Source organism: Zingiber officinale, chromosome 11A (assembly GCF_018446385.1).
Source record: "Zingiber officinale cultivar Zhangliang chromosome 11A, Zo_v1.1, whole genome shotgun sequence".
Classification (NCBI taxonomy): domain Eukaryota; kingdom Viridiplantae; phylum Streptophyta; class Magnoliopsida; order Zingiberales; family Zingiberaceae; genus Zingiber; species Zingiber officinale.
In genome coordinates, this window is record NC_056006.1 from 76,052,498 (window position 1) to 76,124,586 (window position 72,089).

Sequence of the window (72,089 nt, forward strand, 5' to 3'; positions counted from 1 at the left end):
ACTGACTGATATAAGTCATTGAGGGCGCCTCCGAAGGCCTGGATCCACAGCGTGGATAAGATCCGCAACTCCCATAGCTTATCCTCTTGAGGGCACCTCCAATGCCCTTGAGAGAGCCTCCAAGGCCTTCCGAGGAGCCTCTAGCTCCTTTGGAGGGCGCCTCCAGCTCCACTGTGTTGACTCCTCAGCTCTTGCACTTGAGGCACCTCCAAGCTCTATAGAGGGTGCCTTGGGTACTGTTCATCCGAGGCAAAACTTGTTCTTTTGTCCCTGCAAGATATGTTAGTTCCAAAATACCAAGCATACCCTGCAACACAAAGTTAGCACATAAGAATAACATAAACATAAATGTCTGATAGTACCGGACTATCCGGTTCTGACTTCGGATTTCCGTCCGGAAACCCTAGGTCGAACCGACGCCTACTGTTTCCTCAGAGGGGAACATGTCCTCACCTACTCCACTCAAGAGAGTATACGTGTTGCCAATTCGATCCTCCAGATCGATTGAGCTTTTGCTCAGCACCCGAGTCTTCAGGTCTTTCCGCTGGGCGTCCGCTCCACGACCCGCCCAGACTTTCCACCCAATCTGTGACACCGGGATTTTCACCTAGAGTTTCTGACTCTAGGACTTTTGCCCGAAGATCTCGACCCGCCAAGTCTTTTCGCCTAGGGTTACCACCCCTTAGGACCTAGGGTTACCATCCCCTAGGGTTTTCTGCCTGCCTAACCGCAGCTAAGACTTTTGCCTAAGATACCTTAGGACTTTTTCTGCAAACTCATTCAAACACATTAGATCACAAATAACCTTAACTTTGAATCCTTTGTAACGACCCAATTTTCCTTATTTTGAGTTCTAAATGTCCTTAAAAATATTTGGAAATGTTTTTAAAATATTCTAGAGATTTTTAGGAATTTTTAGAGTATTTTTATGCAATTTTTGGAGTCCATTTAGTATTTTTACCAAGAGGAAGAAGTTTAAAAAAATAAATAAATAAATATGTTGAAGCTAGGTCTCGAACCCGTGACCTCGGGTCAGACACAACCCATCCGGACGTAGCTCGACCAGCTGAGCCAGCGAGTTTTTGTTAATTATATATGGAGCAATATGTATATAAGTAGTAGTTAGGAATAAGAATAAATAGGAAGGAAAATAGTGGCAGCCGAGACTCGAATCCGTGAGCCCTGACTTAATCAAAGCGCAGCCAACCAACCGGTCTACGAAAGCTTTGTTAATTACATAGGAGGTGGAATATATTTAAGCTATAGTTAGAGCGTTTTGAATAAAAGGGGAATAAAAGTGCGCGGCTGGGATTCGAACCCATGAGCTGGGCTTTAAGCAAAACCGGCCCAACCAGCTGAGCTATACGGTTTTGTTAACCTTATAGGGAGAGAAATATAGTTAAGTTATAATTGAAACAGAAAGATTAAGTTATAAGAGGGATTAGGGTATTTCTTTTCTCCCGAAATATTTTTTCCCTTCTCCTCTTTTCTGCGTGCGGCGGCTCTCGGGCGAAAAAACGGCAGGAGACCTAAGGCTGCTCTCCGATGGCCGCCGGAGGGAGATTTCACAAGCTCTTCTTGGATCCGAGCATCTCTCGACGAGGAGCACACGTAGGCGGACGAAGAGGAGCCGGAAGACTTGAGTTGACCGAAACCCTAGAGCTTTTCTTCTTCCTTTCGGTTGTAAGTCCAAGAACAGCGATGTGAGTTGCTTCTCACCTGCAGTAGGAGTAGCTCCGAGTTTCAGATTTTCGTTTCTTGCTTTCGGTTTTTGCTGTGCTAATTTGCTGTGCTAAGGGTGCTGGACCGAATTGGCCATGTTAGGGCATTAGGTTTCAGATTTCTATGCTAGGGTTTCTCTTTGGAGTAAGCTAGGGTTGCTGTGCTGAAATTCCTGTGTTAGCTTTTCTTTTTTTTGAAGTTGCTATGCCAAATTGCCATGCTAAGTTGCTGTGCCGAAAGTTTCCTGCTTGGGTGGCTGTTGAACAGGATTATAAGCTAGGATTTTCCCTTTCATTCCTTACCTTCCGTAGCATACATATTAAGCATGCTAATTTATGGTTTGAGTTTAAATGTATAGAAGGAGTTCATTTTAATTCTTAGCAAGTAAGCGCAGTAAGAAATGTTTAGATTACCTGTTATGTTGTTTCCTGTTGTGAGATACAAATCAGTGGCGTAGCTAATCTATAACATTTGCTAGGTATGCTAGTTATTGTTGAGTTTAGTTCTTTTCTAGAAGGTTAGCATGATCTAGATTGCAAATCAAAGTGTGTAAACAGGTTCTATTTATGCTTGCTGATTTTTGAGAATTTCGGCTGTTCACTTTGTAGTATTAGTGTTTCATCTCGCTGCCATGTATAAGAATGGGATTAGTATCTTCCTTGCAACTCAAAAAGGCAAGAATAGCCTTTATTTAAAGTATGCAGTACAGAACAGCCTTATAGTTAGTGTTTCGGATGTGGTTTCTTTGGTTTCCGGATTTTAGTTGTAGATTTGATAAGTGCAGAATTTTAGTTCATTAAGTATTAACTTCATTAAGTATTAACTGCATCCTTTCCATGTGTCCCACTTTGTTAGAATAAATCAGAATGTGCAGATTTTAGTAATATGTCATTAACTGGACATGAACAACATGTGATTTAAGTATTTCGGTTTATTTGTAAGCATGAGCAGATTTCTTTTCCTGTTAATAGAAGTGCAGTTTTCTTTTCTAGCTTTTCTTTAATTATTACATAAGCATGAGTAGACTCCTTTTCTTTGCCATTAGATGTGCACAGTGATATTTTTTAGTCTCTTTTGCTATTAGAATATCTTGAGCATGCAGTTATTAGTTTCTTTGCTATTACATAAGCATGAGTTTCTATCTTTAGGAACTATAAGCAAGAAAGACTAAGGTTTAGACTTGATTTCAATTCCAGAATATTGAATATCAAAAGCGCACACAAGGTGTTTGCTTAAATGCCAAGTAAGGGCAAGTATAAAGAAGTTATAGTTAAAAAGAAAGTATTTTACTTTTAAAGGGCATGTACCGGACACAAGGTCCAAGGGATGGGCTCCAAGTTGCCCCTAGGCACAAGGCCTAGAAGTATCTTAGTAGTTTCGGGATTAGCTACCTCGATTCTTATTAAGAATGCGCGCAAAGTGGTACAATGCCGGGCCCAAAAGAAGTTTATTATTATTTTGAAGTATTAAAGTATAAGTTTTGAAACAAATGAAACAAGCTTCAAATATGTTTAGAATTAGAAAGTTTAGTTTCTTGTTATTTGAAGCATGCAGTAATAGTTTTATTTGTTTCTTGCTACTAGATTATTCAGCATGTTTAGTTTTACATGTTTAGTAGCTTTACATGTTTAGTATGCTTCTTTTATTGGTTTATGAGCATGATGAACTACAAATGTTTAGTATCTCAGTTAGCATGATTCCTTTGCTATATATGAGCATGAGTAGTTTTATATGTTAGCATTTAGTTTTAGCATGTTTTTATTTATATACATGCATATCGAGTTTTTGTGAGTAGATAGCGCTCACTAAGCTTTATGCTTATAGACTGCACTTCCTCCTACTGCAGATAAAGGAAAGGAAAAGATTTAGCAAGGAAGGCGACAAGGTGGTGGTGATGAAGGTGTGTGATGGCTGGACTATGGAGAGATCCAGAATGAGCTGGCAAATTGCCAAGACTTTTCTGTTTAGTTATTTTAGTTCTCTTTTAATGCTATGATGAAGTTGAGATTGTAATTGAGTCTATTCCGCACTTGTAGTTTGGTATGTCTTATCGTTGGAGTTCTATTTGTTTACTATTGCTAGAATAGTTTCCTTTTAGTTATTGTGATATTATTACTGCGTGGTTGTGAAGTATTTATACCAGCCGCATGTGGCTGATGGTTTATTATTTGTTTGTATTATGGGAAATGGTCACCGGTACAGGAGACTCAGAAATTTTTCGAGGGTTTTCCCTAGAGATTTTAATAAACCGGTTAAGTAGAGTAGTAGATAAGTAACGGTCACTCTTAGAGACTAGTAGTAGTAGTAAGAAGGGTGGTCGTTACAGTTGGTATCAGAGCAGTGTCCCATTCTCCAGCATCACACACATCAGCATCATCCTTGCCGTCTTCAAGTAAGAAAGTATTTAAATTCTTTCTTTATTCTGCTTTCCTTATTATTAACTGCAGTATAGAGTATTTGTTTTTAAGTGCATAAGTAAGATAGAAGTTTGTTTCCCTTTTCTTTATTCATATATATATATATGATTAGAAGGGTTAGAGAAGCTATTTAGTCTTTTTCCTCTGTATAATTGGATGTTAAGAAGAGGACATCCCCGTACCGTTTATATTGAGAACCAAGATCAGGAGAACGAAGAGCTCAGAACCCCTGGGCCTATTCTCCCTGAAGTTATTACTCAACTTCAGAGACAAGTAGCGAGCAACAGCAAGTGATTGCCAATCTAATGGCCAATCAGAAGCTAGCTCCATACCCCAGTGGTGACTGAAGTCCCATCAGCTGCCCTGGAAGTCGCCACAGCATCTAAAAGACAAGAAGCATACCTCATCTAGTGGCTGAAGCTGAAACCAGAAAGCTTCTCAGGCACGATTGAGCCCTGGGATGCCCAGGCTTGGTTCAAGACACTTGAGAGCACAATGGAGCTTCTTGACTGACCAGAGATCGAGAAGGGTAAGTGTGCCTCTTTCTGCCTATCTGGAGATGCTTGTATGTGGTGGGAGCGAGTTAAGAGTAAGAGAGCAGTCAACCAGATGAACTGGGTTGACTTTGAGATAGAGTTTTACTAAGAGTTCTTCCGTCAACGGATCACCAATAAACATTATGAGGAGTTTATAAAATTTAGACCAGGTGACCTACCAGTAGAAGAAGCGGTTAAAAGATTTAACAGCTAGCTCACCTTTGCCTAGAGTTAGTAAGTACGGTGAAAGAACGAGTCGACCGATGCTCCTAAGCCGAGCCGAAATAACACCTAATGTGAGTAGTGAAACTCACCAACCATAGATTGGTGAAGAGCTAGTCAGCAGGGCATTAGTGAGCACTATCTGAACAGCAACAAGGCACAACAAACACAACACAAGCCAGTCAAGATAGAAGACAAGACAGTGGGGAAACAGAGACCCCAGTTAAGTAGTTAGAACTAGAAAGACAATCAAAACAAGAAAGACCCAAGCAGGAAGATGTTCGGGTAGTCTGTGAGTACCAGAGGTATTCCCAGAAGAGCTACTTGGACTACCTCCCAACAGAGAAGTGGAGTTTGAAATTGAGTTGGTACCTGGTACCGGTCCAATTTCAAAAGCTCTGTACCGAATTTCCTTAGCAGAGCTGAACGAGTTGCAAGAACAATTGCAGGAGCTACTTGACAAGGGTTTCATCCGCCCTAATCATGCACCCCGGGGAGCTCCAATGTTGTTCGTTAAGTAGAAAGACAGATCTATGTGGATATGCATGGATTTTAGAGCACTGAGTAAAGTAATAGTTAAGGACAAGTACCCTCTTTCCAGAATAGATGATCTATTTGATCAGCTAAAGAGGGCAACAATGTTCCCTAAAATAGACCTACGTTTTGGGGACCATTAGTTGAAAGTGAAAGGAAGTAATACACCCATAATAGTTCCCAAGACCAGATATGCGAACTACGAATTTGTAGTCATGCATTTTGGAGTGACTAATGCACCTGCAGTCTTCATGGACTTGATGAATAGAGTGTTCAGTGAATACCTTGACAAATTTATCATTGTGTTCATCGACGACATTCTAGTCTATTCCAGAACTTCAGAGGAGCATGACACGCACTTGAGAATAGTTCTGCAGACCCTTCAACAAAAGCAACTCTATGCTAAATTCTCAAAGTGCGAGTTCTGGTTGAAACAGGTGGCATTTCTAGGTCACATTGTTTCAAAAGAAGGTATTCAGGTAGATCCAGCCAAAGTAGAAGCGGTCAGCAACTGGAAGAGACCCAAGAATGCCAGGGAGATCAGAAGCTTCCTTGGTTTAGCTGGGTACTACAGGAAATTTATGGAAGATTTTTCCAGGATAGCCTCTCCACTTACAGCCCTCACCAGGAAGGACAAGAAGTTTGAATGGTCATATAAATGTGAGCAGGGTTTTCAAGAACTCAAGAGGAGACTGACCAGTGCTCCTATACTGACTGTTCCAGAGGATGACAAGAGTTTTGACATGTACAGTGATGCTTCCAAGATGGGCTTAGGAGCTGTACTCATGCAGGAAGGAAAAGTTATAGCTTATGCTTCGAGACAACTCAAAGACTATGAGAAGAACTACCCCACTCATGATCTAGAGCTGGCAGCTGTAGTCTTTGCACTGAAACTCTGGCGACACTACTTGTATGGAGTCCAGTGCAGAATCTTCACAGACCATCAGAGTCTTAAGTACTTTTTCACTCAGAAGGACTTAAACATGAGACAGCGCAGGTGGTTAGAGTTGGTCAAAGATTATGACTGTGAGATCACCACCCAGGTAAAGCTAATAAAGTGGCGGATGCACTAAGCAGAAAGTCCAGTGCATCCTTGATGTCCTTATCATCATTAGCCCCGCCACCTGCTGAGGAGTTGTCGATTTCGGACTTGAAATTATTTATACGGGCAACTTTCGCATTGACCTAGAGTCAACCACTCCGAGGATATCTGAAAAAGCAAAGTGAAGATCCGGATATCCAAAGATCAAGCAAGGAATACAAGAAGAAGGAAATTCGAATTTCGAGTATCGACAGTGGAATTCTTTAAATCGCCTTTGTGTTCCCAATGATGAAGAGCGAGAAAGAGAATTTTAGAAGAGGCCCATAGTACGCCATACTCTATGCATCCCGGTTCTACCAAGATGTACCAAGACGTGAAACAGAAATTCCGGTGGTCCGGACTCAAAAGAGATGTGGCTAAATATGGCAAGACCGCGACATGTCAGAGAGTCAAAGCAGAACACCAGAGACCAGGAGGAGTTCTACAGCCTCTTCCTATACCAGAGTGGAAGTGGGAAGACATATCCATGGATTTCATAATAGGTCTCCCAAGAACCACAAATGGATACGATGCGATATGGGTGATAGTGGACAGATTGACCAAGTCTGCTCATTTCCTAGCCATTAAGGTGTCACACTCTATAGAGCAGTTAGCACAGCTACACGTTAAAGAGGTGATCAGACTTCACGGAGTTCCCAAATCTATTATTTCTGATAGAGATGGGCGCTTCACCTCTCATTTTTGGGAGTGTATTCAGACTGCACTGGGCACCAAACTCAAGTTCAGCACAGCCTTCCATCCTCAGACTGATGGACAAACAGAGCGAGTAAATCAGATTCTAGAAGATATGCTCAGAGCTTGTGCACTAGATTTCAAAGGAAGTTGGTGCAAGTACCTATGCTTAGCTGAATTTGCCTACAACAACAGCTATCAGGCCACCATCAAGATGGCACCTTATGAGGCACTGTATGGCAGGAAGTGCAGATCACCCATTCTTCGGCAAAAGGCGGTGAAAGAAGAGATATGGAAGTGGGCTGGCATCCAGACAGGCTGATAGATGAGACTATTCGTGCTATTCGGAAGATCGACGTAGAATCGAGACTCGTGAGCAGTAGAAAGAGTTATGACACACTGAGGCCACTTGAATTCCAAGTAGAGGAGATTCAGTCTTTCTCAAGGTCGCTCCTATGAAGGGAGTGATGAGATTGGCAAGAAGGGCAAATTAAGTCCTCGTTATGTAGGACCTACCGATCCGAAAAGGATTGGGAAAGTAGCTTACAAGCTGGATTTACCACAAGACATGTCAGCAATACACAATGTATTTCATGTCTCCATGCTAAAGAAGTGACTCCACGACCCTAGCCAAGTGATTCAGCCTCAGTCAGTGCATATCCAAGAAGATCTTGGTTATGAGAGTGGACAGAGCAGTCAAGAGACTAAGAAATAAAGGAGTACCACTAGTGAAGGTTGTATGGCAGAACCAGAAGTACGAGGAAATCACTTGGGAGCGGGAGGACAGTATGAGACAGAAGTATCCAGAGCTATTCTAAGTTCGAGGACGAACTTTTTATAAGGTATGGGGAATTGTAACGACCCAATTTTCCTTATTTTGAGTTCTAAATGTCCTTAAAAATATTTGGAAATGTTTTTAAAATATTCTAGAGATTTTTAGGAATTTTTAGAGTATTTTTATGCAATTTTTGGAGTCCATTTGGTATTTTTACCAAGAGGAAGAAGTTTAAAAAAATAAATATGTTGAAGCTAGGTCTCGAACCCGTGACCTCGGGTCAGACACAACCCATCCGGACGTAGCTCGACCAACTGAGCCAGCGAGTTTTTGTTAATTATATATGGAGCAATATGTATATAAGTAGTAGTTAGGAATAAGAATAAATAGGAAGGAAAATAGTGGCAGCCGAGACTCGAATCCGCGAGCCCTGACTTAATCAAAGCGCAGCCAACCAACCGGTCTACGAAAGCTTTGTTAATTACATAGGAGGTAGAATATATTTAAGCTATAGTTAGAGCGTTTTGAATAAAAGGGGAATAAAAGTGCGCGGCTGGGATTCGAACCCATGAGCTGGGCTTTAAGCAAAACCGGCCCAACCAGCTGAGCTACACGGTTTTGTTAACCTTATAGGGAGAGAAATATAGTTAAGTTATAATTGAAACAGAAAGATTAAGTTATAAGAGGGATTAGGGTATTTCTTTTCTCCCGAAATATTTTTTCCCTTCTCCTCTTTTCTGCGTGCGGCGGCTCTCGGGCGAAAAAACGGCAGGAGACCTAAGGCTGCTCTCCGATGGCCGCCGGAGGGAGATTTCACAAGCTCTTCTTGGATCCGAGCATCTCTCGACGAGGAGCACACGTAGGCGGACGAAGAGGAGCCGGAAGACTTGAGTTGACCGAAACCCTAGAGCTTTTCTTCTTCCTTTCGGTTGTAAGTCCAAGAACAGCGATGTGAGTTGCTTCTCACCTGCAGTAGGAGTAGCTCCGAGTTTCAGATTTTCGTTTCTTGCTTTCGGTTTTTGCTGTGCTAATTTGCTGTGCTAAGGGTGCTGGACCGAATTGGCCATGTTAGGGCATTAGGTTTCAGATTTCTATGCTAGGGTTTCTCTTTGGAGTAAGCTAGGGTTGCTGTGCTGAAATTCCTGTGTTAGCTTTTCTTTTTTTTGAAGTTGCTATGCCAAATTGCCATGCTAAGTTGCTGTGCCGAAAGTTTCCTGCTTGGGTGGCTGTTGAACAGGATTATAAGCTAGGATTTTCCCTTTCATTCCTTACCTTCCGTAGCATACATATTAAGCATGCTAATTTATGGTTTGAGTTTAAATGTATAGAAGGAGTTCATTTTAATTCTTAGCAAGTAAGCGCAGTAAGAAATGTTTAGATTACCTGTTATGTTGTTTCCTGTTGTGAGATACAAATCAGTGGCGTAGCTAATCTATAACATTTGCTAGGTATGCTAGTTATTGTTGAGTTTAGTTCTTTTCTAGAAGGTTAGCATGATCTAGATTGCAAATCAAAGTGTGTAAACAGGTTCTATTTATGCTTGCTGATTTTTGAGAATTTTGGCTGTTCACTTTGTAGTATTAGTGTTTCATCTCGCTGCCTGTATAAGAATGGGATTAGTATCTTCCTTGCAACTCAAAAAGGCAAGAATAGCCTTTATTTAAAGTATGCAGTACAGAACAACCTTATAGTTAGTGTTTCGGATGTGGTTTCTTTGGTTTCCGGATTTTAGTTGTAGATTTGATAAGTGCAGAATTTTAGTTCATTAAGTATTAACTTCATTAAGTATTAACTGCATCCTTTCCATGTGTCCCACTTTGTTAGAATAAATCAGAATGTGCAGATTTTAGTAATATGTCATTAACTGGACATGAACAGCATGTGATTTAAGTATTTCGGTTTATTTGTAAGCATGAGCAGATTTCTTTTCCTGTTAATAGAAGTGCAGTTTTCTTTTCTAGCTTTTCTTTAATTATTACATAAGCATGAGTAGACTCCTTTTCTTTGCCATTAGATGTGCACAGTGATATTTTTTAGTCTCTTTTGCTATTAGAATATCTTGAGCATGCAGTTATTAGTTTCTTTGCTATTACATAAGCATGAGTTTCTATCTTTAGGAACTATAAGCAAGAAAGACTAAGGTTTAGACTTGATTTCAATTCCAGAATATTGAATATCAAAAGCGCACACAAGGTGTTTGCTTAAATGCCAAGTAAGGGCAAGTATAAAGAAGTTATAGTTAAAAAGAAAGTATTTTACTTTAAAGGGCATGTACCGGACACAAGGTCCAAGGGATGGGCTCCAAGTTGCCCCTAGGCACAAGGCCTAGAAGTATCTTAGTAGTTTGGATTAGCTACCTCGATTCTTATTAAGAATGCGCGCTAAGTGGTACAATGCCGGCCCAAAAGAAGTTTATTATTATTTTGAAGTATTAAAGTATAAGTTTTGAAACAAATGAAACAAGCTTCAAATATGTTTAGAATTAGAAAGTTTAGTTTCTTGTTATTTGAAGCATGCAGTAATAGTTTTATTTGTTTCTTGCTACTAGATTATTCAGCATGTTTAGTTTTACATGTTTAGTAGCTTTACATGTTTAGTATGCTTCTTTTATTGGTTTATGAGCATGATGAACTACAAATGTTTAGTATCTCAGTTAGCATGATTCCTTTGCTATATATGAGCATGAGTAGTTTTATATGTTAGCATTTAGTTTTAGCATGTTTTATTTATATACATGCATATCGAGTTTTTGAGAGATCACTAAGCTTTATGCTTATAATTGCATTCCTCCTGCAGATAAAGGAAAGGAAAAGATTTAGCAAAGACAAGGTGGTGGTGGGAGGTGTGTGATGTGGATGATATGGACATGGAGATCATGAGCTAGTAGCAAATTGCCAAGACTTTTCTTTAGTTATTTTAGTTCTCTTTTAATGCTAGATTGTAATTGAGTCTATTCCGCACTTGTAGTTTGGTATATCTTATCGTTGGAGTTCTATTTGTTTACTATTGCTAGAATAGTTTCCTTTTAGTTATTGTGATATTATTACTGCGTGGTTGTGAAGTATTTATACCAGCCGCATGTGGCTGATGGTTTATTATTTGTTTGTATTATGGGAAATGGTCACCGATACAGGGGAGACTCTGTCGAAATTTTTCGGTAGGGTTTTCCTAGAGATTTTTAATAAACCGGTTAAGTAGAGTTAGTAGATAAGTAACGGTCACTCTTAGAGAGTAGTAGTAGTAGTAAGAAGGGTGGTCGTTACATCCTTTGTCATTATCGAAACTCAGGTTCGATCGTCGGATGCTTCCCGCACCAACAGACCAGAGCGATTGGGCGACAATAAATCACGACCGGGCGATCGAAAAATGTCAACCGAGCAATAGAGAGAATGTCAATTGGGCGGAATAAGAATGAGCAAGCGATGTCGAGCGCGCGACCGAGAAAATGCCGACCAGGAAATAAAGATAATGTTGATCGGGCGAAATGAGAATGGGCGAGCGATGTCAAGCGCGCGATCGAGCAAATGTCGATCGAGCAACAATAAACCATGAGAATGTTGACGGTAAATCGTGATAGGATAATCAAATAATGCCAACCTGGCAATCAAAAAATTCTAGCTTGGCAATCGAAAAATGCTGACCTAGTAATCAAAAAAATGCTAACTTGGTAATAAAAAAATGCTGAGCGGGTCGAAAGATGATGGGCGAGTGATATCAAATGCGTGACCGAGAAAATGTCGACCGAGCAATAGTAAATCGCAACCGGGCATTCGAATAATGCCGACCTGACAATTGAAAAATGTTGACCTGACAATCGAAAAATGCTGAGTGGGTCGAAAGACGATGGGCGAGCGGTATTAAACGCGTGGTCGAGAAAATGTCAACCGAGCGACAGTAAATCTCAACCAGGTAATCGAATAATGCCGACCTGGCAATATAAAAATCTCGACTGGGTAATCGAGAGAATGATGGCCGTGCAAAGCTGTGAGCGTGATCGAGAAAAATGCCGACCAGTACAAAGTGAACAACCGAGTAGATAGCCAAGCCATACTGATCGGTCGATTAAGAGAAGGCCAACCGGGTGATCGAAAGAATGCCGAGTGGGCGCGAAGCCTATGCACCAGATGGACACGGAGCTTGAGACCAAATGAGAATGGGAGTAGAGCCTGTGGATCGAGCGTGAATGGGAGCAAAGGCTCTGTGAGCCGAGTCAGGCGCGGATCCTGAGAGACTGAAAGTGACCAAGAGCAAAGCTTGTGGATTGGACGCGAACGTGAGCAGAGCCTATTAATGGAGTGTGAACGGGAGCAGAACAATCAGACGATTATGCGAATGCCAAGCAAGGAGGAAAGCGGGTATCGATTGAGCAGCAAATATGGGGCAAAGTAATGAGTGAGACGCGAGGAACGAGTTCCGGGCAAAGCGGCAAGTGAGGCAAGAGCGGTGAGTGCCGAACAGAGGGGTGATTAAGATGCGAATGGTGAGTGTTGGGCAGAGCGATAAGTGAGTCGCGAACGATGAGTGCCGGGCAGAGCGGCAAGTGGAGCGAGTGTGATGAGCGTTGGGCAGAGCGACAAGTGAGGTGAGTCCCTAACTAGGGAGTAACCTGACCAACTAGTAGTTAAGCGTGAGAGCCTAACCGGGAGGCCATTAGTCGTGAGAGCATTCTCACTTATAACTCTCGCTAGGGCGAGAGTCTAGAGGCGTGATAGCATGCTCACTTATAACTCGCTTGGGGCGTGTGCGCATTGGTCGAAGCGGGAGATCGATTGGTCGCGAGGCGTTACTTATAACTACTGGTCAGGCAGCCGCAGGCCGAACGGAGATCATTGGTCGCGAGAGCAAGCTCTCTTATAACTCGCACTAGGGCGAGAGTCTGGAGCCCGACCGGGAGGTCTTTGGTGATATTTGTTAGGATGTATACTAAAAGCCTAGCTTTTTTGTATGAACATTTATTTTGAAATGAGAATCACATTGGTCAAATATTTGCATTTAGTAAAATGCAGTTGTCCATTTAATTTATATTGTAGATAACATGGTGTGTGGTGTCACACAGAAGATCATGTTATTAGTTCCTTATAAATTATAAATAGTAGCTCACAATCAAGATGGATTGGGACAAACCATTGGAATGGTTGTAGTGTAAGATATGTACACTAGTAGTCTCTTAACATTTTCCGTGTCTAGTGATTTTGTTTGTTTCATTGTTTCAGGTGAGACCAAGATATGTATACAGTAACCATGGATCCATTTGAGGCTTTGTTGATTGAGAGAGCTGAACTTGACGATAATGATAACATGAGGAAGGTGCTCGTTTCCATTAAGTGTATTCCACTTCCGCATTGGCTTCTGTTACTGAACCGTATTTGACCACCAGAAATTCAGGGGAGTTTGATTCATTTCACCTTTTATTGGTCATTATAGATATCATTCCTTTACTTTGATGCATGAATAATATCTTGGTTTACTTTGGCAATCTTGTTAGTTTTTGAGTCATTTTGGTTGGGTTTTAAATAGTCTTTTTGGTTTTCAGAAATAAAATGTACCCCTTACATTTCTTTATATCATTTTAGAGAAATTTTGAAAGCTAGTTAAATTTGATTGTGAAGTTTTGGAATTCATTGTCATGATTGGATTCTTGGATTACATGAGGTTGCTACTTAGTGATGGATTCTTAATTGATAAATTGAGATGATAATTTGAATAACTAGTGAGGATTAAGCTTAATTTGTGTTATGCATTTGTGTGATTGTTACTCTAGAACTTCCTTTGATTCTTTCAAAACCACAATACCATACATTGAATCATTCTTATAAAGGTTAATCTAATTCTCTAATCTTCCACACAATTTCTTGTTTGTTTTCTTTTGAATCATCATATCATTTTATCTTTTCTCATTTCTTAATCTCTTGGATGTGGATACTTTGTTTGTTATTTGATGAATTATTTAGCCAAGATGGATAAATTTTGAGTGTGAGGGAAGAGGATATCTTTGGATTAACATTTCTAATGATAAGATTCATTTCAGTTTTTGATGAGTGATTACTGAAGTTGAATATTGTGTTCTTGGTGTTATTGGAGTAATTTGAAGAGAATAAATGCTACATGATTGAGTTGAGATTGAATCCTAACCTTGGGGTCTTTAATGGCACACATTACAATTCAGATGGAATTTTGGAAGTGCAATGGTTCAAATTTTTGAATTCTGATTTCAGAGAATTTTGTGGCTATTTAAGGCTGAATGGTCCTCTATTCTATGCAAGGGAACTCTTCATTAAACGAATATAAATTTTATGAAACAATCTTTTGATTATTTGAAGTGAAATGAAGAAGGCTTAAGCAAAAGATATAAGAAATCAGCTCAAATTGTGGAAATCAGGATTGTTTTAGTAAGAGAAATTAGTGCCATTGATGATGCTGTTTTTGAGTAGCAAGATTTAAAATTCAAGCTCTGACTATTGTAGTGCTAAATGAAGTCTTTGCTTGAGCATTATTCTTTATTAAATTTGTTGGATGGGCATCTATCAAATCATTTAGGAACTCAAGTAAAGATCTTGTATTTTCAGTAACAAATGGGGTTCTTTTCATTCCATGTTTTTTGAAAACTTGGATTGGACAGAATTTTGATTGCTGAAATAGACATTGTTGAAAAGAAGAAATTCTGAAGTTGCTGAAACAGTGAGTGTAGTTGTTGTGATCTAATCAATACAAATTGAAATTAAGTTTTATCAGTTTAATGTTAACTGATGTTTGCAGTTGGATCTCTTCTAAGCTAGACCCTTCATGAATTACAATGAGATATCCTTGAATCATCACTATTGAAACTGAATATCAGAATTAGAATGCAGTTTTGTTTTGTGATTAAAACATGAATTCTGAAATTGATTTGGAATTCATTTAGTGTAGAGATCAGTTCCATGCTCGGTGTTCACTACTGATGTGGTGAAGAATGTTGAAATCCATGTGAAAAACAGAGAATAGAAGTGGTTGTTGGAATTAATTTTTGAAAGACGACTTCTAAGTGCAGAAAGGAGATTAAGGAAGGATGTTTTCTTGGAAATTTCATAGCAGGATATTGGTAGAATACTGAGTTCAAGTTCTTGGGACAATGCAGCAGTAAGAAATGAAGGAATGGAAGAAGCTAAAACAGATATGGAAGACTGTTAGAGTTGAGTTGCACATTGCTACCGTATGGAATTCAGAAGCTAATCACATATAAAATGTTAAGAGACATATGTTAAAGAAGATATTTGAGAATATTAAGGAAATTAAATGAAGCTCAATCTAAAATCTGAAACTCTTGTGAAAATATAGTGGGTTGTGAAAAGTTTGTATCAAAGTTGTATCAAGATTCAAGAGTAAAATTTTAATTAGAGAAAGGGACAAATGAAGCTCTGTTGGGTGCAGAACAAATGGTAGACAAGTATTTCCATGATTTCTTCAAACTTTATATTTTAATAGCAAAGGATTTGAATTGCTCAAATAAGGAACAAGAGAAGAGGGAATTCAGAAATTGTGAATTACTGAAACTGAAGCAAGAAAACTGTGGGAGACAGTGAACATTTGTGGCTACTGGAATTTGATCATGATGGATCAGGATTCGGAATTCAAGTGGTATCAGTTTTGTGGGGGTTTCAAATTACAAAGTGAAGCCAACTTCCACTAACCAAAAAGCAAGGAAGTGTTTTCTTGTGACAAAGGGGTTTAAATTGTTTTGAAGAATCATGGAGTTGAATTCAAACTTTGGTTATTGGAGTGCTAAATAGAATCAATCCCTGAGTTGTATCCTTTTGAAGCAATCTGAAATTGTTTAGAAATTCAGGAATTGATACTTTTCAGGTTTGAATTCTGTGTACAACAGAATTGAAATCTAAATGCTGAAAATGTGGAATGCTAATGCTAACGAATTTCGGATATTGCTATTGTTATAGGGATTTGAAATTGCCTGGCTGGTTCAAGAACTTAAATTGAAGTAGAGAAAGTGAAGAATGAAGTTTATATCAGCTGTTATAATAATTTCTTGAACAGTCAATCTGAATCTGATGCCTTGAATTTTAGCAACTATTAGGCAGTTTCAAATTTATATAGATTTGTTGGATTTGATTTCCTGAAAGTAACCTGTGGATCCGAGTTTTGAGTTAGTTGTAATGCAGGACATAAACTATACTCATCTTCAAAATTGTTATGGGGACTGATTGTTAGCAGAATTAGAATTATGGAATCTAGAATTATGAAGCTGAAAATATGGAAGTGCAGGAGTTGTGTATTAAGTGTGAATCAAAAGTCAGGAGCAACACTAAATCAGTGAGACCAGAATTGAAACTGATTCCAGAATCTAGAATTTCAGTTTTTAAGAATTTCAATTTGAGATGGAATATAAGTAATCCTTGATCTTTTAAATTCAGCATTCTAAGAGAATCAATAAAGACTTATTTAAGGGGATGGATTAGTAGAATCTTGGGAAGAGATGACAGGTTCATTCATGGTAAAAACAGAAGGACAGATTGCATTAAAGAAGAATTTGTTGTGATGGAATTAAAGTTGATTGTTTTCTGAACATCACAAATAAGATCATTAGTTAACTAACCAAGAAGATCTGATAAGTGAAACTGAAAAGAGTTGATGCAGAAATCCAGACTAGATGTTGTTGTGAATCTGAAAAAGTTTAAGTGATCATTAAACCTTTGACCAGAGGTTTTGTAGTAATTAAATATTAGTAAAGGTCTTTCTTATATGGATGACACTATGTTGTAGTAAATGCAAATGTGGGTATCCAGATTTTCATGAATTTAGTTCTGAATTGCTACTGCTGATGTGAATTCTGATACTATCAAGTCTGAATGCTGAAACTGATTTGTTGTTGTGATGAAGCCTACTGTGTTTATATTCATTTGATTTTGGATTTCTGAAATGTAGTAGTGCTTTTATGTTGAATCTGAATTAATTCATTCAGTGTCTGCTGAATTTGTTTGATGAAGTCTGCAATCTAGAAAATGTTGTTTTGCTAGAACTAATTTGCTTAATCACTTGAGATACATATGAAGTTTAGGAAATCATGGAAGTATAGATGTCATCATTGAATCCATGTTAGTGCTAGATCCACTTTGATCAGTTAACTAACAAGGGGATGCTGTTGTGAAATTTGGAATTTATAAGGCAAGGGAATGCATGGAAGAACTAAACTTGAAGGACTGTTGTGTATCAAGTCTGTTTTGTAACCTCAAATCTGTGAAAGAATGAGTGAAGTTCCTCTGCAAAAGAAGTAATATGGATCAGTTGGATATTTGAACATTTTGGAACCAGATTCAAAATTGATTTGATATATTAGGCTAGTAGAGGGCTGCTGATATGTAGATATGAAGTATTAATGACAATTAAATGGAAGTCAAGCCAAAAGGTGTTGCAGTTTTTGAAATGTTGGTGGTTGTACAGTTTGAGCTATCTGATCAGGAAGCAAAGGAATTCAAGCTTGCATTTACTGGAAGCTAAATGAGAATTAAAGATTATGGCTTGATTAGAGGAAAGGAAGTTTGAAATTCTGAAATTATAAAGTTGCTGAAAACAAAATGATGCTGTAGAAAACAAACTAGATTAATTCTGGAACTGTTGTATCAACTTGGAACGATCTTGTTGAGTTCCATTGCTCGAGATGACCAAAGATTTAAGTGTAGGGGATATATGGTCCAAATTGTTTCATTAATTGAATGCACAATGAGACAACAAAAGCAATTCAAGTACAGAAAACAAAAAGGATTAACTTGAAACCATGTTAGATGCTGAAACTGAATTGTTGTTGTGATAATTAGAAAGTCTGTTGTGATGGCAATCAAAGTTGTTGTTTGAGTTTGAAATCACACAAAATGATTATTTTCAGCTAACTTAAGGAGGAGAACTAATTGCAAATGAAGAAAAGATAATGAGCTCTATTTGAAGTTGAAAACACCAAGTAAAACTGAGAAATTGTTGAAATTTGTTCACTTATAGAATTTGTGCCATTCTTTTGAATTGATCTCTGATTCGAAATAAATTAAATTCAAGCTATTATTGATTGAGTGTTAAATGAGATGATCTATAGTGATTTAATGTTGAAGATTGGTCAGGAATAAAGAGATCAGAATTTGAATTAATGTTCAAAAATTTCAGAGTTCCAGAATCTGATGAGTTTCAAATCTGAGATGGAATCCTTGATCTTTGAGTCTAGGAATTCTACAAAAGAAAATGAAGGAGCACATAAGGGTTTGATGTTCTAATATTAGGGAGCACAAATGTCAAGTTGATTCAAGGAAAGTGAAGAACAAACTGTTAATCAAGCTAAAATGCTGAGATCTAGAAACTGCTCACTGTTTTGTTTTAAAATGCAAACTGATGTACTGATCAAAAGGGAGCTGAATCCAAGCTGATAATTCTTGAATGTTAAATCAAGGCTTGGATTCACAATCATTCAGATTCTGAAGTTGAACAGAAATCACAGAATGCTGTAATTTGCAGGTGCTTTAGAACTGAAATGCTTTAATCTGTTACAGTTTCTGAGATGAAAATGTTGGCTTCAATTATGCCTACATGAGAAAGATTAGTTGAAAATTAGAAGGGGATACATTTCCTTGTGTTACTGATAAAATGGAAATAGTTGAAAAAAAATGTAGAAGGAAGGAAGGAAGGCTGATTGAGTATGAGAAGAGATGTAATCCTGCTGTAAGCTTACATTGTGCAGAATTTTGTGCCGAATATAAGAGTGAATCTGATTCAAAATAAAGTGAATAAAGTTTCATTCAGTTAACTGCTAAATGAAACCTTAACTTAGGCTCAAATCTTCAAGATGCAAATTGAAATACATCATCATTCAGATTTTGAAACATTACGTGAAAAATTAGCTTCACTTTTTGAGTTTTTGAGATTTATCCAACTGGTATGAACTGAAAAGAAGCTGAAAATTTGGGAATAATTATTGTGCATTGGAAAGTAAATTCAGAAAGAAGAGGAAAGAGGGAAGTATGGCTGGAAATTCATCTATATAGCACTCTTTTGTATTCATATCTTCCACTATGTTTCGAATCATATCTTCTTCTTTTTCTTGCCTTAACATTTATACTTTGATGTCATTTAATCCATGTTTTTTATTTAATCATTATAAACCTTCATAATTGTGTATTCTAATGCTTTGGATAGTGGTGAAGAGTAAAAGATAATCAAGCTTATGGTAGTGCATGAAACACAAGTAGCTTGAATGATCTCCACTATTGGTTACATTTGAGATTAGATTGAGAGCCACCAAAACTTTTCTTGTGAGGATTAGTTTATTGATATCATTCTCAGTTTATTCATGATGGGTTGAAGTCATTAGGGTGTTAACTAAGGTAAGAATTGAGTCCATGAATGCTTGAGTTGTTGGAACTTGGCAGTCCTAGTTAATTTTCTTTTATTATTTTCTAAACACGAATGAGAATTGTTAGGGGGTACAACTTTAGGTGTTTCTTTAGTTTTGTTCATTTGCACGAAACGTGCAAGAATAAGTGTGAGGGATTTGATAACTCATTTATTTGGCATATTCTTTTGGGTTGATATTGGGTTTATTGGATTTAATTGCATGTGTTAATATATAATTTTTATCATATTTGTATGTGGATGATTGTTTTGAGCTTAAGGACATTTCTCTTCTAATTCATGATATTTTCTTACGATTTAATTCTTGTTTTGTAGGGCACTTAAATTGACTCCAATTGGCATGTGATTAAGGCCAACAAGCTTGGTTCATACAACAAATGGAGAAGCTCAAGTCCTACTCAATTCAACCCATTCCAAGGATCTTAACCCAAGCCAAATCCACCTCACTAAAACCCTAAATTCCCCACTAAACCAAACCTAAACCCAATTCAAGGTCCGGTTCAAAATCTGGTATAAAAACCCAGATTTCGCGGATGAACAGTGGCTTGCGCTACTGTTCATCCGCGACATCTTCTTCATCGCGCGCCCCTTCTCCACTTCGAGATCTATCTTCCGGCTGATTTCATCGGCGACGAGGTTCCCAGTGATTGGCGATCAATTCCATCCATCCGATCTCGCTTAAAGGCGTTCCTGCGGTGACAATCGATTCTGTATGCTCTATTTTCGCCATTGAACAGAGGCGTTCCTCCGTTTCAGCGATTTCGCCCACAACAGTGTCATCGGCGGCGTTCTTCCGGTGGCTCTAGATCCCTTCCGAAGACTTTCCATTCTCCAACAGTGCCTCATCATATCAGAACCACAGAGTGTCAGAATTGCAGATTTGGAATGGATGTGGCAGTTTGTTCTTCACAACTTCGCGAAGAGGTTTTCTTTGCGCGATTTATGGTGAGATCGAACTGAGTTTAGTTGTTGAGATCTTCTTCTTCGATTGCTAAAGTGAGGTTTCACCAAGCTTCCTTGTGTGACAGCAAGGAGAAGTTGCTGTGTAGTGTGGTTTGGATGAGGAGATTGTTATCTTTGTTTCTTGCATTTCTTTAATTCTAGAATAGATTTCTTCTATGTTTGTTATGTTCTCATTCAGTAATCCAGCACTTCTTAATTTTGTTGAAGTTTAATTTGTGTTAAGTAGATAAGATTTCATTGATGCCATTTAGTGTAATTCTTGTTTGATGCTTGATTAATTGTTAGGTTGTTAAGTTTTAATTTAGGGTTTAAATTGGTGCTTTAGATCAGATTTATCTTATGTCTTGTTATTTTATTCTATGCTTAAGATTAGATTAAATTGTGTCTTGTTATTTCATTTTTAGTTAAAGTGTGTTGATGGTTAATCATAACGTAATGTAACAATGCGTTGTTGATTGATTATTGGCACATAGGTAGATTTCATTTATGCATTACATTAGTTTTTTATTTGCTGTACTTTTCATTTGTTAGATTTAGATTCAAAACTAAAACCCCCATTTATATATTAAAACCCTAAAAATAGGAATAGCATACGATCCTAAGATTATCATCCTACTGTTAATTCCTCGAGAGATTCGATCCTGGGCTTGTTATTACAACATCATTATGTAGTTAAGGGGTTTAATGAATATAAATTGTTAATTTGATTTGCGGGTGTGACAGATTCGCTCATCAGTGCCCAAGATGTGGGCCGGCCAAGCCATGCTTGGTGCCCAAGCATGGGGCCGACCATACAGGAAGAGAAAATTGTAACAACCCAAATTTCCTCATTCTGAGTCCTAATAGTAATTAAAAATATTTAGAAATGCTTTAGAAATATTCTAGAGATTTTTAGAAATTTTAGAGTATTTTTATGTAATTTTTGGAGTTCATTTGGTATTTTTACCAAAAGAAACAAGTTGCAAAAATAAAGAGGTTGAGCCGAGGTTCAAACCGGAGACCTCCGGTTAAGCAAAGCCTTAAGTTGTCTCAGATGACCAGGAACCCAGCAGGGCTGTGCTGATTAAATATATAGCGAAATAAACTTAAGCAGTAATAGAAAACAGAAAATATTAAGTATAAAACGAAGCGCGATGGCCAAGCGCCCAAGCGGGCCGTGCTGATAAAAGAGATAGTGAAATTTATTTAAGCAATAGTTGGTAACAGAATACTTGAGTTATAAAGGGAGAACTTAGGGATTAGTTGTCGTGACCTAACCTTTCTCCTCTCCTCTTCTCTGTCATGCGCGGCGTCTCTGCTCGGGTGAAAATGAAGCCGGGATTAGGGCTTCATCTCCGGCGGCCGGCGAGGGGCTAAATCCGTGGGTTCTTCACACGGTTGTGATCCTCTCGTCAAGGAGAATAGGTGGGCATGAAGAAGGGGTCGAAGATCTGCAAAACTCAAGCTCCTCCGAAAACCCTAGAAGCCTTCTTGTTCGGTTGTGAGTCCAAGAAGCAAGGTAAGTGCTTCCTCACCTGCAGTAGAGTAGTTTCGGATTCATGTTAGTTTCTTGTTTTTGTTTTCAAATCATGCCGTGGAAGTTTTTGTTATGGGTTGCTGCCGTGGGTTTCAAAGAAGGATCATGAATGGTAAAGTTCAAGTATGTGGGTTGTTTACCTCAGGCTTTGTAGCTGGAATTCAGATTTTTGTTGTTCTAGGCAATGAGCATGAAGAACAATTTCGATTTTAGGTTTCCAGTGACAATTTTTCCTTATTAGTAGCACTTCGGTTTCTTTTGCTTGCTTACTGTGGCACTAATCAGGAAGATGGTTTATTTAGAAGTTTTTCTGCCGTGAGTTTTTAAGAAGATGAGAAGGGATTTAAAATAGCATGGATAGCTAGTTCTGGAAGGTTTCGGATTGCGGTTTTGATCCATTAGTTGTGTTGTGTAGTTTCAATTTCAGAATTTCGTTTGTTAAATCTGAGCATGAGGAATGGTATTTATTTTGTTTCCTTTTGCCAATTTGTTTCCTTTTTGTTTCACTGCCGACACAGGGTGTGAGGAATAATTGTAGTAGCAATTTGTTTCCCTTTTTCTTCATTGCCGTGGCACAGGGTATGAGGAATGGTTGTGTAGTATATTGGTTTCTTTTGTTTCCTTGCTGTGGTACTGAACAGGAAAAAGATTTAATTTTCGGCTTGAGCTTATGGTTTAGTATTCCAGTTTAGATCATGTTGTAACATGCTTAAAGATCTCTATTGCTCTTTAAAGGTATAAGTTTTTCATAGGTTTTACATAGATTTTATAATCCGAACCCTACATAAGTTGCTTGTGACCTTAAAAATAGATTTAGTTTTGTGTTGAATAACTAAGCATGAACAACCCTTTGGAGCTGCTATACAGTTTAGCTTACTGTTTGATTGTCGAGGCAATCTTTTATTAGAAGTATACACAAGTAACAAGTATTTTATTTGAAAAGGCTAGTATCCGACTTCCGAGGTTGTCGTTAAACAAATCCAGGTGTCTGTTTCCGAGGTCTCGGCCCTGGTAAGACCAAGGTCTTTACCCTCGTAAGATTGGTGACTTGCTACCTCAGTCTCTATTAGGGAGCGCGCTTTGGTACTACGCCTGGGCCTAATAAAGAATTGATTATTATTTTGAAGTATATAACTATAAGTTTTGAACAAGTGAAATAAGTTTCTTATAATTTTAAAAATCAGCAAGTACAGTTTTCTTCTATGCTAGCATGTAGTTTAGATTTGTTTTACATGTTTAGCATTTCAGTATGCTTAATTTCTTTTGCTATTAGATGAGCATAAGTAATATCTTCTTTTGAGCATTCAGTTTTTAGATTTTAGTATATTCACATGCATATTTGAGTTTTGTGAGTTAGATAGCGCTTACTAAGTAATTTTGCTTATAGTTGCATTTCCTCTTACTGCAGATAAAGAAAAGGAAAAGCTATAGCGAAGGAAGGCGACAAGGAGGTGCAGATGGATGTGTGATGTTTGAACTATAGAAGCCTTGGGACTTAGTTTACAAATTTATTAAGATTTTGTATTCAGAATGTTAGAATTATTTTTCTTTTGATGTTAGATTTGCTTATTGAATATTTATGTTTTAGAATTCTTTTATGGTGCACATTAGTTCTATTTATTTGAGTTGTAGTATTATTGCATGTATGTTCAGATTAATAGATATGTGTTTAGCATGTTCAGATTGATACGTAGTGTTAGTTGTGAACATATGCTTGTGAATATGATAGGATGAGTTGTTTAAGTTTTCCGCTGTCACTAATTGCATATTTAGAGAGTTTTATGTATTGATATTTACATGTGAATAACTCTAATTATGTTAAGTTAGTAGTCCAGTAGTGCTCCACCCTCACAGACTAGTAGTGAGGAGGGTGGGGTGTTACAAAAATGAAGTTTTGTTGAAAATAAAATTTTATTAAAATCTTTTCTTTTATAGCTTTCTACAATGGATTAAAAGAGATATTTTAATTTTGTTAAAATCTTTCCTTTTTTGTAGTTATCTACAACAGTTAAAAGAGAGATTTTAATTTTGTTAAAATCTTTCCTTTTTTGTAGTTATCTACAATGGTTAAAAGAGATATTTTAATTTTGTTAAAATCTTTCCTTTTTTGTAACCAACCATTATAGGAATAAAAGGAAGATTTTGTTTAAAATAAAATTTTGTTATAATCTTTCCTTTTATAGCTATTTACAATGGTTTAAAAGAGAGATTTTAATTTTGTTAAAATCTTTCCTTTTTGTAACCATCTACAATAGCAAATAAAAGGAAATTTTATTAAAAACTTTCCTTATTAGCAGCTAGCAAAGATTATAAAAGAGGAGGAGGGGATGCTCTCTAAATACAACCTAAGCCCTCTCTCTTTTATTCTCTTGGTGGCCGACTCTTCACTCTTTTCCCTTTCCTCTTCATAAGGGCCGGTGGCACTTAGAGAAGGACCTTCACCTTGTGGCTGGTTGCTTGGAGGAGAAGAAGAAGAAGAAGGAGGCCTCTTCACTTTGTATTCTTTGGTGGCCGGAAGCTTGGAAAAGAAGGAGAAAGTCGGCTGTCTTCATCTTGGTAGATCGTCGCCCACACGACGTCCAAGAGGAGGAGAGGAATACAACAGAAGATCAAGAGGTTTTTTAGATACAAAGAAAGGTATAACTAGTTAATTTATTCCGCGGTGAAACTAGTTTAGTTTTTCTTTATATGGATCCTGAAATACCAACACAAGAGGCTATCGATTTTGTGTTTTGATTTTATGTTTCTATTGTGGTCTCTATAGTTAAACCTAAGGTTACTGTAAGAAGTTTAAATATTCAATTTTTTTAAAAGGCTTTGTCTAGGAAGTCGTGGATGATCCCATACCTAAGAAGGCCGAGTGTCTCGCCATGTTTAACCTGGAAGCCAATCTTTGAAATAGATGTTTAATCAACTTCTGTAATATGGTTTAACTTCTGAAGAACACATGGGTTGAACTTGGAGTAAAAATATTAAGTTTCGTTTCTAATCCAAGTTTAACTTCTAAAGAACAACTTGGATTAAAAATGTTAAGTTTCGTTTGCAATCTAAGTTTAACTTCTGTAGAGCACATGGGTTGCTAGGAAAAGTTCTGTTCTTATACAAATTTTTGAACAAGGGAAACAGAACGGAATTCTAAGTAGCACCCAACAATTGGTATCAGAGCGAGTTTTTTGCCTCTGTATGTTTGATTTTCAGTTAAATTATGCACGGGTTATACATAAATTTAGGCAGGATAATAGTAGTTTGTGCAAATAGTTTAACTCTGTGGTTGCAGACATTCTAGTTCCAACTATTATAGCCCTATTGTGTTTGTGTGTGATTGGACCCTCGGGCATGTCGAGGGCATTTTATGTGTGTGCATGATTGTAATTATTAAATACAGCAGAAGCTATATTAGTTTTAGTATTTTATATTCTGTTCGATCTAGATTACATGTACATTCCTTCATAGAATATAGAATCGATAAATGTAAAATTTATTTTTACGTCTCGTCTCCTTGCTATGCGTTGTGCTACCTTGGGGACCAGAGACACAGTGGAAAAGGAAGCAAGAAGGACGCAACGACATAAACCCTAGGGCGACGGCTAGGGTTAACGACATATGGAGGACAGCTATGGATAAGGCCATAATAGTTGAAAAATTATTTTTCATATTTATTGTCTTTTATGCTGTTTATATGTGCAGTGTGTGTGTGCATGTTAAAATTCCTTGTTTTAAATAACTAAGTGGGAGAGGAATTATTTAATTAAATTCCATGGTCTCCATTACTTGTTTGTAAGTGATGCATTCAAACTTGTGCGTTAGCTTTGAGTGTCTTCCTCCACATTGGATGAGTTTGTTTGTGAATCACTAGATCAAACTTCCTTTATGGATGATTATAGGAAATTATTTAGGTTTGTGTGATCCTCTCCATCTAAAGGGGCACAATCCTATTTAATGGACTAAATATCAAGTAATGGTATACACTTAGGTGCATTTAATAATATCCTCCCCATCGGAGTCACTGCTATTATTTGTGTGACTGAAGAAAAACCAACTATTAATTTTATTTGTCATAAAATTAGGTTGACAAGGTAATAAAATTAATGGGTAAACCCCCCTCATATAAATGTTTGAATTTGTATACGTCCACACTATCGTGTCATACAAAATTCACGGTGTTTTGAGGTGTTGGTGAATTTAAATGATATTGTTTGAGGAATCAATATTATTTTAAATTCTAAAGTTTTGACCAAATATTTTGTGATTCTTAGGATTTCAAATGACTTTCAATCCTTTTGCTGTTATATTGAAAGAAAACAAACTTACTGGTCCCAATTACATTGATTGGAAACAAAACTTGTACTGTCCTCGCAAAAGGGAGAACAATAAATGTGTATCTTATTCATTAGTTGTTGAAACATGTTTAGCGGTGTTATCTACCGATACCTAGTGTATAGATACAGGAGCCACTGATCATGTCTACAATTCATTGTAGGGGTTCTAGGAAATCCGACAACTATATGAAGAGGAAATCACCGTCTACATGGGCAATGCCATAAAAGTGGTGGCTATTGCAGTGGGAGATGTTTATTTATCCTTTGATAGGAATAAAATATTGATTTTGAGAAATTATCTTTATGTACCAAGTTTTAGAAAGAACTTGATTTCAGTTTCTAAACTATTTATAGATGGATATTCTGTTTCTTTTGATAACAAAGTAGTTGTCAAGAAAAATAGAGTGGTTATCTGTTCTGCTACGTTGGTTGATAATTTATACACTCTTAATCCAATGACTCCCATGATGCAACAAATGGAAATTAAAACACATCTTCTAATTCTAATAAGAGAAAGCAACCTTCGAAAATGAACCAAACATATCATTGACATCTAAGGATTGGTCATATTAACTGGAGTAGGATTCAAAGGATAATAGCCAATGGACCTTTGGGTTCATTGGTGGTGGAAGACTTTCCAACCTGTGAATCTTGCTTGGAAGGAAAAATGACCAAGAGACCTTTTAAGGCCAAGGGGTATAGAGCCAAAGATGTGTTGGAATTGGTTCATTCTGATTTGTGTGGACCTATGACTATCCAGGCAAGAGGTGGTTTTGAATATTTTATCTCTTTTATAGACGACTATTCGAGATACGGGTACATTTACTTGATGCACCATAAGTCTGAGTGCTTTGATAAGTTCAAAGAGTACAAGGCTGATGTGGAGAAATGTCATGGTAAAAGTATCAAGACACTACTGTCTGATCGTGGTGGCGAGTACCTCTTAGGAGAGTTTAGGAGTTACTTATCAGAGGTTGAGATTCAATCTCAACTGTCTATACCTGGTACACCCCAACAGAATGGTGTGGCAGAACGAAGGAATAGGATTCTTATGGAAATGGTTAGATCAATGATGAGTTATTCAGAATTACCAAATTCGTTTTGGGGATATGCTCTGGAAACGGCAGTGTACATTCTGAACTTGGTACCTTCTAAGTCAGTACCCTCTACTCCCACAGAATTGTGGATTGGGCGTAAGCCTAGTGTGAAGCATATTCGGATTTGGGGTAGTCCAACACATGTGCTGAAGGGAGACATTGATAAGTTGGAATCACGAACAAAGTTTGCTTGTTTGTGGGTTATCCTAAAGGAGCGAAAGGTGGTTTATTTTATAGTCCTAAAGATTAAAAGGTCATTGTTAGCATCAATGCCCAATTTTTAGAACAAAACTATGTAATGAACTACAAGCCCATGAGTAAAATTGTTCTTGAGGAAATAAGAGAAGACACGCCTACTTTAGTACTAACGGTACAAGATGAGATACCACAAGAAACTGCAACACATGTCACAAATGATGCACAATTACAGGTAATGCCTCGTCGTAGTGAGAGGGTTGTCAGGCAACCTGATAGATTCATGTTTTTGGGAGAGTCTTCGGACTTGATCCCTGGTAAATATGAACTTGATCCTTGGACATATAACGAAGCATTCCAAGATAAAGATGCAGCATCTTGGCAAAGTGCAATGAACTCTGAAATAGAATCTATATATTCTAATTAGGTCTGGGAGCTTGTAGAATCACCAAATGGTGTAAAAGTCATTGGATGTAAATCAATCTACAAAAGAAAAAGAGGGACAGACAGGAAGGTGGAAACCTTCAAAGAAAGGCTTGTTGTAAAAGGGTATACTCAGAAAGAGGGAATCAATTATAAGGAAACCTTTTCGCTGGTAGCCATGCTTAAGTCTATCCAGATTCTTTTATCTATTGCCGCTCATATGGATTATGAGATTTGGTAAATGGATGTCAACACAGCTTTCCTTAATGAAAGTCTTGAAGAAAACATCCATATGAAGCAACAAGAGGGATTCATTGCGAAGGGCAAAGAGCATCTTGTATGTAAGCTCAATCGGTCTATTTATGGACTGAAGCAAGCTTCGAGATCTTGGAACATCCGGTTTAATGAAGTGATCTAATCTTATGGATTCATTCAGTGTCCGGATGAGTCTTGTGTATACAAGAAGAGTGACGGAAACGTGGTAGCATTTCTTATACTATACGTAGATGATATTTTGCTCATTGGCAACAATGTCAAAGTGTTGTTAGACGTAAGGGTATGATTGTCCAAGCAGTTTGATACGAAGGATTTGGGAGAATGTGGACATATTTTTTGGATCAAAGTGATAAGGGATCGCAAGAAAAGGATGTTATGCTTATCCCAAGCTTCGTACATCAATACTATCCTAGCTCATTTTAGCATGCAAAACTCCAAGAAAGGTTTTCTACCCTTTCAGCATGGAGTACCTTTATCTAAAGAGATGTCTCCTAAGACATTAAAGGAGATAGAGGACATGACGGTTGTAGGAAGCCTAATGTATGCAATGATATGTACGAGATCGGATATCTATTTTGTCGTGGGCATGATTAGCAGATATCAAAGTAATCCAGGACAGGGACATTGAACTACCGTAAATCATATATTAAAATACCTGAGAAGAACTAGAGATTATATGCTAGTTTACCAGGCAGATGATTTGCTCCCTGTGGGTTACATGGATTTGGACTTCTAATCAGATAGGGACAATAGTAAGTCAACCTCAGGGTATGTGTTTACTTTGGGAGGTGGAGCCATAACATGGAGGAGTGTTAAGCAGAAATGCATTTCGAACTGGCAGCTTCTGAGGCAGTCAAAGAAGCTGTATGGCTCAGAAATTTCTTGATGGACTTAGATGTGATTCTTGGTTTGCCCAAAATTATCACAATTTATTGTGATAATAGTGGTGCGGTAGCAAACTCAAAGGAACCATGAGCCCATAAGGCAAGTAAACACATTGAGCGCAAGTACCACCTGATACAAGACATCATAAAGCGAGGAGAAGTTATTGTCGCCAAGATTGCATCAGAAGATAACATGGCAGATCCTTTCACTAAGGCCCTTCCGGCGAGAGCTTTTGATGGACATGTTGAGGGGATGAAAATCAGGTGTATGGCAGCATAGTCTTTTAGTATAAGTGGGAGATTTTTAGGATATATACTAAAAGCCTAGCATTTTGTATGAATATTTATTTTGAAATGAGAATCACATTGGTCTAATGTCTATATTTAGTAAAATACAGTTGTCCATTTAATTTATATTGTAGATAACATGGTGTGTGGTGTCACACAGAAGATTATGTTATCAGTTCCTTATAAATTATAAATAGTAGCTCACAACCAAGATGGATTGGGACAAACCATTGGAATTGTTGTAGTGTAATTTGGTATTAGTTTGTCTTGACTATAAAATTACACTAGTACACTGTGTGCATTGAGCAGGACCATTTGAAGTTGTTCCTTTTATACTGACTGTATAAAAGAACATAATCTCTGTTATTATAGATGTGCGTGCTCTTAATCCTGATATAATAACAAGCACATATACTTAGTATTTATTTCTTTAATTTATCAATGGGTGGGATTTATTCGTTAAATCAATAGGCCCGATAAGTTAGGAAATAATATTATTTATATGGTGTGTTGTTGATTATAGAAGGAAACTGTGTCCTAGTTATCTAGGTTGATGATGTCCTCTTGAGGAGCTCATAAGGATTGTCATGTAAGCCTTGCAGGTGGACTTAGTCCGACATGCCAATGAAGTTGAGTGGTACTACTCTTGGAGCTAGATATTAATTAAGTGAGTTGTTAGTAACTCATTTAATTAATGGACATTCGATATATTAAACACAGGGAGATTAATGCACTCATGATAAGAAGGAGCCCATAATATAATATGGGATTGGTATGGTAGTTCAATAATAACTCTTTAGTGGTATGAGTTATTATTGATGAACTTGAGTTGGGTGTTCGGGTCGAACACAGGAACCTCAAGCTCATCGGGAGGCCAAAACCAATTCCTCCTCTCGGTTTCTGTTGTAGCCTCTATAAAGCCTTGTGTTCATCCGTTTTGATTTTCCTTCTTACCCAAATGAGGGGCCGACCACATCCTTGCTTGGTGCCAAAGCATGGGGTCGACCAAGCCCTCTTGGTGCCCAAGATATGGGCCGGCCAAGCTATGCTTTGTGCCCAAGCATGGGGCCGACCATACAAGAAGAGAAAATGAAGTTTTGTTGAAAACAAAATTTTGTTAAAATCTTTTCTTTTATAGCTTCCTACAATGGATTAAAAGAGAGATTTTAATTTTGTTAAAATCTTTCCTTTTTTGTAGTTATCTACAATGGTTGAAAGAGATATTTTAATTTTGTTAAAATCATTCCTTTTTTGTAGTTATCTACAATGGTTGAAAGAGATATTTTAATTTTGTTAAAATCATTCCTTTTTTGTAGTTATCTACAATGGTTAAAAGAGAGATTTTAATTTTGTTAAAATCTTTCCTTTTTTAATGAATCTACAATAGTTAAAAGAGAGATTTTAATTTTGTTAAAATCTTTCCTTTTTTTGTAACCAACCATTATAAAAATAAAAGAAAGATTTTGTTTAAAACAAAATTTTGTTATAATATTTCCTTTTATAGTTATTTACAATGGTTTAAAAGAAAGATTTTAATTTTGTTAAAATCTTTCCTTTTTTGTAACCATCTACAATAGCAAATAAAAGGAAATTTTATTAAAAACTTTCCTTATTAGCCGCTAGCAAAGATTATAAAAGAGGAGGAGGGGATGCTCTCTAAACACAACCTAAGCCCTCTCTCTTTTATTCTCTTGGTGGTTGACTCTTCCCTCTTTTCCCTTAACTCTTCATAAGGGCTGGCGACACTTAGAGAAGGACCTTCACCTTGTGACCGGTTGCTTGGAGAAGAAGAAGAAGGAGGAGGAGGCCTCTTCACTTTGTATTCTTTGGTGGCCGAAAGATTGGAAAAGAATGAGAAGGTCAGGTGTCTTCGTCTTGGTAGATCGTCGCCCACACAACATCCAAGAGGAGGAGAGGAATACAGCAGAAGATCAAGAGGTCTTTAAGATACAAAGAAAGATATGACTAGTTAATTTATTCCGCAGCAAAACTAGTTTAGTTTTTCTTTGTATGGATCCTGAAATACCAACACAAGAGGCTATCGATTTTGTATTTTGATTTTGTGTTTCTATTGTGGTCTCTATAGTTAAACCTAAGGTTACTGTAAGAAGTTTAAATATTCAATTTCTTTGAAAGACTTTATCTAGGAAGTGGCGGATGATCCCATACCTAAGAAGGCCGAGTGCCTCACCATGTTTAACCTGGAAGTCAATCTTTGAAATAGATGTTTAATCAACTTCTGTAATATGGTTTAACTTCTGAAGAACACATGAGTTGAACTTGGAGTAAAAATGTTAAGTTTTGTTTCCAATCTAAGTTTAACTTCTAAAGAACAACTTGGATTAAAAATGTTAAGTTTCATTTCTAATCCAAGTTTAACTTCTGTAGAGCACATGGGCTGCTAGGAAAAGTTCTATTCTTGTACAAATTATTGGACAAGGAAACAGAACGGAATTCCAAGTAGCACCCAACAATATTCCGGTCTAAGACTGGTGGCGATACTATGGTCCAAGACCAGTTGTGATACTCCGGTCCAAGACCGGTGGCGATACTTTGGTCCGAGACCAATGGCGATACTCTGGTTCGAGACCGGTGGCGATAGCTTAATCTCGAACGGTGGAGATAAGAGATCCGATAAGCTGGTCCGAGACCAGTGAAGACCGCTCGATCCTGAACTGGGGAGATAAAGGATCCGATTGGCTGGTCTGAGACCAGTGAAAATCGTTCGACCCCAAATGGGGGAGATAAATGATCCGATAGGCTGGTCTGAGACCAGTGAAGACCTCTAAACCCTGAACGGGGGAGATAAGAGATCCGATATGCTGGTCCGAGACCAGTGAAGACCGCTTGACCCTGAACGGGGGAGATAAGAGATCCGATTGGCTGGTCCAAGACTAGTGAAGATCGCTCGACCCTGAATGGGGGAGGTTAAGCCCTGAAGTCCGTAGAAGCGGAGCCTATAGTAATATGAGGGAGCAGAACCTTTGTCATACCTGATCGCAAAGTGGTGTCGACCGACCGAGGATCTATCTTGGTCTCTCAACTCCTAAATACCTGTGGAGCGAGAGGAGAAGATAATAATCTGAGCCCTGACCGTCAAAGGGAGCGAAGCCCATGACAATATAAGGGAGCAGAGTCCGTAGCAGTAGAAGGAAGCAGAGCACCATGGGTAAAGGAAGCAGGATCTGTAGACGTAAGAGGATGCAAAACAGGTGTAGGATGTAGAGCATATAGTAGTAATGGAATGTAGTGCCTATAACAGTAAGAGGATGCAGAGCCTGTAGCGGTAAGAGGATATAGAGCCCCATGGTGAAGGGTGCAGAACTTGTAGCAATAAGAGGATGCAGAGCCCCATGGTGAAGGATGCAAAGCCTGTAGCAGTAAGAGGATGCAGAGCCCCATGGTGAAGGGTGCAGAGCTTATAGTAGCAAGAGGATGCAGAGCCCCATGGTGAAGGGTGCAGAGCTTATAGCAGCAAGAGGATGCAGAGCCCCATTGTGAAGGGTGTAGAGCCTATAGCAGTGAGCGGATGCAGAGCCCCATGGTGAAGGGTGCAAAACCTATACCATACCTAATCGGGGAGCTAGGCCCCCAGTCCCTGATCGGAGAGTAAGGCCCCTAGCTTGTAATCAAAGAGTGAGACTCCTAGATCCTGATCGGGAAGTTGTATGATGAGTCACTAATCGGGAAGCTATATTCCTAGTGTCTGATCGGGGAGCTGGGCCCCTAATGTCTGATCCGGGAGTTGTGCCCCTAGTGTCCGATCAAAGATCTAGGGCCCTAGTTTTTTATCAAGGGACTAGGATCTTACTCTTTTATCAGGTAACTTTAGCAGATCCTATGACTGTAAAAAGGGAGAAGAGTTCGTAACGCACCTGATTGAGAAGTCTTGCCAACCAACTGAGGGTTTGTCTCGGTCCCTTGACTCCCAAATACTAGTGGAGTCAGGAAAAAATATAATGAAAAAACTAACATGTTGGCCAGTTGAAGCTCTAACTCAATCCCTCGACTCCCGAATACCCGTGGAGTGAGGGTAGAAGATAATATGTTCGTCAAGATCCTCCGGGACTATGATAATGGCGGAGAACCTCCTGACGTCATCCATCTTCATGTTCCAAAATAGGTGGAGAAGATTCCCACAAACGACGCCAAATTGATCCTGTCCGGAATCTGAGTCAGACGGACCGCGGGGTGAGGTGGATGGAATGTTGCCCGAATCACGACGTTCCGGAGAGGGGGTATGCTGAGAAGACTTCTATGTTGACCAAGTCGTCAGAAGTCTTCTGCTCAACGCTACCTACAGCCAGCGACCGGGTCACCCCGGTCCCTGGTACCCCAATGCTCGAGACAGATCCAACGAATATATAAGTAACATGCTAATACAGAGTCGGATGCGGCATGGAGCCGAAAGCGGTGGCACGAAACCGGATGCGACCTTGGCACGCAGGCCGGGCTATGACATCGGCACGCAGGCCGAGCTATGACAGCGGCACGCAGGCTGCTGGAAGCGGCCGTGGGCGCTGGTGCGCTAAGGGAGAGGGAGATGGTGGCAGCTTGCTGGAGACTAGCGGCACGACAGAAGGGGACGATGCTGCTTGGCGATGGTGGCAAAGGACTAGCTAGCGAAAGGCTATGCCCTTGATGTTGGAGAGGGCCAGCGACCATAGGAGGGTGGCAGCACCATAGGCCACTGAACACTACAAAAAAACAATAATTTAGGGACGAAAGTTTGGGACGAAAAATTTTCGTCCCAAAATCGCAACAATTTTGGCGACAAACACAAAATTTGATCCAAATTAGAAACGAAATCTGCAACAAAATATTTTCGTCGCAAATTCCCAACGAACATTATTTTCATTGCAAAATTCGTCCCAGATTCTGGGACAAATCCAGGATTCGTCCCAAATTCTGGAACGAATCTAGAATTCGTCCCAGATTCTGGGACGAATCCAGGGTTCGTTCCAGAATCGAAATATATTTCAGAAAAAAATGAAAAAAATGGGTCAAAATCTGATTAAAAAATAATAGAAAAATCATTCGGAAGGCATAAATATGGACCTAATGATCTCAGAATTTCATGAAACAAGTTTCTATGAATTCCTAATTTTCTCATGATCATAAAATATCCTAAATTTGAAATTTAATCTAATAAATTAAGTGTGGTGATTTTTTAACATGAATATGACCTAATTTGTAATAAAAAATTCACCGCACTCAATATAATATGTTAAAATTATGGATGAAGATATTTTTAAGATTATAAGAAAATTAGGAACCTATAGAAACTTATTTCATGAAATTCCGAGATCGTTAGGTCCATATTTAGTGAAACATAGATAGTTTAGTATTAATTAAGTATGTTAGCGTTTAACACATGCTTGAATATGTGTTTAAAACTAAAAATATAGATCTACAAATGTCAGAATTTCATGAAACAAGAGTCTATAAGTTTCTTATTTTCCCTTATTCATAAATATATCCTCATCCTTAATTTTAAAATAATATATTGTGTTTCGTGTTTTTTTACCTGAATTAGGTCAAATTCGAGTTAAAAAATCACCACGCTAAATATATGAGATTAAAAGTACGGATGAGGGTATTTTTAAGATTATGAGAAAATTAGGAACCCAAAGAAACTTGTTTCATGAAATTCCGAGATCGTTAGGTCCATATATAGGCCTTCCGAATGATTTTTCTTTTAATTTTTATTTTTCTTAAATTTGGGACGAATTTCTGGATTCGTCCCAGATTTTGGGTCGAATCTGGAATTCGTCCCAAATTTAAAAAAATAAAAAATAAAAGAAAAATTATTTGGAAGGCCTATATATGGACCTAACGATCTCGGAATTTCATGAAACAAGTTTCTATGGGTTGCTAATTTTCTCATGATCTTAAAAATATCCTCATCCAAAATTTTAACCTCATATATTTAGTATGGTGATTTTTTAACCCGAATTTGACCAAATTCATAATAAAAAATTCACCGCATTTAATATATTATGTTAAAATTATGGATAAAGATATTTTTAAGATCACTAGAAAATTAGAAATCCATAGAAACTTGTTTCATGAAATTCCGAGATCGTTAGGTCCATATTTAGGCCTTCCAAATAAATTTTCTTTTATATTTTATTTTTCTTAAATTTGGGACGAATCCTGGATTCGTCCCAAAATCTGGGACGAATCATGGATTCGTCCCAAAATCTGGGACGAATCCAGAAATTCGTCCCAAAATCTGGGACAAATTTCTAAAAAATAATAATAGAAAAATCATTCTGAATGCCTAAATATGTACCTAATGTTCTCGGAATTTCATGAAACAAGTTTCTATTGATTCCTAATTTTCTCATGATCATTAAAATATCCTAAATCTGAATTTTAACCTAATAAATTAAGTGTGGTGATTTTTTAACATGAATATGATCTAATTTGTAATAAAAAATTCACCGCACTCAATATAATATGTTAAAATTATGGATGAATATATTTTTAAGATTATAAGAAAATTAGGAACCTATAGAAACTTATTTCATGAAATTCCGAGATCGTTAGGTCCATATTTAGTGAAACATAGATAGTTTAGTATTAATTAAGTATGTTAGCGTTTAACACATGCTTGAATATGTGTTTAAAACTAAAAATATAGATCTACAAATGTCAGAATTTCATGAAACAAGAGTCTATAAGTTTCTTATTTTCCCTTATTCATAAATATATCCTCTTCCTTAATTTTAAAATAATATATTGTGTTTCGTGTTTTTTTACCTGAATTAGGTCAAATTCGAGTTAAAAAATCACCACGCTAAATATATGAGATTAAAAGTATGGATGAGGGTATTTTTAAGATCATGAGAAAATTAGGAACCCAAAGAAACTTGTTTCATGAAATTCCGAGATCGTTAGGTCCATATATAGGCCTTCCGAATGATTTTTCTTTTAATTTTTATTTTCTTAAATTTGGGATAAAGATTCGTCCCAAAATTTGGGACGAATCCAGGAATTGTCCCAAAATTTGGGACAAATTTCTGGATTCGTCCCAGATTTTGGGACGAATCGAATGTCCAAATTTAAAATAAAATAAAAGAAAATTTATTTGGAAGGCCTATATATGGATTCGAATTTCATAAAACAAGTTTCTATGGGTTGCTAATTTTCTCATGACCTTAAAAATATCCTCATCCAAAATTTTAACCTCATATATTTAGTATGGTGATTTTTTAACCCGAATTTGACCAAATTCATAATAAAAAATTCACCGCATTTAATATATTATGTTAAAATTATGGATAAAGATATTTTTAAGATCACGAGAAAATTAGAAATCCATAGAAACTTGTTTCATGAAATTCCGAGATTGTTAGGTCCATATTTAGGCCTTCCAAATAAATTTTCTTTTATATTTTATTTTTCTTAAATTTGGGACGAATCCTGGATTCGTCCCAAAATCTGGGACGAATCATGGATTCGTCCCAAAATCTGGGACGAATCCAGAAATTCGTCCCAAAATCTGGGACAAATTTCTGGATTCGTCCCAAATTTTTGGGACGAATCCAGGATTCGTCCCAGATTTAAAAAAAATAAAAAATAATAGAAAAATCATTCTGAAGGCCTAAATATGTACCTAATGATCTCGGAATTTCATAAAACAAGTTTCTATGGATTCCTAATTTTCTCATGATCATAAAAATATCCTAAATCTGAATTTTAACCTAATAAATTAAGTGTGGTGATTTTTTAACATGAATATGACCTAATTTATAATAAAAAATTCACCGCACTCAATATAATATGTTAAAATTATGGATGAATATATTTTTAAGATTATAAGAAAATTAGGAACCTATAGAAACTTATTTCATGAAATTCCGAGATCGTTAGGTCCATATTTAGTGAAACATAGATAGTTTAGTATTAATTAAGTATGTTAGCGTTTAACACATGCTTGAATATGTGTTTAAAACTAAAAATATAGATCTACAAATGTCAGAATTTCATGAAACAAGAGTCTATAAGTTTCTTATTTTCCCTTATTCATAAATATATCCTCTTCCTTAATTTTAAATAATATATTGTGTTTCGTGTTTTTTTACCTGAATTAGGTCAAATTCGAGTTAAAAAATCACCACGCTAAATATATGAGATTAAAAGTACGGATGAGGGTATTTTTAAGATCATGAGAAAATTAGGAACCCAAAGAAACTAGTTTCAAGAAATTCCGAGATCGTTAGGTCCATATATAGGCCTTCCGAATGATTTTTCTTTTAATTTTTATTTTTCTTAAATTTGGGACGAATTTCTGGATTCGTCCCAAATTTAAAAAAATAAAAGAAAATTTATTTGGAAGGCCTATATATGGACCTAACGATCTCGGAATTTCATGAAACAAGTTTCTATGGGTTGCTAATTTTCTCATGATCTTAAAAATATCCTCATCCAAAATTTTAACCTCATATATTTAGTATGGTGATTTTTTAACCCGAATTTGACCAAATTCATAATAAAAAATTCACCGCATTTAATATATTATGTTAAAATTATGGATAAAGATATTTTTAAGATCACGAGAAAATTAGAAATCCATAGAAACTTGTTTCATGAAATTCCGAGATTGTTAGGTCCATATTTAGGCCTTCCAAATAAATTTTCTTTTATATTTTATTTTTCTTAAATTTGGGACGAATCCTGGATTTTTCCCAAAATCTGGGATGAATCCAAAAATTCGTCCCAAAATCTGGGACAAATTTCTGGATTCGTCCCAGATTTAAAAAAAATAAAAAATAATAGAAAAATCATTCTGAAGGCCTAAATATGTACCTAATGATCTCGGAATTTCATGAAACAAGTTTCTATGGATTCCTAATTTTCTCATGATCATAAAAATATCCTAAATCTGAATTTTAACCTAATAAATTAAGTGTGGTGATTTTTTAACATGAATATGACCTAATTTGTAATAAAAAATTCACCGCACTCAATATAATATGTTAAAATTATGGATGAATATATTTTTAAGATTATAAGAAAATTAGGAACCTATAGAAACTTATTTCATGAAATTCCGAGATCGTTAGGTCCATATTTAGTGAAACATAGATAGTTTAGTATTAATTAAGTATGTTAGCGTTTAACACATGCTTGAATATGTGTTTAAAACTAAAAATATAGATCTACAAATGTCAAAATTTCATGAAACAAGAGTCTATAAGTTTCTTATTTTCCCTTATTCATAAATATATCCTCTTCCTTAATTTTAAAATAATATATTGTGTTTCGTGTTTTTTTACCTGAATTAGGTCAAATTCGAGTTAAAAAATCACCACGCTAAATATATGAGATTAAAAGTACGGATGAGGGTATTTTTAAGATCATGAGAAAATTAGGAACCCATAGAAACTTGTTTCATGAAATTCCGAGATCGTTAGGTCCATATATAGGCCTTCCAAATAAATTTTCTTTTAATTTTTATTTTTCTTAAATTTGGGACGAATCCTGGATTCGTCCCAAAATTTAGGACGAATTATGGATTCGTCCCAAATTTTGGGACGAATCTGGAATTCGTCCCAAATTTAAAAAAATAAAAAATAAAAGAAAATTTATTTGGAAGGCCTATATATGGACCTAACGATCTCGGAATTTCATGAAACAAGTTTCTATGGGTTCCTAATTTTCTCATGATCTTAAAAATATCCTCATCCAAAATTTTAACCTCATATATTTAGTATGGTGATTTTTTAACCCGAATTTGACCAAATTCATAATAAAAAATTCACCGCATTTAATATATTATGTTAAAATTATGGATAAAGATATTTTTAAGATCACGAGAAAATTAGAAATCCATAGAAACTTGTTTCATGAAATTCCGAGATCGTTAGGTCCATATTTAGGCCTTCCAAATAAATTTTCTTTTATATTTTATTTTTCTTAAATTTGGGACGAATCCTGGATTCGTCCCAGATTTAAAAAAAAATAAAAAATAATAGAAAAATCATTCGGAAGGCCTAAATATGAACCTAATGATTTCTATGGATTCCTAATTTTCTCATGATCATAAAAATATCCTAAATCTGAATTTTAACCTAATAAATTAAGTGTGGTGATTTTTTAACATGAATATGACCTAATTTGTAATAAAAAATTCACCGCACTCAATATAATATGTTAAAATTATGGATGAAGATATTTTTAAGATTATAAGAAAATTAGGAACCTATAGAAACTTATTTCATGAAATTCCGAGATCGTTAGGTCCATATTTAGTGAAACATAGATAGTTTAGTATTAATTAAATATGTTAGCGTTTAACGCATGTTTGAATATGTGTTTAAAACTAAAAATATAGATCTACAAATGTCAGAATTTCATGAAACAAGAGTCTATAAGTTTCTTATTTTCCCTTATTCATAAATATATCCTCTTCCTTAATTTTAAAATAATATATTGTGTTTCATGTTTTTTTACCTGAATTAGGTCAAATTCGGGTTAAAAAATCACCACACTAAATATATGAGATTAAAATTACGGATGAGGGTATTTTTAAGATCATAAGAAAATTAGGAACCCAAAGAAACTTGTTTCATGAAATTCCGAGATCGTTAGGTCCATATTTAGGCCTTCCGAATGATTTTTCTTTTAATTTTTATTTTTCTTAAATTTGGGACAAATCCTGGATTCGTCCCAAAATTTGGGACAAATCCAGGAATTCGTCCCAAATTTAAAAAAATAAAAAATAAAAGAAAATTTATTTGGAAGGCCTAAATATGGACCTAAAGATATCGGAATTTCATGAAACAAGTTTCTATGGGTTCCTAATTTTCTCATTATCTTAAAAATATCCTCATCCATAATTTTAACCTCATATATTTAGTATGGTGATTTTTTAGCCCGAATTTGACCTAATTCATAATAAAAAAAATTTGCCGCATTTAATATAGTATGTTAAAATTATGGATGAAGATATTTTTAAGATCACGAGAAAATTAGAAATCCATAGAAACTTATTTCACGGAAATCCGATATCTCTAAGTTCATATTTAGTGTTTCCAAATCATTTTTTTATTTTTTTTTAAATTTTTTTATATTTTGGGACGAATTTTGGAATTCGTCCCAGATTTAGGGTCGAATTCTTGAATTCGTCCCAGATTTGGGGACCAATTCCTAGATTCGTCCCAAAATCTATTTTTTAATTTATAAGTTAACCCTAAATCTCCTCCCACCCATCTGCCCCTTCACTCATCCCTTCACTGCAACTCTTGCGGCGGTTGATTCCTTCCCGATCGGCTGCGGCACAGGTAACCCTCTCCCTTCTCCCTTCTTCCCTCTCCTTTCTCCCACATCTGCCGCGCGTGGCCGCGGCTGGCCGCGGCTGTCAGCGCCTGGCCGCGCCTGGCCGTGGCTGGCCGCGCCTGGCCGTGGCTGGCGGCAGTTGGCCGCGAGTCGCCGCTGCTAGCACTGATGTCGCAAGATTTGGAATGGTGGAGTACTGATCTGTGAAATTTAGGGCTTCATTCTTGTTTGTTAACAAAGAAAAGCACTGCAACTCTTGATCACTTAGATGTCAATGACCAATGATCTGTGAAATAGGGTTTAGGGCTATTTTTGGATAAAGATTTGTAGTTCTTCTTGTATATAGATGTACAGTTTAGGGGTGTGGAAGTAATAAAATCTCAACTACACTAGGGCAAAATTTTGATACTAGGGTTTCGAATCCTAAATGTATGGGGAGCTCCAGTATACCATATGTATAAATTTACCTTTGATTTTCTGTGTACTGATCCTCTTTATCATTACAAATACTTGTAGGATAGTTTTTAGATTGGAATTAATTAATGGAGGGACAAATTACAATAGAGTTGACATGTTTTTTTTTCTTTGATACAAAATTCAAAGGGTGCTCATTATTATTATTATTGTTAAAAAGATTTTCTTTTAAAGAAAAAAACAGAAGCGACCCTATTCTATTTTTTATCTCAAAAATATCCTTATCAAAATATTTTATTTTTCATCTAAAAAATGTCAATTCTGATCCACAATTGCTCTAATATAGAGAGTAATTTTGTTTTTTTCCAAATTTTGTTCCATTAAAATATTATTATTTCAATTTAATTACAATTGCTTCAACTCTATTAAAATTGTTAGAATAATACTATAATAATTGATAATGTTGCTTGTGCAGGTTTCAATTTGGCATGATCTCAGTGTAGTTGAAGACAACTGTATTTGTTCACGTCTTTTCGGTATTTCTAAGTTCATTAATATGCATTTAATGATCTGTATATAAAGTTAGCTTTAAATAATTATTTTATAGTTGATTAATTGTATTTCTTCTTTTTGATAAGCTTTTCTTTGTTGTTTTGTCTTCAATGATAAGATTTATTTCTGTTAATAATGTTTAACTAAATAGCTGAATTCAGGTAAAATGCAGAATGAGCGAAGTTGGATGTATAACAAGAATTCAAGTATAATGCAGAATGAGGAAGAGGAGGAGGAGGAGGAGGAGGAGGAGGAGGATGATAATCATAATGATGACTTTAATTTTTGACGATGGGTAAGTTTTGTTAGCTTATTTAAAGAAATTTCCCATAATTATGTATGATGATTATTTGTCTCATGTTTACTGTTTTACACATTAATCAATGGCTTGTTAGCTTTTCTAATTTTTATTTTAATTAATATTGTCAATTTGTTTTTAACAGGGTTGGTGAGGCGAACTAAAGGTCTGAGAAAAAAAGTAAGTATTAAGTAACATGTTAAACTTTTAATTTTATTTATTTATTTATTTATTTTCTAATTGCTTTTAATTTATTGAAATTTATTACTACTGCTTTATTAGTTCAAATTGCAAATTATGATTAGAGTTTACCTAACAACCAAGTAACCATGATTACTAAAACACTTGTATCACAAAAAAATTAAGTTTAATTAGTTTGTGTTTTCTTCATTTGAGCTATTTTCATATGTTAGGAAATTTTAAGAATATCTTTCATGCTCTCCATGTGATCACATGGACATAGAATATTTGTAGCTATTGATTGATATGGTGAAATAGGTATTATTATAACAATTTGATGTGCCCTTTATATTAGGTTGTATCATATTTACGATATTTTTACTTAGCTTCAAGATACTTCTTATAATTTTATGACATGGATGGTTCATATCGTTGGTAAATAGGACATTTATTTGAATGTTTAAGGAATTTCACAGTTATGTCTTGTTTCCAATCTTTCTTGTTACATGGACATTTCGTATTATATTTATAATCTTTCTTGTTATACATGATCTGGTTTATTTGTTTGTTGTTATGTAGGCAAAGGAGATTTGAAGGGGTGCAAAGCTTTTGGGCAGACGAAGATGACTTGATGTATTTTTAGTTTATTTACCTCCTTGGATGGATGATGGACTTATATAACATTTGATTGTTGAACTTTATAATATTTTCTAGAAGCTTGAACGAGATAGATCTTGTAAAATTTGTTGAGATCTTTATATTTGTTGAATTATGAGTTGATCGAGTTCAATTATTACTCTTGTATGTGAAATTAAGATGTGTTGAATGTATATAAATGTTATTTGAATTTGGTGTTTATGTATCTATGGATTGAATTGCAAAAAGAAATTTAATCTGGAAAAAAAATTTAGTATTAGGGACGAATTTGGCGACGAAAACGATTTGTTCCCACTCTATCGTAATTGTATCGAATCCAGAATTTGGGACGAATATGTGGATTCGTCCCAGAATTTGGGACGAATCCACAAATTCATCCCAAAATTCGTCCCAGATTCTGGGACGAATTTTGGGACGAAAATTTATTTATTAATTAAATTAGTATTTTTGTCCCCAAATTTGTCGCAAATGCTTAAAATTTTGCAACAAATTTATTATTCGTGCAAAATTAGGGACAAATTTGGCAACAAAAAAAATTTGTCACCGAATTCGTCCCCAAATTCGTTGCAATATTAGGGACAAACTTAGCAACCCCAATTTTGTTGCAAAAATAGGGACAAATTTGGCAACAAAAAATTATTTCCTCCGAACTGAATTCATCCCCAAATTCGTTGCTAAGTTTGCAACAACAAAATTATTCGTTCCTTTTTTGCGACAAATTTGGGGACGAAAATTTTATTCGTTGCCAATTTTGTCCCCAAATTCGTTGCTGAATTTGCAACAAATCATAATTCGTTCCAAAAGTTGGCATCAAACATTTTGGGACGAAAAAATTTTCGTCCCTGATTTCGTCCCAAAAAATTTTGCAACGAATTTTTTTGTAAAATTCGTCCCAAAATGCCTTATTTTTTGTAGTGGAAGGATGGTCGTTGGTCGGAGCAGGGAGGTCCGCGGTGACGCTCACGTGGGGGGAGACAGCTGTTGTCGGCAACAGCGAAAGTAGCTCGAGGCGGCGACATCGTGAGGAAGAAGGGGGCAGCGTGTGAGGTAGCGGAGTTCCTTAGGTGGGAGAGAGAACAGAGGAGGAGGGTGGCGGCGTGCTTCCTGGTGGTGGTCCTCGGAGGCACGGGTTCGGCTGTGAGGCTGGCGATTGCTCGAGGCAGCTTGGACGCGAGAGAGATAGAGAGGAGATGACACTAGAAATGAGTCCAACGGTCATCAGCGTCTGCAGGAGGGAGAAGCATCCCTGATAGCGGCGTTAAGTGGGCGCCATCGAGTCTTATCCGGTGGTGACGTTGCGAGGAGGAGAGGGAGAGGAGTTGCGACCGACGCAGATGAGGAGCGTGAGGGAGAGAAGTTGGTCCCCCAGCGACGGAAAACCACCACGAAGAAGAAGGGCCCCCTCTCAAGAGTGCCCCTTTCCTCTTAAAACCCCTACACAATGATTTGATCAAATTATCCCTCCTCTTTTCCCTAATTCCTTCTCTGTCCCTAAACCATATCCACATCATTTATAATTAAACAAAAAATTCTAGGTGTAAATTAAAGGGCCTTCACGTGATTAATTAATTGCAATTAAAAGAAGATCTTTAAGTAGTAGTTATCATATCCAAATGTCTTCGTCTTCTTTCTTTTGCTCTCACCAATTTCTCCGTCTGATCTGGTGATCTGCTGCTGAATCGGGAAGAAGATCGATGAAGATCTCCGTGTCGATGAAACCGTTGACCAAAGAAGATGTTGCTTACGTTATTCTTGCAGCTGTACTCGTATATATCGTCTTAGTGATGATCTTCGACGAACTGAGGAGGCATCGTCGGCGGATCCTTCGTCGACGATACTAGTGCTGTCGATGAGGGTTCATTGTTTATCTTCTTCGATCATGATTTACAGTTGAAGTCTCAGATACGAGTTCGATCCATGATGGCTTTGCAATTGCTGTGGAATGGAAATCGATCAGTCGATCGATATCGCTGTCGTCTTTCCTTTCTGTTCTCCTTTTTCTTACCGTCGTCTGGCTTCTTCCGGTCTCAGATAAATGTCTGGATATGTTTATCCTCTGTGATCAATAACTGCAAGGACAGCTCCATAATTGGGATTGGAAGGCCTATTAATTGGCATTCATTATTAAACAAAATTTTTTAGTGTGGATATATAATTTCCATGTCTATACCATTTAACTGTGTAAAACACGCTCATGTAATTCCCGCCTGAGCTGGTCCAATCTGGCCGGTCTAAGCTATCGAGCTGATTTGGTTCGACCTGAGCCGAGCTGGTCCTACCTGCCGAGCTGAGAGCTAGTCTGAATTGCCAACTTATCGACCTGCAGGACTGTCTGAGCTCATTTAATTTAGTCGAACTCAATAGACTACACGAAGATATGAGTCATGTACTACCTACTTTCTCACGATAAATGCGTCATTTCTTCATGATCTCCCCGAGTCACACTTATAAATATCTCAGGGAAGGGTCTGACTCTCTCGGACTATCTCTCTTTATTTGTTCTATTTTCCTTCTATCATCACGTACTATACCTTGTTTCTATATAATATTCTATATACTTATGAGATTCGACGAAATCTAATTTCTATTCACTATAAAAATTCCTACAAATAACAACGAGATTATCGACTGAATTTAATTTTGTCTGCAATTTTCGACTGAATTTAATTCAATCGATAATTTTCGACTGAATTAAATTCAGTCGGTAATTACCGACGGAATTGGTTATTCAATCGATAATTACCGACTGATTTTTTAATTAAGTCGAAAATTACCAACGGAATTAAATTCAGTCGGAAAATCGTCCTAGAGTCAACGGATTTACAAGTTCCGGGTTAGCAGGTTTATAATATTACCGACGGAATTAATAATTCCGTCGGTAAATGACTTTGGTTAACGAGTATTAGTTAACGGGTTTTAATTTAACGTGTGCGGGCGGAAACGTTATCGACGGAAAATTAATTCTGTCAGTAGTTACCGACGGAATTAAGTTTTCGTCCGTTAATACCGATGGAATATTGATTCTGTCGGTAACGTTGATTAAAATTAGGGCACGAAAGCTCCCTTTCCTCTCCGCGCGACTGTTGGTTGGTCCTAGGAAGATCGTACCGATTCCACTGTACAACAATTTTGTACAAGTGTCGAACATTTCCTAACAACCTATTGCGTTCTTTAGAAATTAAATTCGGAATCGCAAACGGAACTTAACATTATTGATTCCAAATTTAACTTATTTGTTCTTTTAGGTTTAGACTTGGATCGCAAATGGAACTTAACATTATTGATCAAAATCTACCTATGTTATAAATTCAATTAAATATTTATTTCGAAAATCGGCTCCCAGGTCAAACATGGCGAGACACTTGACCTTCTTGGGTATGGGAACATCCACCACTGCCTCGACAAAGCCTCTTAACAAAATTTAATATTTAATTTCCTTATATAACTCTAGGTTTAACCAAAAGGAACAATCGAATCACAAATTCGGAAAAACAAAGAAAAAAAATCACAAACTCGAATCACGAATTCGAAACCTAGAATCATATGCCTCTTGTGTTTGGTATTTCAAAAAGTATACAAAGAAAAACTAGTATGATGCGGAATAGAATTACTAGTTATACCTTTCTTTATAAGCAATAACCTCTTGATCTTCTATCGTATTCCTCTTCTTATCTCGGACGTTGTATGGGTAATGATCTACCGAGATGAGAACCACCAAAGCCCTTCTTCTTATTCTTCCAAGATTCGGCCAAGCAAGCTTCTCCAAGAGATTATAAGTCTCGGCCACCAACCAAGCTCCAAGGAAAACTAGGAAACAAAACCTCCTTTCTCTTCTTCTTCTCCAAGCTAGATCCGGCCACCAAAACAAGCTCCTAGAGGTTTATGAGGTTCAGCCACTAAGGAGGAAGAAAAGGAGGAGATGGAGAGATCATATGGTCAGCCACACCAAGGAAGAAAAGAGAGAAGAAAAATAGAATAGAGTTGTCACCCATGAAGACACTCCCACCCTCTCTTTTATAATCCTTGGTCATGACAAATAAGGAAATTTAATTATAATTAAAATTCCCTTTATTTTCCTTGCCATTGGTTAATATATAAGAAAATTTTAATAAAAATTCCTTTTAACCCCTTCTATGGCCGGCCACCTTAAGAGCTCCATATTAGGCAAGTTTTAAACACAAAATTAAAACTTCCTTATTTGTTTCCGGAAATTTTTAAAATAAAATTTCTCTAATAATTTTTCCCTTCATGGTTGGTTATAAAAGGAATTTTATAAATTAAAATATCTCTGGATGATTTCCAAAAAGGAAAGTTATCTTTAAAATTAAAATCTTCCTCTCAATCTACAAATAAGGAAAGATATCAAATCTTTTCTTAATCTTTTGTAGAAACTTATAAAAGGAAAAATTTAAAATTTTAAAACTCTCTTTTAAATCATGAACATAGTTACAAAAAAGGAAAGTTTTCTCAAAATTAAAATCTTCTTTTCAATCTATAAATAAGGAAAGATATCAAATCTTTTCTTAATCTTTTGTAGAAACTTATAAAAGAAAAGATTTAAATTTTAAACTCTCTTTTAAAACCATGAGGATGGTTACAAAAAGGGAAAGTTTTCTTAAAATCTTCCTTTTCAATTTACAAATAAGGAAATATATCAAACCTTTCACTTAATCTTTTGTAGAAAGCTATATAAGGAAAGTTTTAAATTTTAAACTCTCTTTTAAAACCATGAAATCTACATAAGAAAAATTTTAAAATAAAAATCCTTTTAATTTAACTAGGGCCGGCCACAACATGCTTGGGCTCCAAGCTATGGCCAACCCTCTCAACTTGGTTCAACCCTTGGCTTCGCCGACCCAAGCTTGGGCTCCAAGCTTGCTTGGGCGACCACCTAAGGGTGGGTAAGAAGTGGGTAGGTGGTGAGTATAATTCTCTATATACAAGAGGCTACGATAGGGACCGAGAGGAGAAATTGGTTTTGGTCTTCTGATGAAATTAAGCTTCCCGTGGTCGCTCCGAACACCCAACTTAATTTCATCAATAATAATTCATACCACTAAAGAATTATTATTGAACTACCGCACCAATCCCAAATTATATTTTGGGCTCCTTCTTATTATGAGTGTGTTAATCTCCCTGTGTTTAAGATGTCGGATGTCCACTAATTAAATGAGTTACTGACAACTCACTTTAATTAATATCTTAGTCCAAGAGTACTACCACTCAACCTTATTGTCGTGTCGAACTAAGTCCACCTGCAGGGTTTAACATGACAATCCTTATGAGCTCCTCTTGGGGACATTATCAACCTAGATTACTAGGACACAATTTCCTTCTATAATCAACAACACACACTATAAGTAATATCATTTCTCAACTTATTGGGCCTATTGATTTATCAAGCTAAATCTCACCCTTTGATAAGTCAAAGAAATAAATACTAAATATATATGCTTGTTATTATATTAGGATTAAGAGTATATACACTTCCATAATAACTAAGGTCTTGTTCTTTTATTAAGTCAGTATAAAAAGAACTTACCTTAAATGGTCCTACTCAATACACTCAGAGTGTACTAGTGTAATTTTATAGTTAAAATAAACTAATACCAAATTACACTACGACTATTCCAATGGTTTGTTCCTACCATCTTAGTCGTGAGCTATTATTTATAATTTATAAAGAACCGATAACATGATCTTCTGTGTGTGACACCACACACCATGTTATCTATAATATAAATTTATTGAACAACTACACTTAGCATATAAATGTAGATATTTGACCAATATGATTCTTTATTTCTAAATAAATATTTATACAAAAGCTAGGCTTTTAGTATACATTCCAACAGTGACCTGTGCTTGTTCCTGTGATTTCTGACTTCGACGATCTCCTCTCCGCATCCAACAGCCTCGTGTCCTCTCCCGTTCATCGTGATCCGCAACTAACGACTCAGGTATGCTCCTCTCCTCTCTCGTCTCTTCATTTTCACACTCACGGCATCCGTCGCGGCCTGCTCGCGGTCGGCGGGCCGCCGTAGCCTGCTCGCGGCTGGCTGCTTTAAGCGCCTGCTCGCGGCTAGCCGCTTTAAGCGCCTGCTCGCGGCTAGCCGCTTTAAGCGCCTGCTCGCGGCTAGCCGCTTTAAGCGCCTGCTCGCGGCTAGCCGCTTTAAGCGCCTGCTCGCGGCTAGCCGCTTTAAGCGGCTGCTCGCGGCTGACCGCAGGGGTTGCTTGCGGCCCGCTCTTGGCTTGCCGTAGGGGCTGCTCATATATATGCCGGTTATCGTAGGAGTGCATATCATAGCCATTGTTTGCTGCATGTTCATTATTCTATATATAAGATTTGTTTTACTTTCATATATGTATAGTTATTTTATTTAATGATGCTCTAAGCAACAACATGTGTATATTAGTTTTATTTATTTGCTTTAGTGTAGAGGAGATTTTCGGTAATATGTTACGAAGATCGTGAGATGAAATTGTGCACATAATGCTTTATTTAAGCTTATTTCAAGTGATACAAGTTTAATAATGTTTCAAATTATAATATCATTAGGTAACAATGTATATGAACAAAGCTTGGATGTACAATTGATTAGACAATGGTTTTATCAGAGATGATTTTATTGCTGAAGTTGAACAGTTTGTGAACTTTGCTAAAAGTCATCTAGAATGTATGAATGGTGCTGAGTTACAGTGTCTGTGCAATCATAAAAAATGTCAAAATAGAGCTTTTCGTGATGAAGATACTGTAAAAATGCACATATGTAGAAATGATTTTGTGCCAAATTACTACAATTGGTACTGTCACGGAGAGCATTATTTATATGAACAAATTGGACCTTCTGGTGGGTCATCTTCTAGGACTACTGTTACCACTCCTGAAGCATCAAATAATATTGATATTTCAATGCAATCAATGGTTCAAGATGCGATGAATGTAGTTGATTATTCGAATATAGATGAAATACCAACCCCTGAATATCAATAACTATATGAAATGTTAAAGGCTAGTAAAAGAGAAGTGTGGGAAGACATTCCTTCTGGTCATTCTCAACTATCAGCTACTGCAAGGTTATTGAATATGAAAGCAGAACATCATTTTTCTAAAAGATGTTACGATGACATTTGTCAATTGATGTTAGAGTTGCTCACTGCTGATAACATAATGATTGATAGCTTCTATGAAACAAAGAAATTGATCAGAGGTTTAGGTTTTCCTGTAGAGAAGATTGATTGTTGTATAAACAACTGCATGAAATTTTGGAATGAAGACAATGATTTGAATGAATGTAAAATCTGTACTCACCCTCGCTTTAAGCATCGTACTCGCATACCAGGGAAGAAGAGGAAAAATATTGCTTAGAAAGTGATGCATTATTTTCCGTTAACTGCTAGACTTCAACGCTTGTATGCATCTGCAGCTACAACTGGCCACATGATGTGGCATCATGAGCATGAGCATGAGCATGAAGGAGGTATAATGTGTCATCCTTGTGATTCTCCTACATGGAAACATCTTGATACTGTGTTTCCCTCCTTTGCAATGGAACCACGTAATGTGAGATTGAGACTTTTTGCAAATGGATTTCAACCATTTGGTGAGTCGGGACAACAATATTCATCTTGGCTTGTTATATTAACACCGTACAACTTATCTCCATGGATGTACATGAAAGATGAATTTAAGTTCCTTACAGTGCTTATTCCTGGTCTAACCAATCCTAAAGATAAGATAGATATTTTTTACAACCTCTAATTGCTGAGCTGAATGAATTATGGAATGTAGGGTCGGTGACTTATGATGTTGTAATTAAAACTAATTTTATATTGCATGCTGCCTTATTATGGACGATCAGTGATTTTCCAACATACTCAATGTTGTCGGGATGAAGCACGGCTGATAAATTAGCATGCCCACATTGCATGACAGAGTCTGATGCATTTTCATTACCTTGTAGTGGGAAGGTATCTTGGTTTGATAATCATCGTAAATTTTTACCACTGGATCACCCTTTTAGGCGAAATAAGAAAAATTTTCTAAAGAATGTTGTAGTCAGAAAACCTCCCCCAACAGTCCATGCTTCAGGTGAAGAAATCATTGAACAAATAGATAGTTATGGATTTATCCCAGTATCTCAGCCTAATTCTGATGAGATAAATAAATATCTTGTTAGGATGTGCAAGTGTGGCTGGAAGAAAAGGAGCATATTCTGGGAGCTGCCTTATTTGGAAGTATCTACTCATTCGACATAATATAGATGTGATGCATGTTGAGAAAAAATTCTTTGATAATATCTTCAACACTGTGATGAATGTACCTGGAAGAACTAAAGACACTGCAAAATCACGTGAGGAATTAAAAGAACTAGTCAACGGACCAGAGTTGCATCAGAATGAAACAACCAATAAGTTTCTAAAAGCTTGTTATACATTGAACAAAGATGGTACACAAGCTTTATGTAGTTAGTTAAAAGAAATCAAATTCCCAGATGGATATGCTTCGAATATGGCTCGATGCATTGACATGAATAAATTAAAGATATTTGGAATGAAAAGTCATAACTGTCATGTGTTCATGCAAAGACTTATTCTAATATCTTTTTATGATTTACTTCCCAATAATGTTTGACAAACACTTACAGAGTTGAGTCTTTGTTTTCAGAGATTTGACAGCGAGGTGTATTATGACAGTCGATATGCTTCAGCTAGAAACTGACATTCCTCTCATACTTTGTAAGCTGGAGCGCATATTTCTATCTAGTTTTTTTGATTCAATGGAACATCTATCGATACATTTACCATATGAGGCATGAATAGCTGGTCCTGTGCAGTACAGATGGATGTATCCATTTGAAAGGTTTTTGAGAAAATTAAAAAATAATGTTCATAATAAAGCAAGAGTTGAAGGGTCAATATGTAATGCTTATCTGGTTAAGGAAGCATCTTCTTTCTGCTCTTATTATTTTGCTGATAATGTTAAAACCAAACATCGCAAATGTCCTAGAAATTCCGATGATACTCAGAATATAGACCCATCGATGCTTTCTTCTTTCAAATTTTCTGGTAAACCAATGGGTGTATATGTTTCTAGATGGTTAACTCAATAAGAATACCATGCTACAAGAACATACATACTCTTAAACTCTGATGAGGTCAAATCATACATAAAGTAAGTTAACTTCTCTAATCAAGCTTTTATTTCATTGTACTTATTTGCTTGATATCCTAATTTTCTTATAATTACCTTCTTTCAAAGCTTGTATGAACAACAATTAGATCTACAAAATCCATCAATGAATGCAAGTGAGGTTGCTGGAAAGTTAGAGACCCAATTTGCATTATAGTTTCAAATATATGTAAGTTAGAGAAATTTTCATAATTCTTTGTTAAATTAAGTTCAGTCCTAATTTTTCTCATAATTATTTTGATAGGTGAAAGACCGCAGAATATCAAATGTGCAAGATGATAGAATATTGAATCTTGCATCTGGACCCCTTCACTAAATAATGGTCTATTCGGGTTACTTTGTTAATGGTCTCAAATTCCATGTGACACAACGAGCTTCACAGAGATTAACTTTTAATTCTAATGTTTGCGTTAAATGATCTATCGACACCAATAATACTGAGTTTGATTACTATGGTAGACTTGAGGAAATTACAGAGGTTGAATATCCTGCATTACCGATAAAAAGGTGTGTGTTGTTCAAATATTCATGGTATGATCCGACCCTAAGAACAGGTATCAGAATACATCCAAATTATAATTTAGTTGAGGTTAATGTAAACAGAAGGTTCAATAAGTTTGAACCTTTCATTTTTGCAATACAAGCGGGTCAAGTTTTTTATCTTTAATATCCTATGAAGAGAAGAAGAGCTAGTGAATGGTTGTTTGTTTGTCGAATGAAGTCTCGTTCGACCATAGAAATGTCGAACACCATTACTGCTCAAAACCATGATGCATTTCAGAATGACGAAGTAAAGAGACATTCGGTTGATTCACAACTCCAATCTACATCACAATTACTTGTAAATGGTAATGCCACTGACGAAGGGATAGATGATTGAGAGATATCCAATAGTGAGGATTTTGCTGAACTAACAAAGTCTAGCGACGACAACTTACAAACTGTTATTGTTGAGTAGAAATGCTTCCAGAGTCTAGCATTGATTAAATTTTAGCATTATTGTTCATCTAGTAAGTTATGCTTCAATCATGTTTTGTTGCTTATTTATCATGTTATTAAATTTTATTATGATGTGCTATAATATTTTTCTTGTAGATATCAGGTATCATGGCAGATCTTCCAGCACCACTCCGTGGATCCATCGTCGTTAGGGTTGTTGGAGAGTCGTAAGTATTTTTTTATTATTAGTAATTCAAGTTCTTTATTTATAACATATATCTTATGTTTTAATATTGTTTATATGTAGGTTTACTTCTGACGGCCATCGATTATCGATATATATTACACAGAAATTTAAAGAAAGAGTCTGCATATCTGGTACTACATGGAGACATGTAGATGCTGAAACTAAGGATTTTTATTATCAAGAATTTGTGGCAAGTAAATTGAATATGTATAATATATTTATCCTTTAATATACTAAAATTTTAATTTTTAATTGCAAAAAAAAATATAGGTGGGAGGATAGGCACGAGGCAGAATTTGTAGCAACTTGGAATATTTATTGTGCCAAGTTGTACAAAGACCTATTATACTATGTGAGAAAGGATGGCACACGACCAGCTTAAGTATCCGACGAGATATGGGGTGCATGGACGACCACTTGGTCTGCAAAAAGATGGTAGACAAATGCTCTAAAAGCTCGAGCGAATAGGAATACAGAGCCAGGTGGCCCGAGTACCATATCTGCTCGGCATACATCAGGATCTCGATCTATTGTTGAGCATGCTATGGATCTGGTGATTTTAATTTAAAGTTATATAAATCAAATTTTTATTTATTAATAAACTTGTATAATTTTAACCAAACTTATTTGTGCATACAGGAGCGTTCTTTAGAAAGATAACCCACTTACCTGGAGATCTTTCTTAAGATTCACCAGAGAAAGGATGACACATATGTTGATCTTCGATCCAAGAATATTGGGGTTTGAATTATTAACTTGCAATTTATATTTAATCTTTAATAATGATTAATTAGCTTTAATAATTGTGTATAAGATATAAATTGTATATTTTTTCTACACAGGAGAAAATGACAAGTAGGGTTGCTCAAGCATCTCAACTACCGGTAGAGGGAGGGGAGTCACATGATCTATCCACCCAGTAAATAAATGAAATTTATTATGATGTTGTGGGTGAAAGGACAAAGAACTCCTCCCTCTACGGTCTTGGCTCCTAGGCCAAGGTGGTATTTGATCGCTTGAGGACTCCTAGGAGCCGTACGAGTTCCTCTTCTTCTTCTTCTTCTTCTTCTTCTTCTTCTGAGGCGGAGCCATTAAGAAAAGAAAACCAAGAATTGAAGACTCAAATGACTACGATGGATCAAAGGTGGGAGGAGAGGTGGGCTACTCAAGAGAAGGCATTAGCCCAGATGCAAGCAATTATTGCTAGATGGGACCCATCACAGCAGCCGCAGTCAGAGGAGACCCAAGACCCATCAGACCCTGCTGATTATTAGAATTTTTTGAGGTATGTTCAACTATAACTTGATTTTTTTAGAGTTTATTAGAAATTAATTAAGTCAAATATATTTATTCTATTAGGATATTATTAGATATTTATCTTAAAGTGTTTTACATTTTTCAGGAGTTCATATTGATACATTTACTATCACCACTATTATTGGATATCCAAAATATAATTCAGGTATTTTTTTACATGTAAAATTAGTTATATATTACAATATTTGAGTTATATTACATTTGTATCAATTCATTCTAATCATAATCTCTTGTGTCTCACTTTTATGGGATTATATTTGGATATATGTATAGGTGATGTATCATGGTAAGTATTTTGGGTATTTTGTATTTGTCGTTCACTTATTTGTTAGGATCGATGGTCGCGGCTAGAGAGGGGGGTGTGAATAGCCAACCCCAAATCTTCGTTTCTTTCTACAAGTTGACGTTAGCGCAGCGGAAAATAAAACAAAGAAACAAAGACAAGAAGATCAAACCTCAACACGCAGCGATGTAACGAGGTTCCGAGATAAACTCCTACTCCTCGGCGTGTCCGTAAGGTGGACGAAGCCTACCAATCCGTCGGTGGATGAGACCCCGGAGAACCGGCTAATGAACACTCCTTCTGGGTGGAGAAACCTCGCCACAAACTTTGCAACAGCAAGCAGAAGTACAAGTACAGCAAGAAGCTAAGAACATAAATGTAACAACACTAGCTTGCCTTCTTCTCTTCGCAGCTTCACAAGACGCCTACAATAGCAGGAACCAGCCGATGAAGCTCACACATCAAGAAGAAGCAAAAGCTTCGGAGAAGAAGAAGAAGATTGTAGCAGCCCTCAATCTCCTTTTATAACCTGCAGAAGCGAAGAAGACGGAGATAGCCATTGTCACTCATAACGGCTAGATCCAGACCGATCGGTCTGAGGCCTCCCTGATCGGTCTTGGGACCGATCAGATTAGTGGTCCCCGGACCGATCAGCACTCTTCATGGAAAACTCGCCCAACTCTCGATCGTCTCTTGATCGGTCCACGCACCGATCCTCCTTTCTCTTTGCCTTCGACGGCCCGACCGATCGATAACATATAGTAGATCGGTCACCGCATCGATAACCCTATCAATCGATCGATCCACCGATCGATCTAACTCTTGGTTTTTGCCCAAACCAAGTCCCACGCCTTCCAAACCAATATCCGGTCAACCTTGACCTATTGGTATCTCATGCTTAGCATCTGGTCACTCTCTTGACCTGCTAAGACTCCCTACCAAGTGTCCGGTCTTAGACTTTTCTCTTCGTGCCAAGTATCCGGTCACTCCTTGACCTACTTGACCTTCACAACACCGGATGTCCGATCAGCCTTGATCCATCTGGTTTTTCCCTTTGGCTTCACTCACCTGGACTTTCACCTACCTCCGGCTTCACTCACGGGACTTTCACCTTGGCTTCACTCACCAGGACTTTCACCTGGCTTCACTCACCAGGATTTTCACCTGGCTTCACTCACCAGGATTTTCCATCTACCTTCCTGATCTAGAGAACGAGCTACCGAGCCCTCTCTGACCTAGTCCGGAGAACGAGCTACTGAGCCCTCTCCGACTTCGTCCGGTCTAGAGAACGAGCTACCAAGCCCTCTCTGACCTAGTCCGGAGAACGAGCTACCGAGCCCTCTCCGACTTCCACATCCGGTCCAGAGAACGAGCTACCGAGCCCTCTCTGACCATAGTCCGGAGAACGAGCTACCGAGCCCTCTCCGACTTCCACTTGCCAAGTTCCCATACTTGAACTTCTCCGTGCCAAGTCTCCATACTTGGACTTTCTCCCGTGCCAAGCTCCCTGCTTGGACTTTTCCCGTGCCAAGCTCCTTGCTTGGACTTTTCCGTGCCAAGTCAACTCACCTCGGGTCAACCAGGTCAACCTTGACCAAGGGTTGCACCCACAACCTCCCAAGTTTCTGTTCTTGTCAAACATCAAGATACAACTTGAGTCAGGTCAACTTGAGTCAGGTCAACCAGGTCAACCTTGACCTAAGATTGTACCAACAATCTCCCATCAAAATACAACTCTTCTGTTCTCGTCAAACATCAAAATACAACTCGAGTCAGGTCAACTCGAGTCGGGTCAACCAGGTCAACCTTGACCAAGGTTGCACCAACATTATTTACTTTTAGATACTTATGATTGTGAGCACTTGACACTTGGATTGTATTGTATTTTGGAGATTTTGTATTTGCCATTCACTTATGTTTATGTATTATATTGTATGTTGTGTTTTGGAGATTTTGGATTGTTTTATATTGTGATCTTGTTGTATGTTGTGAGTATATTGTGTGGATTGTGATATATGTATGAATTGTGTTTGTGATGCCATCGCTTGTGATGACTTATGTTTATATTAAAATTCTATATGGGAAATGAGTAAAATTAGAGCAGGTTTTTAATTTTTTTTCCAATTTTTTACCGGCTGAATTGTGGTTTCCGTCGGTAAAGTATCGGTAGCATAGTAAATTTTGTCATATATTCCCAACGGAATTACAGATTCCATCGGGAATATTCTAACTGAATAAATTTCAGTCGAAAATTTTCGTTACCTACTGTTTACTTTTTTATCGACGGGACAAGTTTTCAGTAATAATTAAATTTACCGAAGGAAAATGTAATTCCGTCAGTAATTACCGACAGAATTGTATTTCTATCGGTAAATTACATTGCCGACCAAATGACTGCCGATGCCATAAATCCCATCAGGATTCCATCGGTAATCTCAAATACCGACGGAATATTCAGTCATTAATAATAATTATTTTTGTAGTGATTACTAGTCTTCTTGATTTAAGTTATTGTATAAATTTTTATAGTCATTGTGTGGAACTTCAGATTAATTTTATGTTAATTAGGTATGATTATGTAACAAATGATTTCATGGTTCTTGATATAGAACCAAATAATAATTATAGAAATGGTGGTTATTTTTCAAATATTGCTCTTATTAGTGATACTGATATTAATGATGAAGTTTGACATGCTAGACTAGGACATATAGGATAAGAACGAATAAATAGATTAACTAAAAAGGGCATGTTTTGTGCTCATGCTAAGATTAACTTATTTGTATATGAGCATTGTGTTAGTGTAAGTCCTAAAATCAATCAAGAATTGATTGACTTAAAACATATTGTATCATATCTCATTAATAAAATGATAAAGGTTATGGTTATTATTTTTACTTTAGATCTGATATATATATAGAGCACTAGTCTAAACTATTCCTACTTAAGCACTAATATACAAGGATAATATTAGTGCTTTGAGACTAGTATATAGGTCAATTGATAACTTAATTTCACAAGTCATGGATATAAGATACCAAGTTGACACATGGATATATATTAGAGATTATGTACTGAATTAACCCACCATGAGAATATTTCATGGATCGTTAGATGAGTGTCATAAACATTCACATGGCAACTATTGGTATGAATAGTCCTTAGACCTGAAATCACTATGGTTCTCTACATAAGAAGTTATGTACTTTAGTATCGGTAAACGTCACATGTAACAAGGTAGATTATAAAGTTGATCCCTGAGTATGCAATAAGTTATGCAGAGGAATGTGAGTGATGTAGATGAGATCTATCCCTTTTATATGACAGAAGTGATATCTGTGGCCCCCTTCATTAAGTAGGAAACAAGAATACATGGTTATGCTCAAATTAATCAAAATGATATAATGAGCTTATTTAATTGAGTGTGTCTACTTAGGGATCAAGAAACATAACGATTAATAAGAGGATGACACGATCTATATCTCATTGATCAATCTAGATATCAGAGATAGAATGACTAAGTTATACAAAATAATAGATATAGAAAAATTAAGTCGGATCTTGACATTCTCGTCACTTGGATATCAATGATGCATTGCTAGATGCCATTCATTGCTTGTTTATCTAAAATGGTTTTAAAAACACTGTCAACTTTATGAGAACCTATTGGGTCACACACAAAGAACATATTGATTTGGAGATAGGTTTAATTTAGTTTGACTAAATTATTATGGGACTTAAGATTATTGGGTTAAGTCTAATTCGAATTAGACTCAAATGAATCCAATAATTGGATTGAGTTTAATCCAAGTTATACTCATTGGGTTAGACTCAATTGAATCCAATCATTAAAGAAGAATAATGATGATTAATTCAGACTAATCATGCATTGAAGGAGGAAGACCAAAGGGCAAAACCCCTTGGTATTTATTGGATGAATATAAAAAGATTCTTGCAATGTATTTAATGGGTGAACCTTCTGGTTTTCTTCTTCTTCTTCCTTTGGCCAAACCTCCCTTTGTTGCTAGCACTCAAAAAGTGGTTCTTCTTTGATACCAAGTTCGTGCCACGAACAAGGAGCTTATTCGTGTGGATACCAAGAGGCGAGGCCACTTGATCACCCTGAGATCTGCATCCGAATTAAAGTTGTTGTCGAGAGTACCATTCACACATCAAAGGTAACTATTCTATCTGATAGAGTAGGAAAACGTAGTATACAATATTCGTTTGGATCTCTGGAGGGATCCTTTTTCTGCTGCGTGTGTTATTGTTTTACGCATAAGATCCCTACATATTGTCTTATTGGAAAAGCAATTAGAAAATCATTTTGTAAGACTATTAGAGCTGAGACAATATTATAATTAATTCATTTGGATATTTATGGTTCAATGAATGTGAAGGTTAGAAATGGAAGTTTATATTTCATTACATTTATTGATGACTTCACACAATTTGGTCATGTGTATTTGATTTCTCATAAATTTGAAGCATTAGATTGCTTCAATTGTTACTTAAATGAAGTTGAGAATCAATTAAAAAATAAAGTTAAAACCTTACGCACTGACCATGAAGGTGAATATTTGTCTCATCAATTCAAGACAATATGTAATGATAAAGAGATTATTAGATAGTTCACTATCCCTGAAACTCTACAACAATATGGGATTACTAAAAGAAGAAATCAAACTCTTCTAGATAAGGTTAGGTCTATGATGGCTCAAGCTAATTTACTTATTTTCTATTAGGGAGATGCATTATTAGTTGCAACATATATACTTAACTAAGTGTCTTCTAAATTTGTTTCATCTACTCTATATGAATGGATAGGCAAAAAACCATATTTTAGTAATCTAAGACCTTAGGGGTCAGCTACCTACGTTTATGATAAGACTTATAAATATAGAAAATTAGGACTCAGAGGTAAAAAGTATATCTTTATAAGGTATTCTGAGACTTTTAAGAGTTATATCTTCATTGGTGAGCAACCAGATGGAACCATCTCTGAAATAGGGTCAAGAGATGCTACTTTTCTTGAAACTAAGTTCTCAACATTTGGTGCAGTTGATAAAATGATTCCTTCATTTGCAATAGAGGAGGAGGATAATATTCCTTTATCAACAAATCAAGTATCATGAGAGATGCCTGAATCTAGTCAACCTAGTGAGAGTAATTTGCCAATGAATGAGTCAGCTTCTCATCAATCTAACCTATGAAGAAATAGTCATCAAATTATTCCTTGGAGAAAGTTTGACATTGAGAATGAGGCATTGATGATTCTCCCAGTTGACAATGAGGAACCTCGAATGTTGAGGAAACTTTGAGATGCTCATTTAGAGAAGAATGGAAAATTACAATGGATGAGGAAATGAAGTCTATGAGAAACAATCAAGTTTAGGATTTAGTCGATCTTCCTCTGAGTTGAAGGGCTATTGGGAATAAGTGGATTCTTAAAATTAAGAGGAAAGCATATAGTGTTGGGACTTTCGAGCCGCAAAAATCGCTTTTTGCATTGCGGAAACCCCGAAGTCCCATGCCACCGGATCTGTGCGAAGATTAAAAATTTTGTGTACATGTTTTTCTAACCTAGATCTACACTAGATCTACATGGTAGAGAAGTTATACCTTTGATGCGAAGCCCTTCGTTTATCCCGCTCATCCAAGGTTCGCCGGATCTCAAGGGTGTCAAGTGAACACCCCTCTATGTGTATCTACACGAACAAAAAGGATGAAGAAGAAACCTTAGAGTGTGCTAGCACTCATGGAAGTTTCGGCCAAGGAGGAGGAGAGAGAGAAAGATGAAAGGAGGAAGAAGATGGAGTTACACTGTCACACTCGTAAATAAAATTAACAATGAATATTCACTGAACTCCTAAATTTCGCAATAATGTTGTAGTAACGAGCCCAGGATCGACCTCGAGGAACTAACGGTAGGATGCAATCTAGGATTATATTTTATTCCTATTTTTGGGGTTTCTAATGTAAAGATGGGGGTTTAAACTTGAATCTAAATCTAACAAAAGTGAAGCACAACAATAAAGAAATTAATCTAATGCATAAATAAAATCTACTTGTGTGCCAACAATCAAATCCAAATGCATTGTCACTCTACGTTGTGATTAAATTATTAACACACACTTAACCTAAGATTGAAATAGCAAATATCAAATTAAATCTGATCTTAAGCAAGATGTAAACCCTAACTTAGAACTTAAACACTAAACACTTAACCAAGCATCAAATTAAACACAAATTAAACTTAAACAAGGAAATGAAATGCTAGATTACTTGCTAAAACATAACAAATATTAAAATGAATCTGTTCTAAGCTGTAAAAAATAGTAACAAAATGAAATAAACCCTAACCGATCCAACTCACAACCAATCCATACAAACTTCACACTCTTGCCATCACACAAGAATGCCAAAGTTGAGAACATCCAACTCTGGACCTCAGTGGAGCATCTCAGCTGTGTCTCAGTTCAAGGAGTGTTCAACAGTGCCGACGGACCACCCCCGACACGCTGGAAACAACCCTAAACCCAATAATGGCCGAAAATCTGGATTTCTGCAACCTCCAAACTCTGAATCTGGAATGACGCTGCGGATGGTGGTGTGATGTCGGATGGAGCTCAGGAAAACCGGAAGACCACCTCCAAATGTTGCTGATGGGAATCGGAGTCGCTGAGTGGAAGACCACCTCCAAATCGGCGCTGGAATATAGAAGGCCGGGAGAGAAATTCCGCCAGAGGAACCACCCAACGATGGGTCCAGATGATCGGAATGAAGCCGCCGACAAGCTCACCACCGAGGTCGAAGCTTGAAAGAGTTGATCGGAGAAGGAAAGGGGCTGGAATCCGGAAGAAGCCGCGCACTGGGACGAAGCTGCGTGCTGTGGAGGATCGACGAAGCCTGGAAACTACTGTAGCTTCTGTTTTGAATCTGTCCCAGATCTGAACGGACGGCTGTCATTGATTTGGAGCTTGATCAATGGTGAAAAGTCACCTAAAATCCGATCTGGAGGTACTAATCTTGATCTAGGGTCTGGATCTACTCTCCCTTAGGTCGGATCGACCAGATCTTCACTGGATGGTCCAGATCTGTCCAATCTTCGATGAACGGTCCAGAATATTTTGGGCTGGATCAATGGCTGGATGAACTCAGATTTGGATCAAAACTTCTGGATCTTCATCAATGGCTCAGATCTGCTCCTCATTAGGTCGGATGGACCAAATTCTCAACGGATAGCTCAGATCTCTCCAATCTTCAACGAACGATCCAAATCGACCCAAAACTTGATCTTCTCGTTTAAACTCCGATTCGAGCCCAATTTCGGTTCGAATAGATCCAAATCCAAGATCCTTTGATTCCTACAAAATAAGAATCAAATATTAGTATCAAATAATACAAAAATGAGATAATTTATAATTAAGTCCAAAAATAAAGACAATGCATAAAATGTGATGTAACCATGATTTAAACCTATTAAATCAATATCAAACTATGCATATATGAATCAAAATAATACAGTAAAATTATGGTTATCAAATCTCCCACACTGAGTCTTGAACGTCTCGTGCAAGTAAAAAAAACTAAACATCATCTCCACAAAAAATTTCCTAGCAATAATTAGAAGATAGTAAAAAGGAATTTAACTAAGACCATCTAAAGATCACAAACAATCATGAATACAATCCAAACAATAATCAGTAGGTATGGTAGTTTCAATCCAATTGAAAAATTAAGCAAGTTGCATCTCACAAGGAATTTACCTATTTTAGCTCTTACACTCAATCATGCATATAAGTGGAGCTCACTCAATGCAACTCACAACATTTCACTACCATAAGCTTGCTTATTTTCTAATTCTCCACCACAATAAACATAGCATACATGAATAAAAAGGATTTATCAACAAAAATTGAAATGGAATAAAAAAGAACAAGTGAAGTGAATGTAGCAGGCAAAAGAAAAGAATTTAATGAAAAATTGAGAAGATGAGAGTATTGGAGGAATATACTTGATGAGTTGACCAATTTGATGTGTAAAGAGATGAATACCATTTGTTGTTATCAACTCAAAATATCAAGTTAACCTCCCCTTCAATTTGATGGCAAACAAAGAATCTTGATACTCTATCTTCCACTTGATACTCACTTGATGTGCCAAATTTTTTTTTTCTCACTGTTTTTGCTCTTTTTCCACTTCAATTCCAGCATTTGAACTCAAATCATCTCAAATCAACTAATGGATAAGGAATCCCTCCCCCACACTTAAAACATTGTCCGTCTCGGACAAAGGAATACATCATGCATTTGCAACTCTTTAACTATTGTTTCTTGTCTCCAATCTGCAGCTTTTCCCTTCTTTACTTTCTCTTTTTCTATTCTTCTATTCTTTCGGAACTTAAGTAGTCAAGAGATATGATTCCAAACCTTAACTCCGGCAAAAGCTCAGATCATATCAGCAAGAAGTAGAATATCAGAACTAAACAACATTAAACAGGATTCAGAAAGTTTCAGAATTCAGATTCTGATCTGATGAAAACTGCTATAGCTGTCTCCATTTTTTCATTTGCAGCTCTTATCAGCTAAATCCAAATCCTTGAGTTTCATTGGTTCTTGTGTCTTCACTGCTAGAAAATTAGACAAACAAATTTCTGCATCTAACTGCTAAATTAAGCTGCCTCAGGTTCAGAATTTCCATCCATTGAAATTGCAGACTTCAAACCATACAAGAGTTAAACTTTAATCCTTCAATTTCAGACATCTCACCAAGCATTCAATAGATAAAAGACCAACTGTATCCTTATGTTCCAGCAGCATATGCTTAATTCAAATGGTTCGACAATCAAAAGTTGTGCTTATACTTCCTGCTGATAAGGAAATTGCATCCACAATTTAGCACACAAAACTGATACATAATTGCATGTTCTTCATTCAGACTTAACATTTTTGCATTTCTTGGATTCTGCAATTCCATCTTCTTCAGATATCAGAGGTTGTTCTGTGAACTCAAAAGTATGTGTTTCTTTCTGTGTGAAATTAGTAAGAATTCTGCACATGACTTCTGATCTTCAATACAGATTTTATAATTCAAGGAAATCTCAACTTATCTCAAGAAGAATTTAGTTCTGTCAAGACTTTCATTTAAGTGCTGCAACCTTTAGGAGATGGAATCCTGATTGCTGCAAAATCAACATGAAAAATTGGCACTAAACAGGGTTCCAACTTCAGCATTCCAGAAATCTAAATTTCAAATGAGTTTCAAATTAAATCATTAAGAGTTCAGCTTTAATTTAGTTTGCTACTGATCAGGAAAAGCTTGAAGATTTGGCACGAGCAGTATTTATAGTTCCTTCATGTTCTGCAGGGTTTTTTTTTCTCTCTTCTGCTTCGTTTCTTCTCACAATTCAATATCCAGAAGTTAGCCAATTCCAAACTTAGCTCTTCTCCAACCAACTCTCCCTATCGCCATCTTGCACTTCTCTGAGAATTTTCAGAATTTAATTGATAAACAGATTTTTTTTTTCTGCATCTAGAATCCAGAATTCAGCTTCACAGAGTTAATGCTTCCAAAGAAAGTTTCAGAATTAGCAATCTGAAAGTCTTTCAGCATAAGACTTGTAAGGTTAAGCCTATTCAAGAATCTCATTTAACACTAAATAAACAGGATATTAAACTCCAAACCAAGCTGACCAGACACATCAACCATAATTGGCACAACACTTGTTTCAAACAAATCACACCAATTCTGAATTCAGATTCAACTATAGTTTAAGAATCTGCTAGACTTTTAATTTCACTTCTACAACTCATGAAATTAAATCTGATTTGCTTGAGGTGTACAATGGGTAGTAAATAAAGGCAGGATTCTATATCAGACATTTAGATCTGCATTTGCTGGATAAACATCAAAATTCAGACAGCAAGAACTTGATGGGTTTAATTCATCACTCTTTTCCTTTTCTAATCTCCTCCAGTCCTGCAATTCAGAACAAAAATTAGACTGAAAATAGAAACAACAACTAAACTAGGCTGATTCTGAAATTTTTTTCCTTGCACCATGCACTAGGCTGATCAGTTCATTTCTGACGTGCTAGATTCTTCCATACATATTAAGGTTTACAGCAGCAACATCTGAAATCGACAGTGACAACAACACCTTGCCCTTTCCTTTCCTCTATAGCTTCTGGATTTGTAGTTCAAGTGCAATCTATTTAGAATTAACCAGGATTCAACCAAAGTAGCAAGAGATTAAACTCATGAATTCAGATTCATGATTCAATTCTGTAAATCTGCACTCACAATTTCTCAAAGTTTGCCTACTGTCCAAATTCAGCACTGCCCAAATTCAGCAATTCATTTCTGCTTCTACAATTGAAGATTTTCTGCTTCATTTCATTATCTCTGCATTTCTTCTGAATTAGCAACAGCAATTGCAGAAAACAGTCAACCCAAATGTAAGTATCACCCTAGTGCGATCTCATGGCAATTTCATCCACTAAGTGAATTAAGCACCAGCAGATGATTACATGTTGCTAGGAGGAAACCACCTACAACACAAAGCTTTCTATGATTATTACCACTGCCCTCCCTGTTTCAGAATAGCTTCAAGCTATATAGAATTATAGAAACAATACAAAAGGCAAAGGAAGGAGAATAGTAGCAAACAAGAACTACCAAAAGTTTGGATCTTCATACAAAAACTAGCACACACAAACAAGAAAACTGCAGCTCCTATTCCAGCAATCCAATTTCAGAATTCAAAATTCAAAATCAGAATTTCAGATTTAAAGCTCAAGTTTCAGCAGCTCAGAAATCAATTCCAGCAATACGAATTCAGGTTCTTTTTCCTCCTGATTCATTTTCCTGAATTCATTGGCATGGTCTCACTTGTAGTTTGTTGCAGATGGAAGCTTACTTTTGCACCCGAATGGAAAATACTAAGATTCATTTAGCAATCCAGCTACTCCTGAATCTTCAGTTTCAAAAATTAGGGAATGCATAATTATCATCAAGTTTCTGCATAATTATCAGATGTGCAGTGAAGTAACGAATTCAGCTCAGTAATTTCAGAATTTAGCTTTAATCAGAAAACTGGAAATTAAATTCCAGTTCAGAATTTTAAAAAACCAGTGTATAAGAAATACTAATCCAGTAAATTAGTACAGACTTTTGGTTCACAATTTGCTACCTTTTGATGTCTTGAAATTTTGATATTTTGGACAAACTACCAATATTCATAACATATCAATGCTCAGCTAACCAGAAATCCCTCTCTGCATTTCTGAACTGACTACTTCAGTTAGACATTTCAACCACTTCTAGATTTAGCATTACAATTCCAAGATTCAAATTGCATTTCTTAAATCTGTTGCTCGAGACTTCTTCACTAATTAACCACCATTTGTTACTGGAAATACAAGATCTTCACTTAAGTTCTTCAATGATTTGAAGTTTGCTGACAAAATTTTGGCACACACTTGATACACAATTAAAACTGAATTATGTTTTGTTTCTTGCTGCCCTTACTGGATTCTGCATTTAACTCCCAATTACAGCCTCTAAAACTTGTTTCTTCATTGCATTTAACTCCTGCTCCTTGAAAAATGGTTTCTTTTTGTGTAATTCAGAAAACATTACTTTCATTTCCATTTCCAGCAACAGATTCCTAACCTTTAGCTTCCTATTTCCACTTTTCAGCAGCAGATTTTTTTAGAAATCTGTTGCTTCAATTTGTAGAAGACATAGAAATACAAGAATACCATTTGTGTCTGAATTAACAAAGCTTCACTTAAATTTCTCACTTGTTTAATTGTTGTCCCTAATATTTGATACACTTTTGGCACAAAATCTTGCATTTCCAAACAAATTTCTACATATATCTGCATCTGTTTGTATAATTATTCTGCAGGTGCTCTCCTTTTTATCTGTCTCTGTTCTGTTGCTTTCCTGCTTCCTGCTTCCAATGATATCTGATTTCTGCTTCCAATGGTTGCACAACTTCCACCTCTTTTTACTGATTCCTTCCACTACAATGAAATTGGACAATTCAGAAAATCAGTTCCATTAAATTAACATGCATCCATGATTCACTGCCACACTTTTGTTTTTCCTACACTTCCAAACTCTTATCACGAATTCTCAGCAAGTCAAGTCTACCTTTGATTCACAATAGATGCTAATCAAAACCAAACTCAGCAATAGTAATATCAGAAATCAGATCTGTTAATGCTGTTGTCACTGCTCCTGAAAATAAATGAACCAGTAGTGTGAGCTCGATACAAAATTGGTATACACACTGAATTCACTGTTTCATCTTTCAGTAATTGGAACCAAAATTTGTAGAAGTCATTTATGCAAGAATACCATTTGCTACTCCACTATTGCCACACTAGCAGAATTTGTTTCCCTTTTATTTCTGCTCTTCTTTAACTTTCCATTCTGAAAAGCATGAATAATCTGATTGAAGCATAATGCACCCATATAGTATAAGTAGAAATTCATGCAGCCTCCTAACAATTAGCTAACCAAGTCTCAGCAACTGCTGAAATCAGCACATCAATTTGATACAATAGCTTGAATTCTCTTTCAAGATTAAGGTTCATGTATTACTCAACACCAAGCTTCAATCCAATCTACTGGTTACTGATTGAAACTCCAGTAAATCCAAAATTATAGCAATAGAATCTTCAAACTATAACAAGGCCAAAAATAGACTATGCTTCAAAAATATAATTTAGTACTCCTTAAACCCTCCAAAGCCTTTAAGATCTTTGATTTCATGCAAATCCTCCCCCACACTTAATTCTTTGTTCATCTAGTCAAGCTAACTCATCAAGCAATTAATCCAAAACTCTCAATGAAATAAAAGAAATATGACAAGCAAAGAGAATTAAGAATTAAAATGCTAGATGAGAATGTTTCAAGAAGATTGTGGGAAAAGGAATTAGAAATTATGGTAGAACAAGAATGACAAATATCCTTTATTTCCATGCATACATATGCAATTGTGACTTTGAAAAGAAACTAAGCAAGTTCTAGAGTTCAATTGCTATGAGTACATGCCACACAAAGAAAATAATAGAGTTTAGGCTTTAAGTGGTCTTCTCTAGGTACTGTAATGCAATCAAGCTTGATTAATCAAAAAGGAATCCACCACCATTTAAACCAATATCATGTAAGTAAAGCATCCAATCATGTCACATGACCTAAAATTGATGATCAAATTTAAGAGACTTTTACCATCTTAAAAGTATTACTAAAACAATTCCATGGAGAATTTATTCAAAATAAAAATGCTATGATACCAAAATAAATGTAAATTATGAAAGCAAATGTGGAAATAAAATGCAAAATGTAAAAACAAAGTGCAAATGCAAAGTATAGAACCAAAGAAACGTATAACGAATTTATTAAGCAAGCATGAATTAAAATGCAAAAGAAAATAAAATTAGAACCAACTCTCCTTTAATTCCCGGTGGTTGAAGAAGATCTAACAAAAGAAGCCACCCCGGAAGTGGAGTAATCATGGTTCTACTCAAATTCTTCTTATTACTCATTTTTCCTTTCAAAATTCTTTCTGGAGGTCTAAGTCGGTTCAGTTTAAGCACCCACTCCAGAAGCTTATGTTCTCCTACAACATCAATCAAAGAAAACACCTCCCACAAGCATTTGAGATTAAAAGAAAATAGGAGAATATTAGTGTGGGTAGAATATATATCAAGAAATGCATCACATCTAATAAAATCAATAAATGATACCTCTATGAAATTTTCTGATGTATCACAAACAATACTTACCTTATCGTGTTGAAAGGTACCTGGAGTGGTGATTATTACCTCCTTTTCATCAAGAAATGGCTCAAGCTCTTGTTCTGATGAACATACAACTTCATGTAGTGATTCTTGGGTGCTTGGCTCCATAGCACAAGTCCCTACACTTACATCCTCTATCCTTGGTGATTCTTGAGGTAATGCTTCCAGTAAGCATTCCCCTACACTTAAATCATCTTCAAAAACAATACCTGCATCATTCACAACATCTAGAGCAACATCGTTAGTAGAATCAAAAATTTGAACAACTACATCATCATCACAAATAATTCTAGAAAAATCTTGCGAAGAAATGGAAGTAGGGTCAGGCCTGACAAGATCTCCATAATCCACCTCTTCACTGGCGTTTTGTATTTGTAAGTGATTGATGGACGATGCAATCTGATCTAACTGACTTTGAATATTCTGTATCCTTGCAAATTGTTGCTCTTGACGCTCACTCATTTGTTGCATAATTTCAATGAATCTCCATATTGATTATTCAATTTGTTCTTGTGCATCCTCATACTGATATTCAGGCGCATAAATCCCAGTCTGATGCTGATAATAATGACTCTGACTCCAATCTCCAAAATACTGATAATATGGATCCATGGTAAAAAGAATTTCTTGTTCTTACACTGAAAACTAGCATATAAATTCAGAAGACTCAGGAACAAATAAAATCAACACATGGATATATAATCATGAAAGCAATCAAACAACAATCCTAAAATTACCAAACATTTCATATTAATGTTCGTCCCCGGCAACGGCGCCAAAATTTGATAACGATGTCTGTCACACTTGTAAATCAAATTAACAATGAATATTCACTGAACCCCTAAATTTCGCAATAATGTTGTAGTAACGAGCCCAGGATCGAACCTCGAGGAACTAACGGTAGGATGTAATCTAGGATTGTATTTTATTCCTATTTTTGGGGTTTCTAATGTAAACATGGGGTTTAAACTTGAATCTAAATCTAACAAAAGTGAAGCACAGCAATAAAGAAATTAATCTAATGCATAAATAAAATCTACTTGTGTGCCAACAATCAAATCCAAACGCATTGTCACTCTACGTTGTGATTAAATTATTAACACACACTTAACCTAAGATTAAAATAGCAAATATCAAATTAAATCTGATCTTAAGAAAGATGTAAACCCTAACTTAGAACTTAAACACTAAACACTTAACCAAGCATCAAATTAAACATAAATTAAACTTAAACAAGGAAATGAAATGCTAGATTACTTGCTAAAACATAACAAACATTAAAATGAATCTGTTTAAAGCTGTAAAAAACAGTAACAAAATGAAATAAACCCTAACTGATCCAACTCACAACCAATCCATACAAACTTCACACTCTTGCCGTCACACAAGAATGCCAAAGTTGAGAACATCCAACTCTGGACCTCAGTGGAGCACCTCAGCTGCGTCTCAGTTCAAGGAGTGTTCAACAGTGCCGACGGACCACCCCCGACACGCTGGAAACAACCCTAAACCCAATAATGGCCGAAAATCTGGATTTCTGCAACCTCCAAACTCTAAATCTGGAATGACGCTGCGGATGGTGGTGTGATGTCGGATGGAGCTCAGGAACACCGGAAGACCACCTCTAAATGTTGCTGATGGGAATCGGAGTCGCCGAGTGGAAGACCACCTCCAAATCGGCGCTGGAATAGAGAAGGCTGGGAGAGAAATTCCGCCAGAGGAACCACCCAACGACGAGTCCAGATGATCGGAATGAAGCCGCCGAGAAGCTCACCACCGAGGTTGAAGCTTGAAAGAGTTGATCGGAGAAGGAAAGGGGCCGGAATCCGGAAGAAGCCGCGCACCAGGACGAAGCTGCGCGCTGTAGAGGATCGACGAAGCCTGGAAACTACTGTAGCTTCTGTTTTGAATCTGTTCCAGATCTGAACGGACGGCTGTCATTGATTTGGAGCTTGATCAACGGTGAAAAGTCTCCTAAAATCCGATCCGGAGGTACTGATCTTGATCTAGGGTCTGGATCTACTCTCCCTTAGGTCGGATCGACCAGATCTTCATTGGATGGTCCAGATCTGTCCAATCTTCGATGAACAGTCCAGAATATTTCGGGCTAGATCAACGGCTGGATGAACTCAGATCTGGATCAAAACTTCTGAATCTTCATCAATGGCTCAGATTTGATCCTCATTATGCTCCTCATTAGGTCGGATGGACCAAATTCTCAACGGATAGCTCAGATCCCTCCAATCTTCAACGAACGATCCAAATCGACCCAAAACTTGATCTTCTCGTTTAAACTCCGATTCGAGCCCAATTTCAGTTCGAATAGATCCAAATCCAAGATCCTTTGATGTCTACAAAATAAGAATCAAATATTAGCATCAAATAATACAAAAAATGAGATAATTTATAATTAAGTCCAAAAATAAAGACAATGCATAAAATGTGATGTAACTATAATTTAAACCTATGAAATCAATATCAAACCATGCATATATGAATCAAAATAATACAGTAAAATCTGTTAGAATCGATGATCTCGGCTAGAGAGGGGGGGTGTGAATAGCCGCCCCAAATCTTCCGTTTCTTCCTACGATTAGGGTTAGCGCAGCGGAAATGAAACGTAGAAACGAAAAGGAAGAAAACAAACCTCAAACTCGATGGATGTAACGAGGTTCGGAGGTGATACTCCTACTCCTCGGCGTGTCCGTAAGGTGGACGAGCCCTATCAATCCGTCGGTGGATGAGTCCCCGGAGAACCGGCTAATAAGTACTCCTTGTGGGTGGAGAAACCTCGCCACAATAACTTGCAACAGCAATATGGAAATACAAAGAAGAGCAAGAACAAAATACACAATGAATGTACAAATACTCGCTTGTCTTCTCGTCGACTGAAGTCCCGGATGAAGCACTAACTTCACGGACGAATGCCAACAAGCAACTCAGTCGAAGAAGCTCACCCGAAGCTTCGGAGCTCAGCAAAGCTCAAGAGCACAGCAGTGAAGAAGCAGAGAGTTACCGCACTGTAGAAGCCCTCAGCCCTCTTATACCTGCATCCACCTGCGAAGAAGAAGCCAGAAGACAGAAGACCGTTGGCTCACAACGGATAGTTCTGGACCGATCAGGCTGAAGCCTGATCGGTCCAGGATACCTCTGATCGGTCCTTGGGATCGATCAGAGCTTCCTCTGATCGGTCCAGGGACCGATCAGCATGCATTCCCTTCCTTTTCTCCCGAACTTTTTGCCTTCTAATCGTTGTTTCCTGATCGGTCTGCAGACCGATCAGATAACACTCAGTAGGCTACTGTTTGGTTACTGATCGGTCACCAGACCAATCCAGATACCCAGTGTATCACTAGATCGATCCACTGATCGATCCAGAGCTTGGTTTTTGCCCAAACCAAGTCCCAAACCTTCCAAACCAACATCCGGTCAACCTTTACCTATTGATACATCATGCTTAGCATCCGGTCACTCCCTTGACCTGCTAAGACTCCCCACCAAGTGTCCGGTCAATCCCTTTGACCCACTTGGACTTTTCTTCGGTCACTCCCTTGACCTACTTGACCTTCACAATACCAGATGTC

At 36.7% G+C, this 72,089-nt stretch overlaps 2 long non-coding RNA genes across 2 annotated transcripts; both read left to right on the top strand.

The window, feature by feature from the left end:
* Positions 1–13,012: 13,012 nt before the first annotated feature.
* Positions 13,013–20,531, top strand: LOC122031129. Its single transcript, XR_006125751.1, has 2 exons — positions 13,013–13,287; positions 19,678–20,531. It is a non-coding gene; the product is annotated as an uncharacterized LOC122031129 (long non-coding RNA).
* A 20,023-nt stretch (positions 20,532–40,554) lies between these two features.
* On the top strand, positions 40,555–42,417 carry LOC122032543. The gene is made up of 4 exons (XR_006126124.1): positions 40,555–40,614; positions 41,499–41,559; positions 41,737–41,870; positions 42,019–42,417. It is a non-coding gene; the product is annotated as an uncharacterized LOC122032543 (long non-coding RNA).
* The last annotated feature ends 29,672 nt before the right edge of the window (positions 42,418–72,089 follow it).